At 41.0% G+C, this 72,089-nt stretch overlaps 1 protein-coding gene across 2 annotated transcripts; it reads left to right on the forward strand.

Annotated features, from left to right (window-relative positions):
* Nucleotides 1–3,713: 3,713 nt before the first annotated feature.
* ALDH1A2 (aldehyde dehydrogenase 1 family member A2) lies at nt 3,714–58,877 on the forward strand (the record flags this gene model as incomplete). 2 transcript variants are annotated; one of them, XM_082322781.1, is made up of 13 exons in its annotated part: nt 3,714–3,845; nt 28,234–28,338; nt 28,538–28,678; nt 30,281–30,410; nt 36,046–36,107; nt 38,859–38,987; nt 39,120–39,233; nt 48,090–48,192; nt 51,122–51,306; nt 52,054–52,218; nt 52,669–52,826; nt 53,631–53,705; nt 58,400–58,877. In XM_082322781.1, 13 exons carry the CDS (start codon nt 3,729–3,731, stop codon nt 58,470–58,472), a joined length of 1,557 nt encoding a protein of 518 aa, XP_082178907.1. In that variant the 3' UTR covers nt 58,473–58,877. The 2 variants fall into 2 exon arrangements, with proteins under 2 accessions (XP_082178907.1, XP_082178908.1); XM_082322782.1 differs by lacking the exon at nt 39,120–39,233 and having other exon boundaries at nt 3,729–3,845.
* Nucleotides 58,878–72,089: the final 13,212 nt, after the last annotated feature.

Here is a 72,089-nt window from a genome sequence, read left to right on the forward strand (position 1 = left end):
CCATTCCACAAAGAAATTGCTTTAAGTATTCACTTGCATGATTTGAAACCATGACTCAATTTGCTATCATAAAGTAGCCAGTGTAGCGCTGAATCATTGAAGAGGCTCACCAAGCTGGATTCATCAGCGTGTCCAACATAGCATTACAGACCTTGCTCCTAACTCTGTTCAGCAAAGCTACTGTTGCACGTGATGAGAACCCACTTGTGGTCTTGGCGCTAAGGCCTACATCATTGTCTTCCCAGATGGCAGAAGAGGAACTGCAGCTCGTCACGTGCTGTTGGGAAGAGCAAAGGCACGCATCCGCCATGTTCTCCTGGGGAGCCCTCCGAAGCTGGCTGTAGACCGGGAGCCTGCAGCGCGGTAAGTGCAGTGCCATTCTCCACTTGGGGAACGACAACGAGGCGTAGGTGGTCGGCTCAGAGCGCTTTTGCAAACGGAATTGCTTTTAGATGTAAAAGGAATGTGGTTTGTACGACCAGTAGTTGACGGAGGTCGCTTAAGCAGCTCCTGATTAATGTGGGTTTGAACTCCATCTCCACATGCACTGGAATCTTTTCTCACCAAAATCTCCTGAACTTTATTGACTTGATTTAATAACGAAACTGTTATACAGTTTCCTCGTTCCTGAAACTTGTTTAAATGCAGTCCCCTTTTGAAGGAGCACATCCCCACTCTGATTTATTTTAAAACAGCTTTTAGAATGTGTCATCCTTGTGATGAAGTGTTAGGTCTGTGTTGCCAGTGTGCCATTAAAAATTGAATTTCTGACGTTTAAAAGTCTCACTCATCCCAAGTGTCACAGTTTGACAGCTTTGCATGTCACATTACAGCACAGTATTGTGGATCCATTTCCTCTGTCAGGGGGGAAAAAAAGAAGATGAAAAATGAGAAAAAGCAAAATCTGCAGTCTCCTTCTTCATTATTGAGCTGGAAATTTACAGAAATATGCATGTTAACCCTGCAATTACTTAAATGGCACTCTGTATCTCGTGCTGCCTGTCTGTGCAGAAGCAACCTTTGTCCTGTGCTCCTGTACAAACACTAAGAGAACGCTGGGACAGTCTTTCCAATTATCCACGAACTTGTAAAACATGGAACAAGGAATATCTGTGGAATCAACAAGTGGATAATGTAACAAAAGCAAAACATGGCCAGATCCCGTTGTTTATTCTTGACTAGGTCAATAAAAAGGTTGGGTGGTATATTTCTTGCTGCTTTGTTTTGCCAACTTTAGACAGCTGTACGCTTTGGTGTCCTTTCTCTGTTTATCTATCTGCAATGTGATAACTTCAAAACATGACATCTGATCGGTTTCAAGATGTTGGGAGTGTTTGCATCAGTAAGCAGAACTTTATTGATTTTGCCTAAAGTAACAAAAATGGTCCGGGCTTCGTATGTTTTCTGCCTAGAAGTTTTGACCAGAGTGAGTGTAGGGCTTTAACCATAAATTCCTCATGTCCATCAGCCCAGTCAGGGCGCAAACTCAAGCTATCTGCTGTTTGATCCAGCAAGCTAGGCCCGATATCCACCGCACGTGCGCCGCTTGCTGCACATGCGATGAGTTTGAGATGGTAAGCAGTGGCATCTGGCTCTGTTCGGCTGCTGACTTCCCGGTAACCCACCGCATGGCATGCCCAAGCTCTTGCATGATGTGGCCTCGCACTAAGAGGGCACCCAAAAAAAATAATAGCTGGGAACAGGTGGCTGTTGCTTGAACAAATTATTCTGCCCTTTAGGCCTCTTCCTTTTGCAAAGAACTTTCAAGAAAAGAGAAAGCCATAGCTGGGCTGCAGGACTTGCCCTGGCAGCGAGCACTTGCTCCGTCTGGTCGCTTTTTTTCCTGAGAGGAATTTGGAAACAGAGGTGCACCTGGGTGTCCTTGCTGCATGAGTCCCAGGCCTGCGGGCTCCCACACAGGCTGTCCGTGCCTGCAGCAGCTGCAGTGCCCGTGGCCCTGCACCGCCAGCGGCGGGAGAGGCTGCAGGGGCAGTGCCCCAACACTGGAAGGTGGGAGACCGTTGTACGGGAAGGAGCGCGCAGCCCATAGCCAAAGGGAGTAAGTGCGGAACCTTGCCAGGGGAAGCCAGGAAAGGTGTACGGTGCTTTTCCACGAGGGGAGGAGGAGAAACGCCGGACAAGGAGGAACCCCGCGTTGTGGAGATGGCCCCCGCAGACCAAGGGGAAGGGCGCTCCCAGCCCGACGGCAGCGCAGGCCCGCGGGACGCAGGACGAGGCGGGCGCCCAGCACCGCCGGCCTGCAGGAGAGCGGGGACCGCGGCGCCGGGCAGGGCCTGAGCTCGGGAACGCTGCCGCGGGGGGAAGGAACCACGCTGCCCGGCCCGGAGCCCTGCGGGGGACGCGGCGGCCACGTCGCGGGGGAGACGCGGCGGGACGCCGGGCTGAGGTGAGGTGAGGGGCGCGCGGCGGGGGCCCCCTGCCGTAGCGGCGGGCGGCGGCGGGCGCGCGGCCGGCAGGGGGCAGCAGGCGGACGGGGATGGCGCGGCGGCGCGCAGGTAGGGCCGGCGCGGGGGCGCTTCCCGCGCATCCCGCGCCCGCGCCGGGGACGCGCGGCCGCTCCGGCGCCCGTCGCCGCGAAAATAAAAGCGAGGCGGTCCGGGGGGCAGCGGGCACGCGGCGAGCAAAGCCGGCGGGGACGGGCGCGCCGCGGAGCGGAGCGGCCGACGGCTGCGGGGCAGCGCGCGTCCGGTGGCGGGAGCGGGGGAGGGAGCCGCGCAGCCGCCAGGTGCTGCGCCGAGCCCCTGGGCAGCGGCGCGGGGAAAGGAGCGGGCGGCGGCGGATGGCCGGGCAGCGGGGACAGACGCGCTGCGCCGGAGGCGGAGGCTGCGCCCTGCCGGCCCAGCGGCAGCGCTGCGGGGCGGCCCCGTGCCCTCGCCGCGCCTCGGCCTGGGACCCGTGAGGGGCCGCCTGCCCTGCTGTGCCTGGCTGTGCTCGGCCGCCCCCGCCCCGCCGGCTGCGCGGCGGCTCCGCGCCCGAGGGAGAGCCGGCCGCCCGGGGCCGCGCGGTGAGGCAACGCTGCTGGCGGGCCGCCGGCCCCCCCCCCCCCCCCCCCCCCCCCCCCGCCCCGCCAGGGCTTCCCGAGTGCGGCCCGGCCTCCCCCCGCCGCGGCCGGGGCTGCCAGGGCTCCCCACGGGATGCCTGCCCCCGGCGCTGCCCCCCCCGCCCGCCGCGGCCGGGGTTCCCCAGGCGGCGCGGGGCCGGGGCTGGCCTCTCCCGGGCGCGGCGCTTCCCCGCCGGCCCCCGCCCGCCGCGGGGGATACGAGGGGGAACACGGCGGCTGCGGTGACCCCCGCTCCGCCGCCGGCGCTGACCGGGTTCCCCAGTCCCGCTGCTGGGGCGGGAGGCAGCGACCCGCGCCCGGGCGCTCCGTCCTCCGCGGGGCGGCAGGGGGATCCCCGGCGCCCGGGACGGGACGCGGGGGCCGGGGGGGCCGGCGGCGGCCTGCGGGGCGCGGCGCGGCGGGGCGGCTGCGCCGCGCGAGTGAGCGGGGCTGCGCCGCTCTCGCCCTAGGTAGGACGGACCTGCCCCCCTGCCTCTGCCCCCATGTCCAATAAGAAGAGACCCGGCTTGACACCTGCCTATATACAGAGGACGGGAGCAACATCTTCAGCGCTGGGCTTTGGAGGGGGGGGGGACCAGCCCAAAACACAACACAACATCAGGTCAGAGCGGGGGGCTCGGTGGTACTATAAAACCCCCCCAAGACTATGACTTCCAGTAAAATTGAGATGCCAGGGGAGGTGAAGGCAGATCCTGCAGCTCTGATGGCATCTCTGCATCTGCTGCCTTCTCCCACTCTCAACCTTGAAATCAAATACACCAAGGTAAGTTGTGTTCATTTGTTCTGGCAGGGAAATTCATGGCTTTCCCTCCAAAGGAGGGATTTTATTTAAAATCAGTTTCATTCTGCCCTAACCAGCTTGAGTGTAGAGATTAAAAAAAACTACTAAAAGACTGCCTTGAATCTGTAATAAAGGAAACAGATTTTTACCCTGTAATCATCTGAAAAACACAAGATACTAGAAAAGCAAATTAGATCTGTTGGGACTGGCTTTGCCACTTCTCTTTAAATGTAGTATTTTCTACAGAGCTCTTGGGGTTTATTTTCAGTGCAAAATCAGTAGTTCTCAAATGTTTCAGTTGCTTTTGATGTACTTCAGAGGAAGTTACTATACGTACCTGCATATCTCAATCAGAAAGTAAAAATGTTTTCTTTCTTGAATTACCCTCTGTGCCCAAGGGAGTCTTTCACAATTCCTGGAGGACTCTTTAATACTACCAGGTTGTTACAGCACTGGAACAGGTCTCTCTACTAACTTCCGTGATACTTGAATACACTTTTGAACAATATTGCAAGAGGGCATATTTTTTCCTACTAACCTTTAAGACTAATTTTCATAAAGAGAGGGTTAAGAACAAACCCATTGGGTCAATGTAGAAAAATCTGCTGTTCTTCTATGGTGTGTTATGGGACTAAATTGTTTTTGTCGATTAAAATGGGCTTTAAGAACAGTCATTTGTTTGTAAATGCAATTTGAATTTTTAAATTCGTTTATATATTTTGAATCTTTGCATCTTTAGTATCTTACTTAAAGAATGTTTTCATTTCTGTTGGGGAAGTTTCAAATGTATTGTATAAACAGATTACAATGTGTCAGACTTTGTTTCTAATTACCGAGTAACTTAATGGGAAAATAAGCACATCAGCACTGGAAAAAGGTGATAACATTTTTATCTACTGGAAATACAACTTCAGGAGCTTTAAAGCTGATAGGAAACTCATTTTGGCCGATGTTGTGTAATTTTTTCCTCCATATCATCACTTTAAAAGCTTTTCATCTTCTCTCTTTTTTAAGCGGGTGCCAAAACTAATTTGTCCTCTAAGTCATTATAGCAATTCCATATTCTAGAAAAATGTTTCAGAGGAAAGTCAACTATTGTAGATTTCATTACATTTTAATGCAAACTGTAATATGCAAATTAAAAGATGCATATGGTTTCTTGCATAGAATTTCTCCGAAAATAGTTTAAATAAATAAGGAATGTAGTTATTTGATGTTGTGTGGTGTTACACTTTGGGAGCAATCATACTGTACAAATAGTATTTGGCATGGATTTTATTATTGCTGGTTTCAGTGTAAAATATGCTTCCGGAGTGTTCGGTGGGTAATACACGAGAGTAGTATCACAGTCAGTTTGCATAATAAGTGTACTTGTGTATCTCTGCTCTAAAACTAGAGAACAGGTTCTAAAAATCTTTGAAAAAGGTAACAGTTGTCAGCAATCATATCTTCCTATCTGTGAGAACATAAACTGCATAGTAACCTTTAATAATTCAGGATATATAGTGCTATCATCTCAGAAATATGTAAGATGTTATACATTTTATACTAATGGAACAAGTAGAAGAAAGTTATTTTATTTCAATATTAAGCCAAAAACAACAGCAAGATGTTTCTTCTGAACTTGGTTTTGAGATATCAGGTAACTCCTGGTTGCTTTTGAGAGAAATTTGGTTTAGGACAGGTATCGAATATTTCACTTGGCATATCCTCTGTCTCTGTTTTTCTGTCTGTCTCGCTCTTCCCTCCTTTTTCTCTTTCTCTGCAGGAAATACAAGTGATTTATAGATAATTGGAGTCTTCAGCTCGGAGTCTTGTCTTGGGCAGGACTTTTATCCAGGATCCACTTTCCCACCTATTACAAAGAAAAACAATCAAAAATGAAATAATGGATTGTAACTTGATTCTTTCTTTTGGGGGAGTGGTCACTTCATGTCTTAAATGACAAACAACTTCCATAAACAATAAATAACATTAGACTAAAGCACTTCAGCAAAAAAAAAAAAAAAACCAACAGCCCCAAACCTTGTAAAATCAGACATCTGTAAGCATTCCTAGCAGCCTCTCTCCTGCTTGTTAGCTGAGAATTTTAAATACACAACCAGGACACGGAATTCTTGAACTCTTTATTACAGCTGTCTCTGAATGTAAAATCTTAACCATTTAGGAGTTAATTCTTTATGAAAAATAGAGGTACCTGTGAGCATTTAAACTAAGCGAAGTAATTTTAAAATATGTTTTGCCAATTAAATTCCATTTCTGGAATTCTAAAATTGGGAAATAGACAGTTTTGTTAGGATAGAACATGTTAAAATTCCAGGAATCCGTAAATGAGTTAAAGATTTGCAATATGTACCAGAAAAAAAAAAAATTTTTCATTATTCTTTAAAACACTACATTATCCTTGGAATTACTATGAAAGCTCCTTCCAAGAACATAGATAAAAGAAATACTACCCATGTAATTTTCATGTATTGGATTATTTAGCAGAATTATTGAAACTTGTGAAATATTCCTCTGGTAGCTTTACTGAAGTGAGCATAAAACTGTGTGTTAAGTCCTGCCGATCTGTACACCTGATGTAGCACACAGAGGCAATGTAGTTTTTCATTGGTCAGAAAAAATATATTTAGTGATGAAAATTATATGATACTATGTTTTTATGTACGATGTGCAGTAGTATCTATTGTGACTTAAATATTGGGAGTCAGCCTACGCTTCCTTAAAAAAACAGCCATTAGAAGTATTTTTCCCAGCTTTTAAATACCATGTCATGGTCTCTGTGAAAAGTGTTTTAGATGTGCGTAATAAGAATTGGTGAACCAGACACGAAGATGCGTCTTCAAGCACACAGGGTTAAGTTTTTCTGTGTGGCTGGCAAGTACTAAAACTGCTACATGCGAGATTCTCTCTCTTTTCATTGTAATGACTCTTTAATTCTCTGCTTCTTAACATCAACATTTGGGAAGGGATTGCATCTGCAGAACAGGGGATCTTCCAGTATTGGGTGGAATTAAGTTATTCTACAGCCCTGTGGCACAGCAAGCCCTCCGCAGACTTGTCAGGAGCATGTTAGCAGTGCTATGCTCCATACGTAAGGGAGCATGTAGGTAGGAAGGGGATCCAGCCCTCTCCCTGGCAACAAGTCATACTTCTACAAATGTCAGCTTTATGCCAGAAACTCTCCCAGAATGGGCTGCTCCAGAAATATCAGATGTGTGAGACAAGCCGTAGCGTGGTGACCAGTAAGGACATGTTATTAGCATGTTTTGTACAGGAAGCACACCCCTGAGTTGATGGCTCTGAGAACCTGATAGCTTCTGAGGGTGATCAGAGGGTTCTCAGCTTAGTATTATATTGATGCCTTCCTCTTCCATGCTCTTATGAAACTCCATTCTCCCTCCTGAGACTTGAGCGTCTCCCAAGTATCTGACCGTAGGCATAGAATCAGCCCAATGGATTCCTCCTGCTATCTCCGTTTGAGGGGCTAAAGGTGTTTCTGCAGGATGGGGCTATCCTTCCTTTCTTATGGTATAATCAAATCTGCTTTACAAAGTATTTTGATAGTGGTTTTAGTAAGTCACGCTGACTTTAAAAGATGGTTTGGTATAAAATGAGGACCCTAGGCTTCTGTCCTCTCTTAGCTCTGTCACTACATCATGTAACTGACTGAACAAACATTCTCAGTTTGCATCATGTCGGGGACACCAATCCAGCTGGATGTTTTAAGTTTTGTTTCTTGCTTACCAACTGATCTAAGTCTGGGAAAGAGTTGAAGAACTTCAGCGTAAGGAAAAGTTGAAGAATTGTGGTTTTGAGAGCGTTTTATAAAGAGGTGCTCTAAAGTGGAGAAGTTACAGCGCTGTGGCAGTGAAGAGGTACAGAAATGTTTCTGTAGTAATAGTCCCTGAATTGGCTGACAACTGTATTTTTTTGTCCTGTGTAAAAGGGTTTGCCTCTACTCTTACACCATAGGCTAAAATCAGGTCCGTTTCTAAACATGGACCAGGTAAACTACCCAGGATTGCAACAGAAATCTGTGCACAGCAGTTTGTATTAAGTGTAGGCAAACTGCTTCAGGGTAGACAAGAACTAACAAATACATTTCAAATTCTCATATGATAAGCATTTGGGTTTTAAGTAAGTGTTTTGTTACTAAGTTTCTGTATTCTCATTCCCATTGTGCTTTCTTGGCATTGCCCAAAAATGAATGCTGCAGAACACTATTATAAATTCTTTTCACCAAAATTTCCAGTATGTGTTTTCCAGATAAAATTCTAGACTGACATTAAGATAGGAGGCAGGAAATCTATTTTATTTACAATAACATGCAGAATCTTTGTCATTTTTTGAACTGAAGACGAGCTTTGGCAAAACTTGGGTAAAAGTGATGAATACATGCTATTTCCCACCTGTCTTTCCCTGAATGAGCTCACTACTTTAATGCCTTTTGAAGTCAGATTCAGTGACTGATTCTTGAAGAAATCAGCTAGCCTTTTGGGTCAGCTCAGTGAGCGCTGTCCAGTTACAAAAGATGGGCACAGAAAATCAGAGATGTTTGCATGAAGAGCAGACAAATAAAACAGCTACTTTTCCCCTTTGTGGAATACTTCAGCATCTGATGCTGTCACTAGATATGTCCCTCTGTATCATCATATATGAAGTTTTAGGGTATATACTGTATTTAGATTTACTGTTCTTTAAATCTACCTTTTGAATTCTCTTCTAGTGTGTTCATACTTGGTGGTTAGTATTACAATCCATCAACCCATACAGTAATTGCAAACTATTTATGCACTTCTTTCCAATTAACAGCCTGAATATAGGATTCTTTCTTTCCTCCCAAACCTTTAAGGTCTTCTGCACAAACCCAATTTACCCAGGTTTTGCATGAGGGATCAAGAAACAATTGCAGTCTTATGCATATCCAGTCCCCTGCCTTTGCTTGCTCCAATACAGCTGCTATAACCATGTTAATTCAAGAGCATTAAAAATACAGAAACTGCCAGGCTGACACTGGCAACAACTAGATAACTACTGCAGATAACCACTACATTACTGAGTAGGTAACTATTGTAGTGGGGATCTCTTACTGTGCTGAATTTTTCAGGAAAGACTGAATCTTTAGGGAAAATGCAAACTGGTTTAATGCATCAAGCTGTACAATGCTATATTGCTGGCTAGAGGGAAATTTTCTTCTCTTTGTCCAGTCTATAAAGTCAGATGATACACTGAAAGACAAGAGCTACGCAATTAGTGCTTTTCTCATCTTTGCAAAAATGTTTATGATTTCAAGTGTTCCAGTACAAAAGATGCATATATTTATTTGCACACCAAAACCAGAAGGTCAGTAATAATCAGAGCACTTGCCCGAGCTGAAGAGCAGCAAAATTCATACCCCTGCTCTGAAGCAAACAGAGCAGAAACCTGAATATGGATCCCTACTTTCTCATGGTGGATAGGTCTCAGTTTTGGATGCTGTCTACCTTTGGCTATCCTTGGAAAGAGTCACATTCTTGCCTGTTGGATAATTCACTTGTAAGTATTTATGAGGCCTGAGAGATACCAACTTAATAGCTCAGTGGGCAGGACACTCATGGAGGAAAAGCAGGATTCAGGTCTTTGCTCCAAGAATACTCATGATGTCGGACAGAGCAAGGATTTGATCCAAGATCTATGGGTGTCTAGGCATTGACCCTAACTATTGGAGTATTGAGTTGGGATAATGTGTCTTGAACACACACGTTCATTCTGACAAAAAAAGTCCCTCCATAATTTTCCATTCCATTCTGTCCTTCAGAAACATTTCCCACAGAAGTTCACCAATCCTGGTACATTTCCATATTAAATTTCTGTCTTGATGTATCTGCATTTTCTGATAAAAAAAGTCCCAACAGTCCAACAATTCTTGATGATCTCTGCTCAGCTTGTCCATACAGAATTGTTCCCCACAGACTTCAATGGGCTCTGTCAGTTTGAAGGTATTCGCTGCCATAAACTGCTTTGTTCCTGGGAGCACCACACAATGGAACCACTGTATCCGCTTGTCTTCCCTTCTTTACAGTGCACGTTAACGGTTGCCTTCAATACGCTGTCCATGGCCATTGCAAGTCATTGGGAACATATCGGCATCTAAAAGTAATTTGAACCCTTCCTTCCAACAGGCTTTGCTTTGCATTTACTGCGTTTGGCAAATTTCAGCTACCCTTGAGTTGCCCAAATGCCTTTTAACTTCAGCCCTAGTGATACTTTCTTCAGTACTCTGAGTAGTCTGAATATTTTTATCTGCAAACTATGTACCTTACTATTAATGATCTGCAAAAGCAGGTGAACCAAGATATCGATTGCTAGTCACAGTAATGAAGGGGCACCTTGCTATTAACCTCTTTCCAGGGAGAATTACCCATTTATTTCCAGTCTTTTTATCTTATCTCAACCACTTTTTAATCCATAGCAGGACTTTATCTTTCACCATATGGTTACTAACTTTCCTTAATAGCCTCTTGCTAAGGACTTTATCATCAAAAGCCTTTTTAAAGTCTAAATAAATTATATCCACTGATTCATCTCGGCTCCTCATTTGACTACCTATCTTCCAAGAAATCTCGCAGGGTTACAGAGATAAATGACAAAAGATGAGTTCAGTGGTCCATATCATAAATTCTTAGTCAGATCCTGTGTAAAGTCACATTTCTTCTTTTATAGTTTTGCAGCTATCTTTCCTAAGACTGAACTGTAACATTTCACAATTTATTTTTTGCAAATTTTTTAATTCTCTCCACTTATGAAAAACACAACTTTTTATCTGTTTGGTTTTTTAAAGAGAAGAACTCATGCTCTGAAACAAGTAACCAAAACATCAACTTTAGTTCAGCTTAAAGAAATGAGAGACAAAAAACACATTTATACGGAGACAACATTATACGTTTATACAGAGACAACAATGAAGCTATGTAAATATAATATAAGCACAGATGTGTAAATGTTTAAAAAAATCTTCAGAAAGTTGCAGTTCTGTGCAGTCCTCTAGTGAGGAATCCTCAAACAAGGGCTGCTATCCCTGCTCAAGCACAAATAAGTGCGTAAATGGCTATGTGAAGACTTACTACTAAGTACTATGCAGAGAAAGATGAAGTCTAAAAAGTGATTGACATCTAAGGGCCCAATCATTCATTACTTTTGTGCGTACTCAAACGAATAGAGGAATTCCTGTTCAGACTGCATATACCCAATTGGTTGTTATCCAAAACACAAGTTCCATATTTCAGAATTTGTCTAAAAATGTATTTCTACTGACCAGCATTTTCTGTTACTTTTAAAAGCAATCTACCTTTGTGACATGAATGCAACACATCAATTTTAAGTTACGCAGTGTAACTAAGCTTTAAATATAGGAGCACTTCATTACTAAAAGTATGATATGTGAAGCCACATCAAAGTGTTGCTGCAATAGCATTGCTGAAATAGTCTCCAACTGACAAAAGAAGAAAAGGACTTCATTCTTGTTCACTTGAAGTCAGTTCCTTTCCCAGAGAGCCTAGTGAACTAGATTTTTACCTTATGACTTGAAACATAATACATTCCAGCTTTGTTGGACTGAAGTGGGAAAACACTTCAGAGCAGAGAAGCATCCACATCAAATTCTGTGACCCAAATGAAAACGTTTAAGGTCAACTCAATCTCAGTTGACCTCAGCTGGAGGTTAAAACACAGGGACTGCACTGACCACTGGAGTATATAGACCTTAATCTGTGAGGGATTCATAAGTAATGAAGACTTTGAATTGAACTCAGAATCTAAAGGGATGCTGGTGGGACAGCTGTGGAGAGGCCTACAGCAGGTGGTGTGGTTACAGAAAGCATATACTTTGCTCATTTCCATGTGGATTTCCAGTATGCCCCAATTTAAAACAAGCGAGTTACAAAAATCCGTTTGGAAAGTCACAGAGACGTAGGAAGTGTTGCACAGAAGAACAGGCTGCAGCCTCTTTGCTGAACTGGGATGGGAAGAGCACACCAGGGAGACACTGTCCTCTTACCACGCTCTGCTCATCTTGTAATGGTTACACAAAATCCCTCAGTTTTGACTCAGAAACTATCAGAAAGTGCCTTTCCCTACAGAAGTTCCAAACACACATATTTACACAGGTAAAGGCTTCACTCTAAAGTGAAACTGGTTTATTTCTAGAGCAGAGCTATTTACTATTTCAGGTAAATACAGGTAAATAAAAGCTGACATTCTCTTGTGAATAGGCCAGCGTGCCTTAAATTTGGCCTCACGTGACTAGAGCTGGTCAGAACCTCAGGTCTACGTTTCACCTGACATACGATCTCTCCAAGTGGAAGGTCCTTCCAGGTCTGTGCTGTGGCATTGCGTTCTCATGCTTCAGTGGGAAAAACACCACTTAATACATCATCGCCCCGCCACCACCCTGGTATATCCTTAGTGGCTTTTGTACAATTCCTGATGCCTCAGCTTTTGAAAACTGGAAGAATTGAGATGCATTAGCATTTGGGATTTCTTTCAGGAGCTTTATTTCAACTCTTTGCAGCACAATTGGGACTGAAGCACCCTTGTCTTGGACATAGCCTCTAAATGAACTTCGGTGTATTTGCTGGTGTTAGAGTTTTAGTAAAGATGAGTCCCCAGAACAAATGTTTTACCTGTCATCTTCTAGTGTTCAAACTAGCGGCTCTGCTTTTCTTCCCCTGACCCTATAACACATATTAAATTTTGGCCAAAAATATCATCTACTTTGGTAGAGCTAAATTGAGATCCCCCCAAATGAGCAGCCACTTCTGGAAATACTTTCAGTCTCCCTTTTACACTTTTCATAGCCAGGTTGTTGTCGGGATCCACTGACTCTCCCACAGCCTATATTTGCTTATTTATTAAACTTAGGCTGCTCTTGGCTGTGTTATTTATGTTACCTTTTTAGTATCTGTCTTCAGAATATTTAGTAGCAATTTTTAATTTTCATTTTGTGTTTTGCAGCCTTTTAAAGTTAGCACTTTGTTTCTTTTTTTTGGCCTACATCTCCTCTTGTATCATCCTGCTTAGTCACCCCATTTATTTTCTTGCTTGTGCTTCCCGTTTTTAGCCTTGGGAATGCAAATCTTCTTTGACTTTTTCACATTCTTAAGCCTCCATGCTGATTCTATGGATTTTAATTTCCTAGCTTCAAGCAGGGAGTTTCTAAGTTACTTCCTCTTTTAAAAAAAATTGCTTCTTGAAGTTTAGTATCCCAGAGAGTAGGGCTTCTTCATGTGTTTCTCTCCTGCAATGAAGCTGAAATTATTTATGTGGGTAACCGTTTCTCAGGGGTTCAGACACAATTTTTAGTCCTTGACAGGACTATGTCAAATGTTGTTTAGATTAGGATACAGAACACTGTATGTTCTCTAGACACTATCTCGATGCAGCTCTCACTGAACTAATACGCAGTTGCTTTTGCGCCAGTCTTATTGCCTTCATATTCTTTTTCCACTTCAGTGCCACTTCAATGGCACTTCAGTTGCTCTTATTCAGAAGTCAGTACTTCACTACTGCTATTATCCTTCATGATCTACACTGCCTCTGTATCTGTGGGTCTATGTTCTGTGTTATGTTTCTCTTCCAAGAAATAGCCACGCAATTTCTTGCACACAGAGCTACTCCCCCCTCTCTGCCGCCTGACTTGCCCTCCCTACGTAGCTTATACCTAGAAATTGTGGTATGCCTCTGATAATTCTCATCCCCTTACGCTCAAAAAATGCTAGTCTTTTTCTTCTCCGTGATACAGTCCAGATCACCCATTTTCACGCTTAGATTTCTTATGCTGGTTTATAGGCACTTGTGCTTTTATTTCCTAACTATAAGATGGCCTAGATGAAAATTGTGATGTGTAGTCAGTTGAAAAACCCTGTGAAGTCTTTTCAGCTCAACAACTAAAGCACTTCCCGTGACATTGCACCTCACTCTGATTTACCACTCCGATAGTGTAAAAAGTCCTTAAAATAGAAATTAGATCTAAACTGGCTTTAATACTTCTTTGCACTGTCAAATTGATTTGAAAAGACATTTATGTAACTGCTAGTTGGATACATAGATTTGTTTTTTTAAGGAACCACTTCATTTTGTTGTTTGAAACAGTTGGAGTTTATTTTAAATGTTCTTTTGCATCCAGGCATAAAAGCACTGTCCTGATTCCACTGGGTATTTTCAAAACTTACCAGTATACCATAACATACACATTTTACATTTGCTTATGTGGTTTTTTTCGGCAGTAACAGAAATAGTTTGAGTTTATTCTTGAGTAGTTAGAAACTACCAGGAAATTACTACCTGCCTTTTCAAATCAAGGGGTTTATTTTATTCTCTCCAATTTCTTCAGTTGTGATGTATGGTTGCAGCAGTCCTGTACTGGAATGGCCTGCATGGACGTTGAGAAACGTGCACTCATGTTTTTCAGGACATCTGGCTAAGCCTTCATCCCCTTTTCCATCAGTGCTTGATGTTTTTTTGTTGGTCTTCCTCTTTTTGTCCTTATCACACTTTCTTTACCACAGCTACTTAACGGCCTCTTCATTCTTTTGTGATGTCTATGGGATGCTGTTTTCCCGAGAGATGAGAATCAAGCTCTGCTTTTTCACTTGTCCATCTGAAATTGTGCTATGAGACTAACACTAAATGGGTTAGCTGTGCTGATGAGGACCGACCTAGTCTTGGTGGTCCAGCCCTTTGATAGTGATTTTAAAATGCATTTGTTACATTACTAAAGACATTTTTAGCTAGCATCACTCCCCTGCAAGTGTTAATATTCTGCTCCTTCCATCAAAGCTTTTAGAAAGCATTAATTGATTCAGTCTCACTGTCAAACTGGTGACAAGGCTCCTTCACAGATGGGGGAGTTTAAATTTGTGGGAGTGTAACCATGACTAACTCAGACAGTAGGTCAGTGTCAGAGGCAGGATCTCTTGCTAAACCAGCCAGACTACTAGAAGATAAAAACTCTTTTTCTGTACATACTATTCTGGGAAATGGAAATGCAGATGAATTTCAGAGCCAGTGTTTACATGTGGATGCATGTCTACAATTCTATATGGTATTAATTGCACACTTTTCTGTGCACTCACCTGTACATGCGTACACAGTATAGATTAAAAGACCCCTTTCTTTGTGCTCTTTGCTCTCTTTCTGTGTCACTTTATCAGTTGTCATCTCTGTTGTTATTCCCTTGAGCGTTGCCTGGGAGGCAGTGCCCTCCTTGCTGGAAGAGCTGCATAATGAGTTCAAATGAAGCTGGAGCTTGCGGTGTTGCTCCCCTCTGTACTTTTCTGCTAGGAGGAGGAGTATTTCCATTGGTGCAATGCAGTGACAGTACTGGAAGCCCAGGTTATTGCCTCCGGTATTGTTTCTATTCCCTTTTCAAAGGTTTTGTTTTAGTAAAGTGCTCTAACGTGGAGAGAGAAGGCAGGCCCTGCTATTTAGATGACAGCCAGGAGCCCAGAGCAGAACGTGCCCAGCGACTGGGTGCAGCAGAGCTCTTACTCCCATCAGCCAAGACAATTGCTTTTAATGTTTGGACTCTAGCTGAAACACAAATGTGTTCATGCTCTTGCTCTCTGTCTCAGTTCTTTTCACTCCTTGAGGGAGCAACAGGACAAATCCTTGATAACTTATTTCCTGGTTAGAAGCCTTTACCTGCTTTCCTAGAGTGGTTCCCTGTGACTGGGAGCCTTTGTAGTCAGCTCTTCCAGCTGTTTGCCTAAATGGTCTTCAGGGAGACTGAAAGCAGTGAACCTGGAATAACAACATTTGACTTCAGCTAGGTCCCATGAGGATTTAGTTATTACTTAATGGATTGAATTGGCGACATACCTTATACCAGATAACTGCCAAAGGTTGCATGAAATTAACCTTCACAAACGGCTAGTATTGGTGTACTCCTTGCAGAAAGCCGGGCATTGGGTGACATATGCTCGCTGTAATTAATACTGGTTTTCATACTTTTACATGCCAATAGTATTTGCAATGTCTGGGTGAAAAATTTCTCAGATTAAAGTCTTGATGGTGGTTTTAGCCATTTAGTGATCATGTGTCATTGTGTTCACTACACTGAGCATAAATCCTGTCTTGTAAACAGCAGGGAGACTAATGAGGTTTGCCCACATTCTGGTATCATTACAAGGGGCTCCAGCAGAGAAAAAGGGAATTTGGTTAGAAAGGGGAAGAGAAACATGAATTTTAAAGGAAACGGGGAAAAAAAAAATTCTCAGGACTGCATCTATGAACATTTGTTTTTAGGGAAGGCTTTTTATTGACAAGACTTATAACCTACTTTGCTCATTTAGAGAAATCTCAGTATAGTTACGTTTTGGTTTTGCCTTAGTCCATTTTTTTAATGCTGCATGTTTGGCAAAAGGTGAGGGTCATGTTTTTAATTTACACACTCAAAGTTATTAGTCTGCTTCCATTTAAAGGTAAATAGAAGAGCTCATTTTTCATGCAGGCCTACATCTCTATACAGAATAGCTTGCCAGTCACCTATAAAAATGTTAAACTCTATTAAATATTGGCATTATTTTGCTATACCCTGAAGTGTTTTATTTGCTTGGGACTGTAATCAGCTCTTGCAAGAATGCTTCATATCCAGTTTTAGTCTTAGCACCACAGTGTACTTTGGGGTGTAAATTTGTCAGGTATCCAAGCACAGCAGGATACTTTGACAGCTTAAGCCCAGTTCTCCCCAATCAGCCTTATGAATAATAAAAAGTAGAATGACCTGTTCCAGTTTTGTGTATGTAAAGTCAATGGCTTATCGGCAGAAAGAACTGGAGGAGAAATCAGAACTGAACTCTGAGGAAAGGGAATCTAGCTAAAGGTTTCTTCTCTCCAGAAGAATATTCTGAAGTAAATAAATCATTATTTCCCAAGACTTCTTACTGAAAAGAATTTCCAGCCTGAGCGATTTCATTGCAGCATGGAACGAGAGGTGTTGGGTTCCTTTGCATCTTCTTGAAGAGCAAAAAGGGTTTATAAATCAGACTTCTGGGGATTGTTATCTCACAGCTTCTTCTAACAAACACAACAATTTGTTTTAAAGGCTTTCACCAAAGATGTCATAAGTGGTAATCCCTATGTTGTAAGTGGGTACTTAATGTGATTTAACTTAATGTGGATGATGCAAAGCTATTCTCCCCCAAAGCCCGTTAAGAACATCCAATTTTCTGGTAGACTAACACTCCTGCTTACTATTGTACAGATAAGTGACTGTTTAACCAGGACAATAAGGAAGAGTTTCAAACCCAGGCACAAAACTGAGTGGCCACAAAACTTGTCTTTGTGAAAGTTCAGACTTTGAATGCAATGTCATAAGCTGGGGGTTTCAGTTTTTGGTGTTTTGGTTGGGTTGGGGTTTGTTTTTTTTTTTTTTGAGTAGTTTGAATTTCTGTATGTACAGACATGTACATACAGGCACTTTCAATCACCCTAATGAGCGTACTGGTGAATATCATTATGATATTAGTAAGCATGGTCCAGGTAGAAAAGGGCCAGTGCAAGCCATTTATGTAAATGAAATAAAGAAACTGATAAATACTGAATTTTATTTCATGTCGCCCTAAAGTGCAGATAATTCTAACAGTTTATCCAAGATAATGCTTCTCATACTGCATGCTTATTTGTTGGTTTGACTTTTTGTGGATTCTGTACGTGCAGCATGACATGAAAGGAAATGTCACTGGCACCATTCAGCAAAACATGCTAGCAGTAATATTTGAAAATACTCAGGATGCAAGGTAGAAGTGAAGGCAAACTTTCCAGGAGCTTATGGCTGCTCACTTGGGTCTAATATAGAGTTAGCACTTTGCAGGTCAGTGGCTCTGCTATTTGTCTCTGACCTAACAGATCTGGAGTTCTTCACATCAAAACCAAGTCTTGCTGAGCTCAGATCAAACGTGTTAAGGTAAGGATCTTGCCAGTGATTTATCGTGCCAGGGAGGGGTGATCAGGCCATAAGGGGCCACTGCAAATGAAGTTGACATTCCAGCAATTTCTCATGTGTAGTTATAAGGTAATTTTCTCAGACGGAGCTTTTAAGTCAAAATAAATTTGTCCATTGTATTTTTCTGCGTTCCCTACAGTGTCTGAAATCCTAGTAGGAGTATTTATTTATGCAGCATAGCTAATTTCTAAGTAAGAACTTGTTCTTTGGTGATGAACATTTAAAATGGCAGTTACCTACAAGTGATGATCTGCTAGATTCTTTTGAATGGCAGGACATGTTTCCCATGTATAAATAAATAGACCACACTGTTTTATGTCACACATAATAAGCACACAAGACTTGCAATGCACAAATGACGCAAAACACAGGGAAACTGTACAGACTAATATTAGTCTTGTTTGTACAAACCCCTCCTCGTTCCCACCGTTTCAAATGAGTGCTTGTGGAAGGGTTTCCAGGAGCAAGTTCTTAATAGCTACAACTTCATTAATGCCCAGTGACAGCCCAATAATTGATCCTGTGAACAAATACTCCCTCCTCTCCACTCCTGATTTAATGGATTTTTAGAAATCTTTCATTATTTCATTTTTAAGTTGCAGTAAGTGGCATCAGTGATCGTACTCCATAGAAAACACTGCCGTCCTTACCCAAAGCATTCAGTGATGGCTTTTCTTTGTTATTAGTGGAAATGTAGAGCATACTTCATTTTTTAGTCATCCTGGCTTCAGAAACAATGTTTTCTGATGCAGCGCTAAGCAAGACAGTAAATGTTCTTCTCCAGCAATTAAAGAGAGCTCCACAAGTGAAAGGATAAGTAAATTTCGAGCTCAGTTTCTTAGGAATACATGAAATATTACCTGAGCTATGGGAAAGTGTTATTGCTCCTGTATTGTGCTATTAACAGCAGATAAATTCTTCATTAACTGAAAAAAAAGTAGAAATTACTTTGGGGAAGCCTTTATGTGCTGGAAAGAAAGTTTCTTCCCACAGGTTTAATAAGGCAGCCAAAAAGAGTAAAATGTTTGTGGTGGGTATAGTTCAACAGACAATACAATCTGAAGTGTCTTCTCTTTAGATTAATTTTCTTGAACAACCAGGCGCAAAATAATCCCTTTAATGAGACTGAATTGAAATAACGGATGCTATATCAGCATGTGGCACAGTGAGAAACTAAAATAGAAAAGGGTATCATCACAGTTTGGCGGCCTGGGTTTTGTGCAGGAAATACTTGGGGGGGAGGAGGAAAGTAAGCATGCTACTGCATGTTGTTAAGACTTATTTAATCTTCTTAACTAATTACTCACACTTCCTAATTCAAAATCATACAAACAAAAACGTTTAGATAAGCTGGGAGTTTTTTCAAATGGGTGCCCCCTACAGCTTAGAAAATAAACATGACAGGTTTCCCCTGTCTGATGTGCTGCCATTTGCAAAAGAACAGACCCAGCTCCCAGAAGGACAGAAGACTAATTAAGACAGGAAGACAGGCAGGTCAAACATTTGGTGTGAGGGATTTGGGACATAGGGGAGAAAAAAATCATGTTACATTCCACTTTCACAGCAGACTGACAGGAGGCTTCAAGCCCTTTCTCCGATTCCATTTGCTGCTCAGAGACCCTGGATTCCCCCAGTTTCTCCGCCGAGTCACGCCTGTTTCCTAGCGTACCACTCCCAAACCTATACTGGCTGTGAGCTGGCTCAGCGGGGACTCGCCGTATCTACCTCTAAGCACCTCAACAAGGTGTCTAGGTGAGCGGGCCAGTGCAACAGCCACCGGAGAGACAGGCCCTGACGGGACGGGGGGGTGACGGAGCGTGCCGGAGGCGGCGGGTGCTGCCCCGAGGGAGTGCTGCTTCCTCTCCTCCCACCCCTCCGGGACTGGAAAGGGACTGAGCTTCTGCATTGGATGCCACCATTAGGTGCTAGGTCATATGAATCCTCCTCCAGCTTATGTCTGCCATGCTGAAGTCTGACTTAATTTACACACACTGAAATGTCACTGAGATGTTGATGTATTCACCTATTTTAAATACTTGGTTTCTGGTCCAAAGTCCACTGTTGTCAAGGACTGTTTGATTTCTGTAGGCTTGGCTCAGGCTTTGCTACTTGGGAGTTACATCCAGAGAAGCTGAGCGCTCTAGTTTTCTCATCCAGACATGTACCCTTGGCACAGGACACGGGTTGTGCAAACATAATTCTCCTAGATTTTGACGTAGCGCTGTGCTGACAGCAAAGCCAGAGCAGCCTCATTCACTTCTTGTGCATTTTCTTTCCGATTCCACTTTTTTATCCTCTTGCTGTAGTATGTTTGTAAATGTTTAAAATTCTCCAACCCTCTCAGTACACTCTGCAGTTTGGACTCCAGATTTCTTGAGTGGAATTTCAAGCTTGGGTTTATGAAGGAAACCCCCATTTATGGTAGACCGTGTCTAAAAGCCATGACATCATTATTCTTCTGGCTCTGAGGTCCAAATGAGTTTTCAAAAAACCTGAACACCCCAAAACACACACAGCTTTAGCAAAGAGCTCTTCTTCCTTTTCAAATAGTTGGGGTTTTTTTTTGGGGGGGGGCGTGGGGGGGGGAGCAGTGCGAGGTAGGGAGAGGGAAGGAGCCAGGACAACCCCACAGCCAAAGAAGAAAAATAAAAATCAACATGTTCTGGTTTTGTTTGGCCCTCGCAGATCTCACAGGCTCTAGAGCAGGTGTCAAGTTTCCAGCGAAACAGCTTTGTCTCCCAGTACAAACATCCCTCTGGAGGTTGTTGCCATTGCTTCCTTATCATCACCTGGGGCCTGATTCAGCTCCCACTGAAACCAATTGGATTTTTCCTTTTATTTTACTGTGGGTGGGATTGGACCTCTAGTGGCTGAAAACCAGCTATATCCACAGGCGCTTGCTTGCCAGAATTAAATTTAGGGCAAAGTTCAGTGTGACTCATGTACAGTTCAGTGTTACTCTTCTTAAAACAATTACAGTTCCTCTACAGTTGAAAGGCATCTCATTACAAGAATCAAAATCTGTGTAACTTTGGCGGGACTAATATTGCTCTGTGGTAGCTACCATGAACAACATGATAACCATTTCTGGTTTTATACTCAAGCCAGCCAGCCCGCCTTGATTTACGCAGGTGTATCGTTTGAAAGCAATGCCGTCGTTGGCGCTGCCCAACGGAAGGCTCATTCACGGACTGACTTGAGAAGCGGGATTCTGCACTGAGAATGTTTGGGGAGGTTGGCCTCGACGTCTGTGGCCCATTACTGACGATTTGTGAACTGCCAGCAAGGAGCAGTGACTCTTGCTGTTCACCTGAACAATCCCCTTCTTAAAATAAAATGGCACTGGTGATCAATCGCTGGCCAGTCAGCAGTCGGTCTGCCAGGGTTGGCTTTTGCTTTCCTAGTGCCTCCTTATAAACCAGGTTTTCGCTGATTCCGTAGCCAGCTGTTGGTTTCTAGTCACTCCCAGGAGTGGCTCTGGCTCGAATGTGAGAGATTTGTTGTATCAAGACAGCCATAAAAGTGAAGGAAAACAAAGCTTGAGAAAACAAACAAGCTGTACCTCTGATTGGCAATCCCTTCGACTTCATTCCCTTACAATTGTACTAATCGTTAGGGCTCTTGAAATGTTTCCAAAGGAGAGGAAATGAAGTTGCCGAGATGGGAAAGGATATGAAATTTCCTGACCGGACTGAGGCACAGGTGCCCGGTATCTGTGATGTTATGCAGTATTTACCAAGGGAAATGCTGCTGCTGGATTTTTTGCATGCCTCTAAAATTGTTGTATGCCCCCCCCACCAAAAAAAAGTGCCATTATGTATTTCTTAATGCCTCCAGCTATGAGAAGATGCTGAGGGCCGAACAGCTGTGATTCTTTTATAAAGTACTTTGGCATCTGATGCCCCCTCCCCCATCCTTCCAGATTTAACGTCAAAGGCTCTCTAAGGAGAAAGTCACATATGAAAAAAAGATCTTTGATGGAATGAAACTATAACCAGCTACTAAATCAATTGAGTTAGGAAATTCCCATTCCTTCCTCCATTCATCCAGAACCATATCTCCTGTGGGAAGCCATTATTATTTGGATGTTAAAATCCTCTTCCTGTACCAAAAAAACATTTCTGGAGCTGCAACAGCATAAAAACATTGTTTATTAAATCCATGGGAAAATAATTCCACCTCCAAAGAGCTGAATGCTAGGCCACTGTCTGTCCACTGGCTGAAGTTCTTACTTATACAGCTGGGGAGCCTGAAGAAAATGTCTGATGACATCATCACCAAGCAATATCGAATTAAGAATGTAGATCATCATTTCACTTGCACATCATTTGAGACGGTTTTCAAGAAAGGAAATGAAAAGCTACATTGTTGCCACCTGTGTTGATTACACTTACGAATTAAAGGAGCCCAAATTACTTTTTTCCTCTATGTTTTCAGAGAAGACAATACAAAAAAGAGAGGCAGTGAGCATGCAGGAATCCCCAGTGAATTCCAAAATCAGTTCCATTTTCCAAATCCAGGGTTAGCCCCTGGGTGAACATCAGAGGGAATCTGTAGTGCCATGAAACCAAACCTCATTCAACTAAGTGCTGCAAAGGAGGTATTAGTTCTGTGCTGCATTTTAAATAATTATATTTATACACCCACCCCACCCCCAAAGATAGTTGTTTTGTACTTCCTCAGTGGTAACTAGTGATGAAAAACACAAAACCCTATCCGTTTTCTCCCCGTGCTGAATTTTGCTGCTACGGCATTGCAGGTTAGATTGTTCAGCCTGGTTTTGTACACATCCCTTTCTCTTTCAATACTTATCACTCCAATTACCTGCATGGTTTGAAATGAGCATTAAGTTAAGTTGCTAATTATTAGTAAGCCAACTGGGACAGATGGCTACTTAAACAAGATATTGTAGTTGTTTATTTGCAAAGCTTAATTTGCTTTGCTTTATGCTAAAAACATTTACTCTTGGCTTGATTTCAACACTGATGAGCATCCAAAAATGCTATTGAACTCAGTGCATAATGCTTTTGAAATGCAGGTCTTACGCAAAATGCAATATATAATTTCTTTCCAACTACATGGCAGCAGAGTCTCAAAGTAACTTGAATTTTTACATGATAACTTTGAATTTTACTTTTCCTTTGTATACTTTTTTGTATGCTGCAGTATCTCAAAGGCTCTGAACAGTCATGTGCCCTATAGGATGGGTCAGATTGCTTCCTTGATTAGTCCTATGGAGCTCTGCCAACGGTGGCTGTATGTAATTAACCATGGGCAGAATCTGAACCTAGCAAGTATGTGGTGGGACCATCACCTTGCAAAGTTCTATCAAAAGGTCTATAAGAACATGTGCATGTGTGAGGAAAAGGTTATTGTCAGTACCAGGAGGGATGTGCCTGTTCTTTTAGCAAAATGCCATGCCCTCTCCATCTTTCATTTGGAAAGGAACAGAAATTATTGAGAGACCTTTACAATGAGATCTCAGGAGAATGATGACACTCCAAGGGCACGTTCACAGGGGCAACCGGGAGCTTCCAACTGCACCTATTACACTGTAAGGCCTCTTCGAAACTTCCCCATCCCACATCCCCCCCCACCCCCCCACCCCCCCCCCGCTACCTCAGCTGCTGCGTGTTGCCTGAGGCAGCATTGCTGGTGACCAAATCATGTTTCGTTTCCTCCTTAGACCACTGTACCCCAACTACCGCCAGATTCCTCACTTATAAGAGGCATTGTCTGTTTTGCCTGTTGGGTTTGTTCTTGGCCAAATCACTGTACTGGCAGGGACACCTGAGCAAAACAGGAAGGTTTGCCGCTTCTCTTCCTGCTCTGACAATACTGCCATTATTGGCTCTGCTGAGAGTAGGTGGCAAACTAAATGTTCACGTATTCTAAAATTTTTCAAGTGTTCCCTTCTTCCCTTTCCATTTTGGCACAGTTTTGTTGATAGCACCCAACAGGCCGGATTATTTAACTACTCACAATACCACATAGCAAATACATGACATACTATATACTTTTTCTTTTCCTTGCTGCAAATCACAAAAGGTAACACTAGGACTCAAACAAAAACAAATTACCTCAGTAACTCCTGGAAAACTCAAGTGGTTAATCAGTTACCTTTTATTTACATATATATGCTTAATGCTGAATTAAGTTGTAAAAACCAAAGGCTGATTTATAGCCCCAGTCAGCCTTAATTAACATTGATTCCAGGGGAATAGTAAATGTGAATAGCCTTCACAATTGAGGTTGAACAATGAACTCACTGGGTGTTGTCCAATTTGTAGCATGATTTACATGGAAGCAAGCCCTTCTTTTTTTCTAGGGTTACCCCTTTTTCATCTGGCATTTAGGATGGGTTATATATAATCCATAGATAGGAACATTTGCTGTCAAATATTCTCCCTGATTTAGAGTTAGCCTTTACCATGGTCACTATAAATAAGGCAGAAAAAAACCCAGTTTGAGGCTTTGCAGGGATTCCTTGTTCTTGCAATGTGTCATCGCTTGTCCATTTCATGGCATTTTTACGAAGTGGCCATAATGAAAGTCAGATTAAATGTACAGGATATATACGTTTAATCAACAGCCATTGGAGTCAGTAGTGCTGGAAGAGTTATAAAAGCCCCTGTGAATGCAAATTTATTGCAAAAGAATCTGCGTCTTGGTGGTAGGAATATCTGCTGAATGGTACTACCTGACACAGAACACCTAAAACTTTCAAAAGTGAATTATTTAAGTGTAAGGTTTTGCTTGTAAAGCCGCCAGCTGCTGCATTTCAAGACTTGAAACTGTTCCAAAACATGGGACTAGGTACTTTATTTGTGCACTAGAGTAAATACTCTGATTTTACTGCCAATTTAAATGTGCTCAGTTTACAGTAATGAGCTTGTATAGGCAATACCTTGTTTATAGAAAGTGGAACAGGAAGAAACTAACATTAACCATTAACAGTAGCAATTTCTCTTGCCTTCAACTCTAACTTTATGCCAAATAGATCCTTCCCATGTCCTATCCGAAATATTTGCTATTACTGCTCTTCTTCTAAATCTGTGGGATAAATGGAGCATTCAATAAAAATAATACACCTTATAGTTCCAGTCAACTTGAATTGCAACACTCTTGTAATTTCAAGGCACCATTTCTTACTCCTATAGTGAAACGTATTTTAAGAACAAATATGTGTCCTGTGTACTAGCAAACCTGATGATAGGTGTTCATCCCAGCAGAATGTAGTTAACATTTTTCAATATCATCTTTTTAAAACAGAACAGACCACTTCTGTAAGGGAAGAGTACTGAATTGCAGTTGCCTCCACTTCTCAGGTTCTTGTACTCAACCTAACTGTTTTATTCTTTCAAGACTGATCACACGAGGAACCTATGTGTTTATGTACATACTGTAACCTTAAACAAACATCCTTACATCTCCTTTGGCCATCTGTTCCCGAAGCTGCAAGCTTTTCTCCTTTCCCCTCCCTCCTCAGCACACCCCCACACACTCTGGGCATGGAGTTAACTCCACTGAACTCAATGGAAAGAATGACAGTAAAATCCTTCTTCCACACAGGTCACAGATCTCAGAGTTTCTTTGTTTCACTTACAGTCTAAAAAGTGACAATGATACACTGGAGGATTTTGGCTTACGGTGTTAGTCACTAGAGATCACACTGGTGATTCTTTCATTATCTTATTTTGGCTGGGTTAGCTCCAAAGCGTCCTAACGGGGCCAATACTTCGGTTTGCAAAGCAGTGTAACCACTGAGCAGGAAGACACCACCCACGGTCTGAGGAGCTTACAGTCCACAGCCATGAACAGGTTCAAGATAAATACAGTGTGCAAAGAAAGCGATAGATGGGTAATGGTGTGGTAGGGCCTGGATTCAGCTACCTCTGAAAACCAAAACAGAAAGAGGGGGAAAGCAAAGAAAGGACAGACTCTGAAATGGATGGAAGGGCACACACAGCAAAGTGGCTGAGGCTAGAGGCACAGGGAAGATGAGGAAACACAATGGAAACACATCTATAAAAGCAAAAGCACGTGTAATTGTTGGTTTCTCTGCACAGTTTTTTTATCGCCAGGGTCTTTTCCAGGCAGGCACGGGTTCCTTCTGCCCATGGCCTGAGTCAGCCGGACATGAGTCAGCTCTGAACCAGAAGCTATGTCACTGCAGTTAGTGTGGCACTGAGCCTGAGCTAATAAGCCCTGCTGAGAAGAACACAGCTACATGGCTTCCATTTGGCTTGGAGAATAGGTTGAGCAAGCTCATCCCTGGTAACAGAAAACTCTACAGATGTATCGTTGCCTTCATGTGCAAAGAGTGTGCAATTTCTTTACTTTCTTTAAAATGCACAGGCGCATCGGTGTCCTCACCATGTTCTTTTCTTTTACGGACACTTTATACTCTTTGGCATTGCAACTGTTCATCTTGAACTTTCTGACTGTATTTTCTCTTGGCTGCTTTTTTGGCTAGAATAGTCTTCGTTTTTTTTCCCAGCTCAGTTTCTTCTCATCGATTTATGACTAGCACTCTCTACTTGTTTCCTTCCTTCCTTCCTTACAGATACATTAAAGCTTTGGTGATCCTCTTTCCTTAAACATCCAGCATTTTGATGCTGATGCTTTTTTTTTTTTGCCATCAGACAAGTTGTAAACACTTAAGTTAGAGTAAGTTTTAAACTATTCAGTTGGCAGGCTGGTGTGGCTATCCTCATTGCACTATTCCAAACCTAAAAAATCAGCAGCTGATCTGTAATCATACCATACTGTTCTTTGACTGGAAGGGACGGGTATTACATTACATTCATTTCCACATGAAAAATATGTAATTTTTTTGTCCTGGTTTTGCCACATCAAATTTTGCTATAAAGAAAACAAACAAAAAAAGGAACCAACAACCTGACACTATTTAAGCAAAGTCCGTACAGATGAACTGTCTTCCATCGTCTCCATGAGCTCACCTGGCTGACCTGAGCCATGTATCAGTACAAAGGTGACAGCTTCTTTATTGCATGGTAGTAAGACAGCAGAAAGTGCAAGATTAAAGACGTGGCAAAGTACTACTCTGGACAAGTCGTTTGTGATGTTTAGTCTGCCTCATCAGTCGGACAGGTTTTTGTCCCAGCATCTGTGGTGGTTCTGTGAGGAAACGGGACCAGTATTGGTCCATATTGGTCCAATTAATGGACCATTCATTCTTGTTCCGTAGCCATGATCTAAAAAGATAGGCCAGTTTCTGCTACCTGACTGTCTCTGATTGGAACTGACTCCTGAATCTTTCAAAGGGTCCCTCGGCTTTCTACTCATCCACAGTTGTAGGATCTGTGTGGGGTACGGGGCTTGGCTTTGCTTTAACCAGAGAAAGGTCCCTGTCTCTATAAACACAATGTAACCCCTCATGCAAAAAAGGGCGGTGAACGTTCCTTCTATCGGGGGGTGAACTCCTGCCTCCAATGAAGTCAGTGGTAAAATTCTCATTGATTTCAATGCGGCCAGAACCTCCCCTTACACATTTAAAGTTGTATTTCATGGAATACAATGAAAGAACATTGATACCTGAACTCCAAGGAACTTGTATGGTGCCTGGACTTTTTGAACACTTGTTCTTAGAAAGATTTCAGGAAGAAAGCATCTGAATACCTGGAAAGCCTTTCACTCGGTCATTTTCCTAGAGTGACTTATGTCATATTTGCTGATAAATAATTGCATCCTGTTCTTGAAAGTTATTTAGTAGAAAATACCTGGCATGTGTGCAGCTACCAGTAAAAATCTACTTTAAATAAACTCATCTGTCATTACCTCTTTCAAGACAGCTGTTGTCAGCACCATTAAAATTCAAATTTGGTTTGCCCATGACAATTAAAATGATGTCAACACTGAGAGAATTTAACAATTTCCATTGTTCCAAGCAGATAAGCAAGTTAATTCTGTGCTGCAAGCCATCACTGCAGCCATAATCAACTGACTGTGTACTGAAGAACTGTGATGTTTGAGATTATTCAGCCTTGACTGGGTTGTATCAGTGACCAAATGTTTACTTACTGAATTGAATGATTACTCCAAATCCTTGTCTTGTCTCCAGCAGCTTCAAGGCTTTTTCTCTGATACAGGTTTTTCCTTTTTTCAGTTTATTTGTTACAGTTTTTGAATGTCAACCAAGTTATTTAGAGTTTGACGTTGCTTCTATAGTAACACTGCCACAGAATACAGAAAGACATCAGGGGCTGACCCTTAGCTTGAACTCTTGAAAACCGTGATTTTCACAGGCATAAATAAGTTTCAACTCTTTTGTATTAGAATCTGCAGCCTTTCCCAGGAATTCGTTGTTATATACCTTACTGTTTGTTCATGCAGGAGGACTGATGACTTTTCTTCCTTTTCTAGATTTTCATCAATAATGAGTGGCAAAATTCTGAAAGTGGGAGAATATTCCCAGTATATAATCCAGCAACAGGAGAGCAGATCTGTGAGATCCAGGAAGCTGACAAGGTAATGCATCCCGTGAATGGCTAGAAATGTCTAAATAGATCAAAGCAACAGGTCCAGAATAGCACTGTTGGACAGTTCTTTTTTATTTATCACAGTTCCAAAACCCATCATGTGACTAAGGTTGTACAACAGCAAATTTCATAAGCCTGGTACTGTTATTTACCTCAGTGCCTTTGTTTTTTTTCTTCCTCCTTGACAGGTTGATACGGACAAAGCAGTGAGGGCAGCTCGCCTTGCTTTTTCTCTAGGTTCAGTGTGGAGGAGAATGGATGCATCGGAAAGAGGCCATCTTTTGGATAAGCTAGCAGACTTGGTCGAAAGAGACAGGGCAATTCTTGCTGTAAGTGGCACATGAAAATCAACAGTTAAATCACCTGTCAGGTTTATATTCTGAGAGCAAATTAGTTCCAAAATGTGTTAATATGAATTATATTTGAAAACTACACTCAGCGTGATGGCTAAGATGGCTGTCTACTTAAGACCTGATCCAAAGCTCATAAAAGTCAACAAGTCTTCCAATTGACTCAAATGAGCTTTAAATTGGACATCAGACAAATGAACGGGTGTGCACACACATGTATGCCTGTTATGCACACCTGTAACTTCTCTAAAATAAAAAATGGAAGACTGAGTGAAGTGATTTGTGCAGACATTAATGAAATGGCAGGTGAAATGCTTACTGACACTCGGCTGGCAACATGAATTCTGGGTATTGCACTATTTCGCTCACGTATGAAGCCATCTAAACGGTGGCATTGTTAATGTTGTTTTCCGCATGTCAAGTGCTTTAAACTAAGCTGGTGAACATCTTAATTCCAGCTTTGTCAACACTTAAATCATCTTACCACCAGTGTATACTGTAAAATCGCCACAGGGAGAAGGAAGTGCGCAGCAAATCAAGTTTACTCTGCCTGTCATTCGATTTGTATTTCTAGAGCCAAGTTCTTTACTGAATTGCACTGCAGGCAATGCCATTAATTGCTCTTGGGGATATAAGTCAGTGCAGAATTAGGCCTCCATTCTTCTCTATAGAAACTCATTTGATGGTTGGTGTGTTACACATGGGCGTCCTTTGCCCATTCTTAACGATTTCTATTAGACAGCTATTGAGAATGAGTTAAGCTACTCAACATCTTAGGATATTTTATTGGATTCTTTTTGCTAAATGATCTTAGGAACCCCTAAGAGGATAGCTTATAAGATACTTTTAAAAATAGGAATATTAACTTAAAAATAAGGACATTAGCTTGTTAATTTATGAGCTTCCCTAGAGGAGAGTTTGTTTATTTGATGGCAATAAATACACTGGCTGTACAGTATAGATATCTCAGACCTCAGCAGGAGTCTTGGCAGCCATATAGAGAAATTTTTATATTCACATCAATTATACAAAGAGGGATATGTCCATTCTTCTCTTTATGGATTCAGATCATTAATATGGGGTTACAAGGAGCCCCTTCTCAGCTGTTATCATTAACATAACAGAACCTAGTTTGACAGGCATTTTTATCTTGGCTCCCGATTAAAGCAATTTAGCATTTATATATCTGGACCAAACACAGTGGCTTTTAGGTCCAAAATACACACAGGCACATGTACATGCATGTACACACACACACAAACCCACAAGACAGACAGACAGACACACAAATGCACACACACGCACACGTTCTTAAAATCATAGTCATTCTGGAATACTCCAGAAGGAACCAGATTTTTTTTTTAAGCAAAATAGGTTTTGTTCACATTTGCAAAAAGAAGTAACAAAGGGGATCAGATAGTTGTTCTGAACCTTGTGGGTTAAGATTATGCCAAGGCGTAACTGGTTGGTCTTCATTAAAATCTGTCGTGATTAAAGAGCTGTTAAGACAGTGAATACTTAAGTACAATAGTCTAAAAATGCTGCTGTGCTTATATCTCTTAACTTTTTCTTGTCCTCTAGACTATGGAATCGCTGAACAGTGGCAAACCTTTCTTGCAAGCTTTCTACGTAGATCTTCAGGGAGTCATAAAAACCCTGAGGTATTACGCCGGCTGGGCAGACAAAATCCATGGAATGACCATTCCTGTAGGTAAGGGGGATTAAAGCACAGGTACGCACCTAAACCTTCTCATGGCCAAATGGCTTAATAGATTACAGCTTCGTGAAAGGTAGAAGAGAACCTTGGTTTGGTCTTATAGCGTGTAGTATGTCACTGAAGCAGATGTTTAAACGTCAGCGAGGGCTGGACTAGATGACCTGCTATTGTTCTGCCCTACATGCACATCCCAAAGAGCGTCTTCTTTCTTTTGCATGTGTCCATCTGAGAAGGAGATAGCTCAATACCTACATTTAAATATTGGTTTATATTGTATGTTTTATATTGTATGTATATGAGTTTTATATTGTATGCATGAGATAAATCTTTATGAATGCTGGGAAATTAGTTATTCTGCTCTTATTTTTTGCTAGAGAGAAGAAAGGAAAAAATCCTTACCATTATTTTTATTAACAAGTCTCTTCCTCCTGCCCTTCCCTCCCAGCTGTTTAACAAATACAGGCTGCATTTTCTGTTGCAAACATACTCATTTGCAGTCTGGACTAGATGTACCAACTGCTATAATTATGCAAAATGGCACATGATAGCAAAGAATGATTTTATGCAGGTGCAGTCATTAAGGTAAATGTACTCATCTTTTACCTGCATAAAATAAATCTTTGGAAAAACAGTAAGGAAAACCAACATGTATTCTATGGATTCTTTTTGGCTTCATGGTGCACTCTGTTCGTTGCACATGCATGTTTATTACACTTTACTGAAGGAGACCAGGAAGGCACACAAGTAAATGAATTTTGCTGTTGCCTATCCATTTCCATAAAATTACATTATGTAACACAATATCTGCAGTACACTAGCTTGCCCCTGTACAGCAAAGCACAAAACTATCGAAGTTAGGCAAGCAGATAAATTGACAATGTGGCCCCAAAATTTTCAGGAGGAAAACAGATCATGTAACACTTATTGCAGTGTTACTCATCATGGTGTTTCAGCTTACTAAAATTGCAGTGTGTACTGACTGATGTTTATCATCACTAGTATATTTTCACCGAAGAAACGACAATATTTCAAGTGTAGACTCTCCTGTAAAGAGTCTTGAAGATTTCCACAGTCATTTAGGCTGAGATTCATAAATCCTGGTTTTGCTGCTTGCACTTCACATTTAAACATGCGAAAGTGCAGAGCACACCATAAATTCATATATTCAGCAAATTTCCTGTTCCCTAATCCCTTACTCCCTGGTCAGTGAATGCCGCCTCCTCACTCGCTAGCCCCGCAGGTACACAATATTTAGGTCAGTCACCAAAAGGCATTGCCAGGTTAAGGAGAATAAATATTCTCTGCTTTTTCTTGTCCTCAAGTAGTGTATCAGATGAAAACCCTTATTTTTTTCAGTGAGGTGGGCTACACTGGGGGAGAGGAAGGCACGTTTTCAGCAGGCCTTCCTAAATGCAAACTTTGGTGCTAACACACACAGTTATCAGTAGTGTAGAATCATAAGTCCATTCACAGATTTTCAGGGTATCAGTTAGTTCTTCCTCTTGGTTTAACACTCCTCTGTATTCCTCCAGTTTCACACCATAAATTTGTCATTCTCATAAAGCTATTTCAGAGCAAGGCCAGTGTTAAACAATGGTGCTCTTTACATTCACTTACTATCAGCTCAGCAAAGGAAACCAAACAAGACAACAAAACGAAAATAAAAACCCTATTAAATCGCCTTCTCTTTCTGTTCAGTGTGCTATAAATCTGAAACCTCCCAATCTTTCATCTGTTTCTGTTGAGGTTTTCTTTTCCTCTAAAATAAAAATAGCCAAGTGATAGAAAAGTAGAAGAAGAACAGTGCGTTTTACAGTCACATTCCTTTTGGTCCCAGAGCTGCTAAAACCTTCAGACTGCCCTTTGCTTGCTCCCAGGCATAAAGCCTTGATGATTTAAATTAAAACAGAATGAGGCTAAACTAGAAACTGTTAAACTAATAAACTGAATGCAAGCAAAAATGCCTCTTTAAATCAATATATGATATGATACAGCTTAAAGAACCAACTCAGCTCTCCTCACCCACTTGTTTGCTGTGTCCTGCTATATGAGGCATATGACTGTATTATGATTGTTATGCAAATATAATATCTGGGGCAGAGACTCCTGATGGAAATCTGAGCAAACACATCTGTGGAAGGTATTGCTGTCCCAAAGTGAGATCCCTGGATAAATGGGGCTTTCTTTCTGATTAAAAAATAAAAATCTTCAGGCCAGGTGCTAAGCAGCTGCAAATTGATCTGGCTCTATTAATATCAGTGAGGACTGAAGAATGCCAGTTTACATCAGCTGAGAATATTAAAAAAAAAACTTTTAAGACAAATTTTTAGATTGGATGTGGGATCAGACTGTCAGATCCCTCTCAGGCAATGTTCTTCTGGCTGCCAGCTAGTAGAAGGATAAGAGTAACAATTATCAGCAACAGCATCTTAGAATAAGTGTCATTAGCATGACTTGTATAAACTCATCTTCAAACTCTAAAACATTTTAAAGTCTCCTATTTAATTTCTGAGCAAAGAGGAGCTTTCTATGCTCACTGGTCAGAAAAAGTGACTCACTTCATCAGTCTTGAGTTATTTTGTCATGGTAACAGCTTATTTTACATTATGGACAAGGCAGCTCTTAGATACATCTTTGGCCTGTCCGGGGGCATCTGAAGCTTCTGAATAACTTCAAGTCACGTATGTTCACAAAGATATTGTTAGAAAGCAACCTCAAAAATCTGATCTTAACAGTAAGTCTGTGGATAATGAACTTTGGAAGTAGGTGTCAAAAAGGGCAGCTGCCTAGAGTCTAGTGGAAGAAAGCAGGGCAAGCAACTCTGCATGGGAGGTATTGCTCTGCGGAAAGAACGTTCTGCCTACATTCGGTAGAATTAACCACCATTTGCCTGACTTGGCAAGCAGGTTCAGGTTATCTATAACTTCATGTTATGAAGCACGCAGACATGTGGCAATGATTATGCAGTGACAATCTAAAGTCAGACAGTGCTAACATAACTGTGTTACTGTTATGTTGTCACCATCCTTCTGGCTGAGAATCCACCTCTCACAGTACTACCAAGTACAAGCTGGTATTTTTAGCTGACTCCTCTATGTGCCTCTTGAGCACTTAGACAGTTTTGCCTGTATATAATTCTCTGTATTTTGGCTTCTACTTTACTTCTGTCTGGTCTGATGATTCTTCCTATGGTCTGTGAACCACTGCTAGCATCCGTGAAAGATAACCTAGAAAATCAAACTGATCATCTCAATTTGTGAAACAAGTATTCTCATCTCCACTGGGAAGTTGTTAAGCATCTAGAGATCAAAACGGTGCAATGACATTTTGTCAGTGCAGAGCAAACCAACTGATCAACTATTTTCTTCCTCCTTTTCCTGATGTGAATCTCTTTTCTCTCTTTCCCTCCCTCCTTTACTTCCTCTGTTCTGTCCCTTGTCTTGGTTGCAGACTATTGTTACCTTTCTCATAATTATTCTGTATCTGGCCCCCAGCTGATGTATTAGGTACTCTAGCTCAGGTTTCTACTGAGCAAATCCTGTAAAGTAGATGTACAGAAATAAGCAGTCCTGAAAATGGGTTATTTCTAACCAAATTCAAGTTGAAGTCTTTACTTAAACCCAAGAAGCTTTACGGATTAACCCATTTATTGTTACCAGATGTATAGTACAGGGCATTGCAGCAGGTTCCCAAAATGTACTCTCGGTTGTGAAGTTAGGTCTTTCTCCGATATTGAACAAGGCTGGCGGCAGCTCCAAACTGAATGGGGCAGAGGCCACAGCTGCCCACATGCTCTCACACCATGTGAAGGAAAGCACATACCCTTGCGTTGGACAGTGACAATGCGAGCAAAAGCACTGTAAGCTGTCCTTCTTTTACTCCCTTCCTCCGTCTGACCATTTCCTATCCTGGGAAATTATCTCCTGTGACTGGGCCTAGGTAACTTTCTCATCATTATCACATACTTAGTTGAAATGGTTTTCCTAAGTAAAGAGATTCAAGTTTTTCTAGATGACCAAGCACTACAGGCCAAGGGGCACATTCAGCTCATGCCCTTCCCTCAGCTGTAGCCTCACTGAAAAACATTTGACCTAAATTCAGAGGCGGTTTGAGCCTGGGCTAGTTTATACAGCTACAAGACTCAATTTAGGTACAAAAGTGCTGTAAATCTACTTTGCGCAGATGCAGGCCAAGCTCACTAACAAAGCTGATGGTTAGACAATACCTTAACCGGTCCCCACACAGAGCAGGTAATTTTCCTGCTCTTTATCAATCAGGAAGAAACCTATGTTGTATCACAGCATGTATAACCTCAGCATGTACTCCCAGACCACAGGCAAGTGCTGAAGCAGCAACAACCGTGCAGCTTTGTGAAAGAGCATGAACTCCATCAGCCCCCATGACAGTCACTTACACCAGCTGTGCAAAATGAGCCAGCCCAGAGGCCTGCCGCTCCGAGCAGGCCAGGCCATGTGAAAGGTTCCCACAGACCACAGGCCTGACCCCAAATCACAGATCTGTTTATTTCATGACCTGACTCAGGCTGCCCTGAGCTCAACAGTGCTTTAGTTAAGGACTGCAGATCTAGCGTAGCACTCACTTTAATTAATGATACCGCTCATCCCTAGAGCTTTTTGCCATTTTTTGTTCATCAGGACCTTAAAAATAATTACCAGATCAGAGAGTTAATTAAGTAATTCCCTTTAGCCTCCTACCATCCACACCTGCTGTTTGTGAACATGCAGTCTGCTTTTCCTTCATCTTTGTTGTTAGGATCTCTCTTAGTCCATATTCTTATTTCTGTCAAAAGTCCAGTGAGAAAACCCATAATTTCCATGTTTCCGTTGACTTGGTCCCTTCATTTATTTATTCACCTCTACCTTGCCCAAAAGGTTTGTGAAAACTTTTCTTATTCTCTGATGTCTTGTTTTCTAGCTGCATCCAACTTTTCCCTGTCAACTTAAACTGACTGCCTATTTAGCTTGAGGCCATTTCTGATACAGGCCGTGTTCTACAAGTCAGCTATCAGAGCATGGCCATACGATGACCCCCGTGTTCTCCTTAGTGTTGTCTTCTGCAGTAAATTATGCTCAATTACACATCAGTCACTGGCTTCCCTTCTTCATTCCACATCTACAGACTGTGGTATATCATTCCATTACTTGAAACTGCCTGTGTCTTCAATGGAAGATGAGGGAGATGTGTGTTACTCTATTATCGCACATCTGCTTGTATATATACCTTTATATTGCTTTGTCCCAGTCCTGCCTTTCAGGAAATTGCCTTTGTGACTCTTCTCTTCTCTCACCCTGAAATCAGCAGAGGCTAGTTAAGTGCCTTCCTTGCTACTGCCCTTTTTTGTGCGGTACAGCTTGTCTTCTTTCCCAAGGAAGAAAGCAGGTTACTTTCTGATGGGATGCCTGCTTCCTTTGTTCTACAGAAGGAACAATTAGGTTGCTCCTGAACCTAGGTTTCCCATGCTGGCTCATGAAAAAACATTTCCATGACTTCTTTATTTCTTTTACTGCCATCAAAGGCTGATCCTTAGAGCTTTTTCCCCCCTCTATTTTTTTTTTTTGTTCTGCCAAGTCAAACTGCACTTGAGAGTAACCATGCTCATCTGTTTCAGATGGAGATTATTTTACGTTTACAAGACACGAACCCATCGGAGTGTGTGGACAGATCATCCCTGTGAGTATCTCTACTAGCACTTTCTATTTATTTTCATTTGAACCAGCTCTCTTTAAAGACACATAAAACATGGTCCTCAGCTATGTGTGTTTTCCATTACGAAAAAAGCTGAGCTCATATTGTTGACATATCTTTAACAGCCTCCCTGCAAATGCTTATTTGAACATGCTAATAGGGTTTAGGCTCTGTTATTAGGAGTTAAGTTCTCAAGTCATAGAATTCTCATGATTAAAACAAGCAAAGCAAAACACAGTGTTAATATGCTGTCAGTGGTTATGGATGTTCACACAACTTATGGAAAATTGATGCTTTGCTGTGGTAGTCTTTTTATTTATTTAGTTTTTACTGTGATTTAACAGGCTCCTCAGTTCCTGGGAGAATGTGATTCATTTTAATTCCATTCTTTCCTGCTATTTCTTTTACAAGGCTGGAGGAGAAAAGGAAACTCCAGGAGACATATCATTACAATTAACATTGTGTAGCTAATAAAAGACATGAAATGTTTGTTTTATTTGTTATGAGAGAGAAACACAGCATTTCATCAAATCTAATACTCCCCCTACACCCCAAAATATATCCGTAATATACTCTTGCTGAACACTGCATGGGAATTACACTGAGAAGCTAACGTTTTCAGAAGAACCAGTTAACCGGCTTTGGCAGAAATTTCAATGGGAGGCTCACATATAGCTATTACAATATTGTGTGGAAGCTTTTTTCCTTGTCAAAGCACTGGGGAACTAATCAGGACATTCTCTGAAATTTTTGTTGATGTTGTTTTTTATTTTGTTCATGTTAACCACAAAGCCACTAAACAGCAACATGCAGCAATTCCATTAAAGGAGGAGCAGCCAGAAAAGATTACTTTAACAATGTTAAGCCCTTTTTCCTATTTATATTTGTTGTTATTTCATGTCTTTGTTAAAGGGTGGCTATTGTGTTTGGCACTCCATAGAAACTCAGAGAAACATGCAAACGACTCAGAGAATCTGTGGCTACACCCGTCCTGCAAACACCTACGCACTCGCCTAACTTGCCTCACGAGTGGTCCTTATGAATGAATGATTCCATAGCTCTGTCCCCATTCTTCAGCCAAGCTCATGGATAAGCATTTGCAAAATGACAACCCCAACATCTAACCCCAAAGTTGCTGGACATCTCTTAGGCTTGTCTCATTGAGCTTAACTGATGAATCTGTTGAAGAAACTTGGCCACAGGCTGAAGATCAAGCCAAAAGCAGGATTTTTTTAGTTTAGATTTGTAGAACTCTCTGTTCAGGGTACACAGCCATGTACCTTACTTGTTCGTTCTTCCTCCAAGTTTGTCCTCCAAAACTTCAACATGGCTGTCATACGCATCTATTCTACCACTACTGCTAATCTGTTACATATTTCCTCCGCAGCTACTAGGCACAGAGTACAGCCCCTGGGCCGCTGCATGCACTTAGCCATTACACTAGCAAATATGTTATTACAAAAATAAAATTAAACAGCAAGCCTAACACTAAACTCCTCATCCTCTTTCACATCCTAGCTTCCATCAAAACATATGCTCTTTGGCAGCTTTGTAGCATAAACAGGGCTATATACTACCCTATAAAAACTCGTCAGAGCTCTCCTTGCAATACCATTAGAAGTGCAGGCTGTCAGCACACTGTTGGCCCTATAGCTCCCCTCCCAGGTTTATATACTGGAGATGGAATTAAAACATCACTTTGTCTCCAGAGTTTATAAACAACTGAGGGAGTAAAAAATTGGGTGTTCGGTGAAGGAAAGACAGTTGTGTATTTTTTCAAGCTAGCCAGGGGCTAGAGAGATGTCCGTGAGAGTGGCAGCTGATATGCATCAGGCAGTAACATGTTCTGGCCAGTGGCTGACTCTTTGTGACTGATATTTTCTTTTTTCTTTCCAAAAGAGATTATTATATGCATTTATAAGAGTGATTGTGCAAACGCAGTTATTTTATTACTCTGGCATTTCCACTGAAATCAGCAGGACTGTGCACTTAACCTGTTAGTATCAGGCCTTGATGCAGAAAGGCTTGTTACTCTTAGCTTTATCCACAACTCGTTTGTGCATCAAACTAATAACATTCACTACATCTTCTGTTGCAGTTAAATGAAGTTGAAATTAATGATGATACAAACTTTTACATCACCAAACAATGTTTCTCAACCTGTTTTTTACTGTTCTTTTAACATCTTCCGTATAAATTGCTCAGTAAGAAGTTTTCAAGAAAATGAAATGCTTTGACCGAGCATTGACATTTATGGGTTTTTTTATTGTAATCCCATCAATTAGGGATTATATAATTTTGAGTATAAATTTTATATCTTAGGATGTATTCATGGATAGGAAATTTACATCCAAAAATGCTTCAGCATGAACAAACAGTTCTTTCCAAATGTATAAGAAGCAAGAACTATTTGTCATGGGGGAATTAAAAGTGCCAATTGCAAAACAGTAAATGAAATAAAAAGTTGTGACTAAAAAAATTAACAGATAACAGAAGATTCTTTTATGAAGACTGCGGGTGGGGGCTGTATTTCTTTGAACAGAAGAGAAAGAACTAAAAGGTCACTGTTGTCGCTTTCTTAATGGCAGTAATTAAAAAAAAAATCCTTGCTTTGTGCTGGGAAAGATTTATGTTGAGGATCAGCCTGAGAAATAAGTGAGGTAGCAGCTTGACATCTTGCAAACAAAACACCACTGCAATATTTTTCCATCTATCAACTTTTATTTTTTCCTGCAGTGGAACTTCCCCCTGCTGATGTTTGCATGGAAGATTGCTCCAGCTCTGTGCTGTGGCAATACAGTAGTTATTAAACCAGCAGAACAAACACCACTCAGCGCTCTCTATATGGGAGCCCTCATCAAGGAGGTAAGAATAATTGACAGGAATAATGTCTCTGTCTCTCCTTGTGGGGAAGGAACTACCAGCACATGCCTGGTTTAACGTGCTCTGTCAGTTCTCATAAATCATGCTTCCTTTCATTCACTCCTATTTTGGCAGGCTGGCTTTCCACCAGGAGTTGTCAATATTTTGCCAGGATTTGGTCCAATTGTTGGTGCAGCCATAGCATCTCACGTTGGCATTGATAAAATTGCTTTTACTGGATCCACTGAGGTAAGAGGATTCACGGATATGTTAGTGTAAAATGTGACTAACTACTTAAGGAGATAGTATTAAGTCCTCGTGCTACATTTCTCACTGTCACTGAGTAAAAGAGCTACGTCTAAATAACAGTGGTCTGTCCTTCCCAGCTAACTTATGTACTGCAGTACTTCCAAAGCAGAAATGGCTCCTTTCCTCTGGCCCCTGCTGTGCTCTGCACCTCAGCACAGGAGATATGCCTGGAAAAATATTGCTGGGATTTCCTGTGGGCTTATGAGGATGTGAATCACATGCAAGTAGGCAGAACATCCCATGTATATCACAGCACACACAAATGCTGCTTTAGCATCCATAATTTTGTGTATCTTGGCGTACTTGGGGAAAAGGGGAGAGGAAGGGCGCAAATTGGGGCAAATGTACTTCAACGTTGATGCTGCATTCCAGTATACTGAGGATGAGGAAGAGGTCTAAAAACGAAGGAGTGCAGGGAGAAAAGGAGATTGTCCAAGGTGTCTGTTCCCAACATGAAAAGAAGCTGGCCAGAAGATGAAGGGAGTCAGTTGTCTCCTGCACGCCAAAATGTCTTGCTATGAGTCACTGATGCAGGTGTTACAGAGGAGGTTCAGTCTGAAGACGAAGGCTGTAATCTACATAAAGAGTAACGAATCCTTCAAAACTCAGATCGTGTCTTGCTCTCAAATATGTGCAAAGCCGGCTGTTATCAGGGTTGGGGTGGGGATGATAGAGGTACTCCAGACTGAAGTCACAGGAGAAGGGGCCTTATCTCATCGTCTGAAGGCAGACAGAAAGGAATCTCAGTGGGAGTTTCAGGGCTGGTTATATTTAGAGAGTGCTAAACCCGGCCCTTTTCAATTCAAAATCTGACAAACTATTGTATGGAGGGAGCTAAACCCCAGGGATCCAGCCTCTCTTTGATATGTTTGACTCCCACTCGTGGCAGTGGGAGGCTTTATGCATCCCAGGGATACTGCTCTTCCAGTGAGTCAATTTGTTTTTGATTTGACTTGATAAATTCACTGACCGAGCAGCCCTAATAGATATGTGTGGGTATCTCCCTGGTGGGCCCAGGGATCGCAGAGACCAGCTCAATTATTTCAAATAAATTATTCTGGTGGAATTATCCTGTAATCGAGTTTGGAAGTCACCATACACGAGCCTAAATTACCAGTAAAGTGTAGCTGCAGTCGTATGCCTAATTTGCACACACACGGTTGTTTTGCAATTACTATATGCCTGTACACAAATTTTTTTATGGCAATTTTAGATTATAATATACACAGGTTACATTCTAAGTCAATGGCAACATCAGATTTCAGATTATTCTGTGGAATTACTCTAGTCATTACATCTCCTGTAACCAATTTATATTAGCATCCTGGAATATTGAAAACTTTAATATGAGCTGATTACCCCCCATAAATTAAGTTGAAACAATTGTTTTCATAAAGATATGTGGTCTCTGTTTAAGATAAATATTCTATTATACAGGATGTTGCACTGTTTGGAGGAGGAAAAATACAGATGGGTTAGGTTTCAAAGTTGTCTTTTGTAGCCAAAATAAATTTTTATTGTAGTTCCAGACAGCTTTAGTTTTAATAGGCGTTTAAACTCAAAAGCTGTGGGTTTTATACTAACTCAGTGCCTGCCTTTAAAAGCCTTACTAATAGGAAGTGAAAAGCATTACAGAGATGAAAAAGCAATTCTCTAAGAACCTAAAGCAAGAACAGATGGAACGTTTTAATGCAGAGTTAGCGTAAACTATTCCATATTGTTTCTGATTTCCTGTAACACTGAATTTTTGTAACAGCAAGTCAACATTGTAACATTTTAAACACAATGCTGTGATATGAGCTGTACTATAGTGTCTTTGACTTCTCCAAAACAGATTTCAATTTCTAATGAAATAATAATGGAAATATTTTGTCTCTCTGGTCTTGTCTGAGGCATGTCAATTGTACACTCCAGTGATGTGGATTTCCAATAGCCATCAGATATATAAATGCCATGACATTAACTTCCATTCCCCCATTTCATCCACGTGCTAGTTAAGGCAGATAATACTTTCAACTTGAACAAGTTAATGATAAAACCTAACAGTACAAAAGCAAAGATCTTCAAGTTTAGATGTCCAAAGCACAGGTTTTTCTCAAGTTTTCACCATGAGGTTCTTTTGGAAAAAAATATAAATTCTTTACCTTTGAAGCATATACTTATGGCTAATGAAAACTCCCCATTTGCCTGTAAAAATCACAAAAATCAGGCTATTATTATCTATTTCCTGCAAAGTTTTTTTAAAAGCAGAAAACAGGCTGCTCTTCCTACAAAAAAATCTAATGCTAATGTTTTCCAAAATTTGTAGAACCCAATCCATAGAAATATGAGCCAAAAGGCCAAGTTCATGACCTTAACTCAGTAAAGCCTGACATAGCCACACCAAAGATCCATCCAGCCTAGCACCTTATCTTGCAACATGACCAGTAACAGATGCTTATAGGAGAAGAGAGCATGTGTAGAGTGATCCTTTCCTTGCTGTAGCCTCACAGCTTCTGGTAATCAACAATTTAAAGACTTTCTGAGCCCGAAGGTGCATGTGGACAATTGTATTTAATAGCAACCAATGGCCTTGTCATCCATGCGTTGGTCCAGGACCTCTTGAAACTCCGGAGGCCTCAAGCCCATTCCTATGCAATGCCAACACATAAATGACTTCTCATTTATGATACTGATTTCTCATTTATGATACTGATTTCTAATTTATGATGCTGGTCCAGTTTGCACTATTTCTTTTCTGTTTCTTAGATTCTCTAGTGCTTCGAAAATTAAGTACTAGTTTTTACTTTTCACACACTGCCCCCCAAATAATATGTGAAAAATCATAAAAAGCTCTTTTTCTGTGGTACCATCACTGTTTGATTCCACTTCTCTCCCTCTTTCCTTCTGACCCCTCCTTTTATGGGTTAGCTCACGCACATTAAGAGCAGTCTGCCAGCTCTTTCATCCCTTTTACCCTGCCTGCTTCTTATGAAACACCCTCCCATGGATCACCTCCTCTCCCAGCCCCCTAGTGCATGGCTCTCCAAACTCTTCCCTCTACAGCTCACTACGAAGGGTTCTGCAGACACCCGGCAGGCTATGAATTTCACTTTGACAACTGTCACACCGAAAGAAAGAAAATCATACCAACTATGAAAGCAAGCCTAAAAATATTGTGCCCTCTTAGATTCCAGCAGCTTTCTTGGCTTCTCTGCTTGCTTTGGTTCATACTCTTCAGCAGCTTGTTTGGTATGGGCATTTTAACAAAAGTGTTTATTTTTACTGTGTTGTTTTTAGTGAACCAGGGCTAATCCATGATCCTCCTAAATTACGGCAATCTCCTCTCAGGCTTCACTGACACATTTTTTCCTCATCTTCCACAATCAGATGAAACTTAAACTGCCAAAACCAATCTTTCTTCCAGCCAATATGACCATGTCAACACTTGCTCCTATCCCTTTCCTACCTTCCCTTGAAAGCCCATAATCAATTTAAATATCTCATTACATTTTACAGTATTCTCCTTGATCTTTCTGGTCCCTAGCTGTAGGGTGAAGCTCACTGTCACTCTCCAGGACCTTGGGAGTGGTTCTGTAAAGCTCAGCTATCATCTCCTGCACTCTCCCAGTTGTTCACTACACTTGCCTTTCCCTTTTACTCTGTCCCTCTCTGCCTCAGCTTCTTCACCGTTCCATGTATTCCCGTCTATTTGAGTTCCTTTTAAAAAATTACTGTGTTACACATTTAAAAAAAAATTACACATTTAAGAATATGTGCATTTAAAGCACTGGCTGGATTAAAAATTGTATTTTGCTTGTTGCAAAAGTTTAATGAGTTCTAATAACTTCTGTTCAAAAACAAATGTGTTACCTCCAAATCAGAGTGGCTCACAACTCTCTCCAGTCGTTAAACGCTCTCAAGATGAGAATTACAGATAGCACACAAAACATTTGAAGCCCTGGCCAACAAGAAATGTATCCTAAGTGGCTGGTTTCCACTTTGTTCAAACTATGACCCCTTAAAATGCAGACAGATTAAAGATAGGATTCAGGTCTGTGTTCATGCAGTTCTGTAGAGTAACCCAAATAAATATCCAACAAATTGGTTTGGATGCCTGTGTAAACAAAAGGTCTATAAACAACTGCAATAAACCCCAGCAAAAGAGTCTGCATTTTGCTTGGCAGAATGTTTTCTTTATGCACTTAGATTAACAAACCATGATCTCATCATTAGTCAACAAGATACTAGAGAGACCATCAAAGCAAACTACAGGAGAGTCAAGATTGATTCATGCCAAACAAATGTTTGTAGCTAACAGCTGTATTACCACTGATCCTAATTTACTCAGCAGGATTCTCCTTTCATTTCCGAAGTGAGATGAATGTCACAATGCATGATGTAGACATAATGTCTACCTACTGCACAAGCAATGAGTTGTGTCAGCTCTCCTGGATCACACAATCTCTTGCTGGTTTTGGATATCATGAAGAATTACATCCTGGCATTTTCTACTTTAGCAACAAGAATCCTAGAGGTGATTTGACCTGTTCTGAGAAGTCTGTTAGCTTACCATGCTACGCACGTGCCCTGTTCAATATAAGGAGGATTTAGGGAGGTTACATTATCATTCATTCCTGCTTCTGCTGAATCTTTTTGATCATATCTTGGACAGCTTGTGCCTCCTGAATGAAAAGTAGCCGTTTCCCTTTTCCTTCCTTGGTGTTTTTGGTAGAATTTAGGGAGCTGTCCTTGGACAACTGTTGTGCCTCTTGCCTATAGGATACATGTCAAAAGGATTTGCCTTCTTAAAACTGAAACAAATAGGGTGGTGTATCAGTCCTGTCAAAGTTAACACGAGTTTAGTCTTGCACTTCCATGGGGCTAGGATTTAACCCAAGGAACAAACAAGCCATTTATAGCTTAGGATTCTCTCCAGGAATTTCTGTTTGGGATTGCCTTTTTACTTGTGCTGCACTATTCACTATGCTCTTTTCAGGGCTGCTCCTCACACAGGGCATTGCACAGGCAAATAAAGCTGCTCTTCTTCATGTCAATATTTCAAAATTCACTTGTCTTTGCTGGAGACACACCCTGAACATGCCATGCAGTCCTAAAATGTTTCTCAGAAAGATTTTGCATACAGTCTGGAATTAAAAAAAAAATCAGACAGACTAAGTAAGCAGCAGCATGGGTTTGACAGTTTTGCCAAAACACTGACATCCACTGCCTCAATAGCTGGAGAGAGAAAACTGCAATTCCAGAAAACATAGAAAATTTCTGTCTGATGATACCATCTTCCCAAAACTTAATCAATCTCTTGTAACTTAAAACACTTACTGTTCTTCAGATATTCTCTCAATATCCCAAGAAAGGTATAAGAGCAAAGATGGGCAACCCAGTTACTTAAAATGCCTAACTGAAGATGACTGTCTCCTCTGTCCGTTTTTGCACTGTTCCTGGAATCTTTTAATCTACATAGCTTCCTGTGCAGTCTTACCTTCACAGTCTTGTCTGTGGCAGTGTGCAAAAAAATTACCTGCTGTTCAGCTAGACTGCTGTTGCCCTACGTTCACGTGTTCCCTAATGACTTAATGTGTATCTGCAATCAAAGGAAGGTTCAGAGCAGAGGAGAGGCCAGACATTCTGATGGAGCTGTAGAGGAACTATCAGAAACCCTGGAGGTTTGCTTCTGACTCGTGAAACTTCCAGTGCTTTAACAGTAACAGGCAAACCCATCCATACCATTTAGAAACATTGATTTCTGTCTGCAAACAGAAAATTAAGGGACCATGAAAGGCAACAGACTTTTTTGAATTTCTGCACTAAGTATTTAAAATGTGACCGCATAAGGCTTCTCTTGAAAGAGACATTAAACTTCCCAACACAGAAAGCATAAATAAGCAACAATCAAATGTTTTATATCACGATACACTCTCAATGCCTAACGTCATACAGTTCACAGTCCAGAAACAGACCCTTCCAGGACTATTCTTCAAATAGCTTTTTTGCACAGGGGTGCCGCAAAATGCTTCTTTAATCTTTTTTGTTGTTGTTGTTCTGAATAACAAATTGTTTTCTTTGAGATGGGCCAAATTACATCTGCCTCGCCCTCCATGCAGCTTACAAGGTTATGGTACTTCACAAGCTATCCAGGGATACTCCTGATATCAATCTTGAAGCCTATTCAAAACAAGGATGGGGAGTCAGGGCTTTCTCTGCCAACATTCCTGCTGAATAATCGCACAGCTCCATTATCTGTGGGGGAGTCCTCTCTTCCAGTGTTCCCTCGCAAGGCTGTACTGCCTATTGGGAGCTCGCAGAGAATAGCTGAGAGACACCACAGGAAGCATGTACTGAAAGACCATACGGATTGCAACGCTATCACTTATCCCTTTCATGCTGTCTTTCTCCATAAAGAGAGGGTCAGTCACAAAAGGCTGCCTTTGTCACTAAATAATCACAGCGCTGGTGCCTTCCCTAAGACTTTTCTCAACCTGTAAGTGCATAGGGCACAATAGGAGCACGGTGGACAAAAATGCTGAGCAGCGTGAGCCCTACCATCCTGATGTCTACACTGATTTCTAACGGGAGGGACACAGTGAAGCTGTCTGTTAAATTTATACTTGGAAACAGGACAACCACCTCCCTGTATTAACAATACTCTGGATCATACTTTTCCAAATTAACACCATCATCTCCAAGCCCTTTGGACTTTAATATTTGTCATATACATAATATTTGGACTTGCATACTTGCCAATCATTTGTTTGCATAAAACCCTTTCAAAATCTTTACTTGCATGGACAAAAGAGTTTTGACATTAAAGTGGTAGAATGGAAGGCGGAAAGATGGTGGGCTGGACACATTGCTCCGGCTTCCTGTGTCTGTTCTGCTCTCTGTGGATTTTTGAGGCGAAATAGGTGGTTGTTGTTCTTTGAGAGAGGGAGGTTCAAGGCAATAAGGGTGTGAATGGCATTGGCTGGCACTGGCTATAAACACAGCACTCTCACTGGTTTCCAGTGTACATTTTCAGCAAAGTGCGAGAGACTGGAATTTCCAGATGACGTGTTCGATGTATGTGGTGGGGGTGGAGGGCAGAAAGGGTCCTTCTTTTTCATGTTCACCTCTGGCTGTCAGTCAAACATAGCAATAAAATCAGCTCCAATTAAGGGAATATGTAAGGAATTTCATGATAATGTCAACACTCCATTCCATCAATACAGGGGTAAAGCAGCTAATTTTAAATTTCCTTTTTTTTTTTTTTTTTTTTTAAAAATAACCTCAGTCACACTTGACTGTGGTATCACCAGATAAACAGTTAATCAGAAAGGTACACGAAGTGGTTGACAATTCCTTCATTATCCTGTGGGGGTTTTGCTTTGTTTTTTCTGTGGGGGCCCTGGTTTCTGTTTCATTTGCTTTCTGATTACTCCAGTGCTGACTTAACTTTCTCCAGCAGACTGCCTTCAGTTCTCTAAGAGGTTCAGCTTCTCATCCATTAACCCTTTACTGCAGGGAATCTCACTCACCTGACCTTAGAAATAGAAAACAGCTAGAGAGACCAGAGTACTACATGGAGAAAAAAGTCCAGCTCTGGACTCACTCCCATCTCACTTCACATGTAACTTTCTGTGTGACCTTAAAACATGCCCCAGTTAAAAGAAAGCACTTACCAAGGTTCTCAAGCTTCAATAGATACTTTTAATCCTGTGTTTTACCATGTAGGGGCCTAAATCTACCTGTGATTACTTCCTTAGCTGCAAAATGGGCATAGTTACACTGCAACAGTATAAAATCCAATCTATTTTGGATTCATTGATCCAGGGAGGGGATAATTTACAGGGAGCATAGCTGCCACTCCAACTGTACTGATGTGGAAACACATCAAACCTGTAGCTGTCAGATTGCTACTCCATTTAATCTACCTTCATGTTCCTTGGCAAGATCTGCAATTTGTGGCTGCTCCAGCCACAGGGCTACATTCTGCGCCAGCTGACCCCACAATCTACAAAGACATTTTGGAGGTGCTTTTGACCTCCTCAACGCATAGTAAGATTATCTGTGGTGCAGCTGAGGGCAAGTTCTGGGATGATGCTTTTGCAACTTCTTGTCCCACTTGGTATTCTGCTATGTGCTGTTAATCTTGCAGAAAAGGCTGATGATTTCATTAGAATTTGACATATTCTGGATCATGATTTCAGGGTCAAATTAGTTAAACCTTTGGCACTGAAAACTGTATTTTGAGGAGAACCCATGCCATCCTACAAACAGGCTGGCTAGCAGTTTAGTAACTATAAATAGTAAAAGTGAAATAAATTCTAAAAGCAGTGATAGCTACCATTGGACTATATACAGAAGTATGATAGCAGTTATTACTAATGGATAGTAATAAGATTAATACATGCTTAACACATACTCAGATCTATTTTTTTCCACTAAAAATTATACAACTAAACCTCTTAATAATAGTATCTGAAACCTTGTGAACATGCCACTAGTTTGGATGGAAGTAATTCTAGTTACACCAATTTCAGGTTTTTAATTCAGCCCTCCTAAAGCACCCTAAAAGAAAGCCCCAGGCTGTTTTAGCATAGATACAAACGGGTGAAGGGTACAAACACTTAGTGCTGTGCCTTATCCCCTCTCAATTTCTAGAAAAAAAACTGGAAAGCTGTCCACTGCTGATGAGAATCTGTTTGGATTGAAGAACCTGCTGGATTATTTAAAGCTCTGTTCCAGTGATAGCCAACATTGGCTGTTAAAGTGAACTGTATGACTACATTCCCTGTAAAATGTGTCTCCATTTCCTTTCAGGTTGGGAAGCTGATCCAAGAAGCAGCTGGAAGGAGTAATTTGAAGAGAGTTACACTGGAGCTGGGTGGGAAAAGCCCAAACATTATTTTTGCAGATGCTGATTGTAAGTCAGCACTTCCATATTTTTCTTAAAAACATGTTTGTGTGGTGTCTTTTTTTTTTTTTTTTCATTTTAGGGCATATCTTTCCTACAAAGTGAAATGGACCAATATAGCTGTATCTAATTGCACTTTTTAATCTTACAGAAGCAGCCTAAGGTGTGATATTTTTTATAAAAAGACAAGATTTGAACCCACAGATTCATAGACAACAAGAAAGCAGAAAAAAGTTATAACCGAGCATATAGAAACGGTGTTACTCACAGTCATGGTCCTATACACATTTGTCATCCTAAACTCTGCAGAAAGGTGGTTTAGTGCTTTAAATATGGAAATTCTGTGATTTTTCTTGCTTCATGACAAATATAAAAAGGGAGAGCCTTAATTTACCCTTGAGTTGTGGATCTAGTCAGTGCAGTATTCCTTTGTTAGGCTGTGTTGATAGTAGATATAAATGGAGATAATTCAAATTTTAAAATTTTCACAGTTGAAGAATTGTGTATTGAAATATCCTCATTGCCACTGTCAGCAGGGAGCTGAAGATTTTGGCAGCTGGATGATGTTGTGCAACTGAGATTTTTGGCACCTGAGAAGGTACAGGACAGCTGTTTAGGATAGGATAAAAACACAAACTGGAAGTTTCTGCTTAAATGATCGGCAATGAAATAGTTAAAAATGTTGATGTCTAAATTGTCAGCAGGAGGTTTTGAAGTTAACACCCCATTAAGATGAATGGGACAGTTCACACCTTGCTTTGAGCTATTGTTTCAGGCTGTGTGCAGGCACACTGTACTCAATGCATTTTCTGGGAACTTTGTAACCCCAAATAAATAGACATATGAGGATTTGGTCTTTTAATTTAAAAGGGGAAAGTGAATAGAAAAATGATTCTGAATAGCATGAATTACAAGAGTTGGTTACAATCCTATATCCATTTTCAAAACTTACCAATGTCTGAAAGACAAGGGAAAGCTTAAGAACTTTCAGCTTGTCTACATAGAAATGTTTTACCAAGTTGGGAGTCTAAATTACAGCCACAGTCATCCAGGTAAGCTAAAAAGGATCCTGCCAACTGGAGACAGATGCAGATGTTACAGCCTTCTACCCCGGTTACTCATTGGTATCTCCCACCAGAAATCCCCACATCTCAAATGTCCCTAACCTACTAATGCAGACGGGATCACCTGAACGCTTCTAGTAGAGTAATATATGCTGGGGGCAGGTCTGTGTTATGGCCTTCCACAGAGGAAGGACAAATGCTCCTAGCTGCCACACAGAGCTGTAGGTTATTTGTGACTTGCTGTATCTGCCAAATAAGGTTGAGGACCTGGGGAGAAGTTGCAGGCAACAGGGGAATAACAGGGCACAGAGGAGAGCACAGTCTTCTTCAGGACTGTCTGTTCCACAGTATATCATACTAAATCTCTCTGGTCTTCCCGTAATTACAGCCACCAGCACTTAACCTGAGATTCAGACTTCAAAGCTCTGATTATTTAAGAACAGCAGACAATTTGCTCACCATTCCAAAGGAGCTGTTTGTTCTGTTTGAGGAACACCGTGTGCCAAGTTGAGTGCACCAAAAAAACAGAGAAGAATGGTTAGAGCCCCTTATGGTGAAAAACTGTGTTCACAATAGAGGAAGAAATATCAGTTAATCAGTTCTATCCACTAGTGTTTTCAATCTCCATGGAGCTGCCTGGGAAAATTTGAATGTGGTCCAGAGAACACCCCATATAATTTTTTTTCAAGACCACACTGAGGGCAGAATAAGACATTTCTGTTAGATGGAGTTGTCTAGGATGTGCTGAAAGTAAACCACTGTTGCTTTGTTTCTTCCATGAAATATTGTACTTTAAGCAATGTTCCAAAGTGCTACAGCTGATAACAGAGGTATTACAGTGCTGCAGGGCATCACCGTTTAGGGATGATTTCAATATTCTTGTCTAGTCAGCTATTACACCCAATGGGAGAATTTAGCTCTGAATGTCTAAATATGACTGGATCCTCTCTCCTGCTTGGATAGTGGATGTGTTAGTTGTACCTCCAAGGAAGTTAGAGTAGAAATCAAGAGTTGATTGTTCTATAATTGACCTATATTTTTAAAGCCTTATCCAGTCACCTGTATAGGCCAAGATGTTTCTGTGTTGCAGAAAAATAATCTGGCTTTTTGGGAAGGACAGGTCTTACTATTATCAAAGTCAAATTCTCTCAAGTACTTGGCTGACTGTAATTCTCACATATGCAGTACTAAACCAAGTGCAAACTTGAGATCACAGACAAATTTTCCCCTCCTCTACTGACCCCAGTTAGACAGACTTCTGTAATGTGGGGCACAATCAGCTTCCTAGGGTCTCTTAAGAGTTTTAGTTGATAAATTACATGTTGATAAATTACATGTTGTCACCAATAAGACATTGGTGAAATTGTTCTTGCATACCCTACTCCTATAGACTGCTAAAGCACTGTCTTGATTTAATTTTTGCAGTGGGGTATTAAGCAATATTTTGTGGCTTGTGTCACAAGATGGCATGTGGAATTTATTACCTATGGACCCTTCTTCACCTAGACAATGCCTAAAGTCCCAAGCGGTCCCTTGCAATCTAGTGTTTCTGAAACAGTTGTAATGCTCCCAATATCCTTCCAGTATAGCTGTGTCCAGGGTGGAAGAAATGGGGAAAAAAATAAACTTTAGACATGCTTAAAAACTCCATATTTTCACAGGGATTATGACACAAAATGAAATTAATCATCTTCATTTATGACCCAACACAACAATAGTATGTTTTGATTTGGTCACTGTTCTGCTGTTTTTTTTAAGCAAACCCTACTTCTGCTTTGAAGTTTTGGTGGCACTATGTAATACACATAAGACTGGTGCAATAGCAGATGTGTCAATGATGTTTCAGAGCAACATATGCTGTCTTGGTTTTCTAGTGGACTATGCTGTGGAACAAGCTCACCAAGGGGTCTTCTTCAATCAAGGTCAATGCTGCACTGCAGGCTCACGGATTTATGTGGAAGAATCAATCTATGAAGAGTTTGTTAGAAGAAGCGTAGAACGTGCAAAGAGGAGAGTTGTGGGGAGTCCTTTTGACCCAACTACAGAACAAGGTCCACAGGTAAAGGAATAGTGCTTCAGCTCTACAGCCCAGAAGGTGCCTGGAAGCATTTAAACTCTACTAGGACAGAGGTCAGTCAGTGCATATTCACTCACTGTCCAGGGTAGCTGACATGATAACCGTCTTACAGATTAAAATTGTAGCGGAGCAGATAATCTGTGCAGCTCAGAGGTGTTTCTTGTTAAGTAAGAACTCTCATCTTAAATATCAATAAGTTTGCCTCCCAGCTTTAACAGGAAGATTCTGATCTTCAGCCTCCAAGATACAGCTGTAACCTGTGGGAAGCTCTCAAAAGTCTCTGTGGGCACTTACTTTCAAGAATTGTCTACAACCGTAGCTGTGCTTGTAGACCACTAGAGAGCCAGGAATTCTAAGGAAAAGATGGGCAGAATTAGAAATAGGTCTTTAGAAAATGTTCCTGCCACTAATAACCAGCTGGGCTTGTACCATTTTCAGGAAGTTAACCTGGGACAAAAAATAACAATCATCTGCTCTGTTTGTGCTTATAAACCAGATTGCTTAGCAAGAATGTGAGTTAAGCCACATACAAAAGGGGACACATCCTTAAGACGACTGAGCCCTAGGTTACAGTCAGCAGCTGTTTGTAGATCTTTGGCATCTCCAGCTCAAAGAGTAATAAATATAAGCATGAGTCTACTCACTGGGACATGACTTGCCTAAAAAACTACTTTGACTTGATTGTCTGGTGCACAATCTGCAAGTCAAACGGCTTCTTCTCTCTTTCAGATTGATAAAAAACAATACAACAAGATCTTGGAACTGATTCAAAGCGGCATTACTGAAGGAGCAAAACTTGAATGTGGGGGTAAAGGGCTAGGAAGAAAGGGCTTCTTCATTGAACCTACGGTGTTTTCCAATGTAACAGATGACATGCGGATTGCCAAGGAGGAGGTATTCACACACACGGGCAAGATCATTTTAGAATGCCCTAAACATGATTTTTTTCCTTTTGTTTACTTTCTGAGACAAAAGCTTTAGGAAGAAAATCACTGCTATATTAAAAAAAAAAAAAAAAAAAGAGAGTAAAATCTTTTCAGAACTCCTTATGCACACAGCAACTGCTGACATCAGTTGGGTAAAGAAGCTCAGTTTTTGTCATTGGCTCTAAAGTCTCAGACCTCAAAGAACAGATAAGGGAAGAATGGATGAGTTCCACTGAGGCAACTGCTTTGGGAAATTCATGCAGTTTTACAGACAGCTGTTATCACTATTAAATGTTGCTGTGGGAATTTGTAAAGAGTGCAACAGGAGAGAGAAGACAATTAAAAATGCAGAATAAAACCAGAATAAAATGCCTCTGAGTGGGCTGGTTTATTAATTAATGATTAATTCTTGTTGCAGATTTTTGGGCCTGTTCAAGAAATACTGAGATTTAAAACCATGGATGAAGTTATAGAGAGAGCCAACAATTCTGATTTTGGGCTGGTAGCTGCTGTCTTTACAAATGACATAAACAAGGCCCTGACAGTCTCTTCAGCAATGCAGGCTGGGACAGTATGGTAAGGCAGAAGTTATCACACTCCTGCTCTTGGAGATAAAGAGTTTGACTCACTATCATTATGGCACCTCAGTTTTGCACCCTTTGTCTGAAAAATGTTTATCTAGACCATCCTAGTGGTGAATTACTAACCAAGATATGGAACAGCTGTAGGGAGGTGTTGTGACTCTGCTCACTGCGGGTGAATGCTATTGAAAACTGGAAAGCGCCTTGCTTCCCGTTAGCATGGCAGCCACGGTGCTGAATGGCATTACTGAAAACAAACAAAGCAGTATAAATGATCCTTTCTGTGCAGCAGGGGAATCCTGAGAGGTTTCTGCTAAAGGCACAAAGAATCGTACTTTCTACAACATTAAGGAACTGAGGGGTCACCTCTTCCCTCTAGTCCTTAGGAATAGGTAATGCTACTTCTAGAATTTAATAGCTTGAAATCTGGTATGCCAAGCCTGGGTAAATTAAAGATCCATGAGAAATCAGGGGAGAAAAAAGACAAACTCAAATCTAATAGCTCTGTGTCATAAACTGGCACTGAGGTTTGTCAGCAGATTAACAGTTCATTACTGAAGCTGCGTCCAAGTGTTTGGTGCCCTCCTCCAGCCCTCACAGGCCACATCCCATTCTCCTTACAAGTAAGGAGCAGAATATTTTTGTGGCATAAATCCCTCATTTCTTTTTAACATGAGACAAGTTTGTTATTACTAAGAGGTATACAGTGTCCTTAGCTCCACAAGTTTCAGCCTCTCCCTGAGTTGTCCAAAGGTCTCTCTGACAGCGCAGTTGGACTTAATGCCTCTTCCTGTTACAGGATAAATTGCTACAATGCCTTAAATGCCCAAAGTCCTTTCGGAGGATTCAAGATGTCTGGCAATGGGAGAGAGATGTAAGTATTACACTGCTGTCTTCTAAACTGTTTTCAGCTCTACAACTTAAGATTTAGTGAATCCTTCCATGCAAATTAAGATCAGGAAATATTCCCATCTGAGGATCAGAGCATAATATAAGATGACTGAGAATCACTGCCAGTTCTAAATGCAATTGATTTACGTGGTAAGACCCTTTTCTTTTTTTTTTTTCTTTTTTTTTTCTTTTTTTTTTTTTGACATAGCAGAATAAGTTACTGGAACTCCCTTATTCTGAAAGGAACTGAAAATTTCTGAGTATTTTTCTGAACTTGTAACCTGTGTTTTCTGAGACTTTTTCTTAGCCATATTAACCAGCACTTTTGCAGAAAAATATTCTTTTTGGCACTGCTGTGTGCTTGTTGACTGGTTTGGTGTACTTGTTTCAGAGCTGTTTTGCCATATATTTTGCCTCTCTTGCTATTTTTTTCTTTCTTTACTTTCTCCTACATTTATTAATATAGGTGCATCTGAATTTTATTAAAATGTTGTCTTTCTCTTCCAGATTTGTAAACAATGTTAAATGAAATCAGGCCTAGAGAAGGACAGACAAATGTGCTGACATCCCTTTCAAAAAAATCACCTTCCATTACAAAGCTTTCTGTCTTTTCTTATTCCATTTACAACTAAGTGTCAAATATTTTGAAATGGAGCTCCATGCTCAAATACTGTCCCATATACCTAATTTAAAGTCTTACCAGTTTTTAATTCTCATTACAATCACAAGGAAGTTTAGCAATTGCATCAGCCCCAGATTGGTTAGGCATACAAAGGATTCAATTAATTTCTGTGCAGGAGGCATGTACACCAGATATGTCTCACCTAAGCTTTCAAAATAGCTTATGGCTAATGGCAAACTCAGCAGTAAAACTAAAGTAAGGTCAAACTCTTTAAAACTTTAAATATGTTGAAGTATACAACTTGATCTATAAAATAAGCTCTATGTAGTCTGAAATATTTTCCCTCATTAGGGAGTACTTTGAATAACACATTCATACTACTCTCCACATTCATGAGTTATGAGGTGATCTCACATTGGCATAAATATGTCAGCTCATCTAACTCTTATCATTGTGAAAATATTCTAAAACTATTAAGCTCGATAGAGCACATGAGTAACTTGACACCCAAGAGTGACCCCATTGACTTCAGGGAGGTTAACTGTGCAAGCCAAATATTCACATATTGATATCATAGAGTTTTTGAAAGGGGGGGAAAACCAGGCAGCACCCCATCTCCCATAGAAAAATCTATGGTAGTTGTACACTTGATTCCCATCTACAGCTTTGAAAATATTCATCATAAACAATAAATGTTTGGAATGGCAATAATCTCTATCTCACAAAGATGCCTGAAAATCTACTTATGAGTAATTATTCTACTCCTTTCAGAACGTCTTTGATCAGATATCACCTTCTAATTCACCTCCTCCACCCTGCATTAATATCTGCCTACTTTTTATTAAAATGCCACAGTTTCTTAGATCCCTGTTTTTAAGGGATACATTTTACAGCATAAATAATGTTGAGTCAGGCAATTAAAGAACAAAAAGAAAAGAAGAGAAAGTGTCCATACATAGGTGTGTCATTGCTAAGCTAATACTATGTTACAGCCAGATCATAATTGTGCCACTGTGCTGTCCGTGTTAGCACCGTATTATCTGGGACTTGTTTTGTTCCTGCATTTAAATTCACGTATTTTTATCACACACGGGGAAAAAAAGGAACACAGAAAGCTGAGATCTGCTATACTCATTTTACACTCCCACAAAATGCAGCAGGGTATGTGCATACCAGTAGAGAACCAGAACTCATGTACATAATACAGCTGATTTCTGTTTACATTAAGGCTACTTACAATATTCTTGCATTCTTAAAGGAGCCTGAAAGAGGGATTTTTTTACATTCACACTTCTTTAAAGCTTCTTATTACTACCTGAGTGGTATAAAATTTAACTCCTCTAACTAAAAATCAGGTGACTCATCCCAGATAGCCACATGTGGCCGTTTTATATCAGACAGAGTCCCTCAAAATTCTGGTCTCTGTCTAAATGTCTGCAAGGGAAGGAGGTGCCATTCTACTTCAGAACTATCTTTTAATGTCATAGGAATTAGTATTGTCTGGATAGCTCTGAGATACAGCAGTACATAGTTGCATTCCCCAAAAGAAGTGCAGGCAGAACGGCTTGGAGTTATCATTCTTTTCCTTATCTTTTTTCTCTTGGACTGAAGGAGGGAAGAGAATATGTAATATTTCTTTTTGAAGAGCAATTTGTTCCCCTTCCCTCACACCTACACAACCCAGGGATAGCATCATGCAAACTTGACCCGTGGGCTCCTTCCTTTTCACAGACACAACCCTTGTTCTCACCCTGATACCAAACTGCAATCCAAGACGACCCAAAGTGGCCATAGAACAGGATGTTATTGCTCCCTACTTCCCTCTATTAGGCTGTGGGAACAAGTGAGCCCTTTAACTGAACACATACTGACTCTTCTGCTCTGAATGGGTGGAATGACCCATCCTCCTATTCAGCAAGAGCAACTTTTTAACTTTTGAAAAATACTTGCCTTAGAATTCATCACATTTGTACACTTCCAAACTTTCAGCCAGAAAACAAATGCGTAAGGCCCTGAAGCCTTGAGCTGAAGAAACAGACAATAAATATATCTAATTTTGTTTGCCAGACCAAGATAAGAAACCAGCTGGCAGTTGGAACATACATAAAGGCGGTGGATACTCTGTTGGCTAGGTTATCTATTGACTTTTCAGAATGTGTGCAACAGGTGTCTGGAGCCAAGCCACAGCCCTACTGAATCAAGCAGAAACTTTCACACTGAGAGACTTACTAGCATTAGTTATTGGGCTCCATGCGGCTCCCGGTGACAGCTTCCACTGAGACATAAGGGAATGGTTCTGTGGCTCATCCGAGTCTGATAAATAGCTAAAGTTTTTGGTCATTCTTTGGAGACAAATCTACCACTTTCTACGGAAAGCTGGGGGTGGGGAATCAATGGGAACCTTTCACATGTCAAAAAATCTTTACTAATATATTTTCTTGCATGTACTTAGACTCTGGTACATCTTAAAATGCCTACTGAATCATCAGTCTGAGTTAAATATCAGCCACTATATCACATGTAAGGCTAACTAAGCGAACAGGCACATCAGAAAGTTTTCGAAACTACAGGTGGAGTGAAATGGGCTGGTAAATACTGATATTTCTGCCCAAATGAATTAACTTTCCAAGGAAGGTTACAGGAGTTCCTCCCCAATGTTATATTTTGTGTAAAATTTACAGTGCAGAGGTAAATACAAAGTAGGCTTTGCAACACCGTGGGCATACAGAGGGGTATAATTGCTTTGAACAGTGGCCCCTCACTCCATTCTGAAAGCAACGCTTATTAGAAGGAGGTTCTGAGGAATTCCCCTGAAATATTCTTTATGGTGCAGTTGGCATTAAATTCTACACAGAAGGATCCAGAGGGAAGGCAGTGTTAAATAGTAAACATGCTAACATGATATGCATGTCAGCACTTTTTAGATTTTAATATAAGTAAGGGAGCAGTATTGTGTGTGCTTTAGGGGTGGGGATAAGAATTTAAGCAAGAAACAAATGTCTGTAAGAGCTTGTACAAAAGAATCCTCATATGAGTTCATATAGAAGAGATACTCTACTTCCAGACTTGGACTGTACCTGTTTTGAGGTGGGGACATTGTTTGCTTTGCATACACAGCATCGAGCAGACATATTAGAACTTAACTAATGACTTGACTAGAACACACTTCTCTATTACTCAAAATATGCACAGCAAATGCAAATACCTATACTTCAGAGAAGACAGGCATAACTCCCAAGAAGCCATGCAATATCCACTCTAAACCTCAGCAAAGTTGCCTAAGAGATGAGCCAGGCCAGAGCTGACTACAACAAAATCTACACAGCATTCAGAAACACACATTTCTTAAGCATAATTTATCGAAAGCAGAACATGTTCCCCTCAGAGACATATGTCAGATGACTGGGACCTAGTAAGGGGCTAGCTTCTAGCAGTATAGAGGATCTACGTCAGATGCTTTGCCAGGACTAAAAGAGGTCTTCTACATCAATCTAGTGGAAATATGAGCAAGCTGAACGCTCTTTCAAAGTACGTGCAAATGCTGGTTCTGCTGCCGGATATTTTGTCAGCGAAAAAAGATCAGTGGGTTAGGAGTCAAGTTCATCTTTACCCAGGGTTGTGAGTAGTTCATTTTCCGTAATACTCAGTTTGGACCTTCTCTTTCTTGAGTGCAAATATAAGCAGTAATTTCACTAGCCAGTGGGGTAGGTCTTGGTGTTTGGACATTTTGAAGGTCTGTAAAGGACAGAGGACATCAATCCACTCCCAACAGTTCCATCAACGGACAGTGAGCATTTCTGGGTTTAATGTCATTCTGTATCTTCTTATCAAATGCTGGAGCCATCCATTGTTCTTTTGACCTAAACTGAAACTTCATCTTCAGGTTTTCTGAAAGATGGCATGAAAGGAAAACCTGTACAAAATCATAGTACAACAGAAACCTATGCTGAGAATTTTAGGTTATATCTTAACTTTATCAAGGAATCACTTTGCAGGTTTTTGCGTGATAAAGAATTAATGTCTGGTGTAAGCTGATGCTGCAATTTGTTTTTTAGGGGTGAATGTGGATTGAGAGAATATTCTGAAGTTAAAACTGTGACAATAAAGATCCCTCAGAAGAACTCCTAAAATGACTAAGGACCGCGTGCAGAAGAGCACATGATGCCACCCTCTCTATTCCTTATGGAGACCAGCACTCAGGAATAAAAAGTGTTACACAATATATATTTAAGAAATTAAGTTGCAACATATATACTGGGCACATAACTGCATATGTAATGCAAACCAACTCTGCATGTTTTCATAAAACTCTCCTGAGAATCGTTACTTCTTTATAAAACAAATCATAATGAGATAAAATTGCTATTGGGCATCATTTAATAACGGTTCTAGCTATAAAACTGTTAAATGCAAATGCATGCACACACATATTTATCTCTTCTTTAAATAAACAAAATAAGTCTTACTGCTTTCAGGTTGCCTTCTCAAACAGACCTGCCTTGTACTGACATTCTATTTCAATCAGGGCTTTACAAGCCAGATTTTACCCAAAATGCTAGCAATGAACAACATAAAGCAGTATCATTGATGTTCTTAAAAAATGAAAGACTCTGAATAGTAACAAGCCAAAAACTGGTATATTGGCAACTTTCCAATTAGCATGCTCATATGAAGAGGTCAAACTGGGGAGGGAATCAAACCATTAGATGGACAATGAAATCCAAATACTTATCAGTGAGATTTGGCTTTCATGACCCACAGCGATTTGGTTTTCAATGCTTATTTTCATAATTATTTTATGTCTTGCTACAAGCAAAAATCCTCCCTCACTTACAGGAACTTGAAAGGTTTTACCTGCCTGCCAAAAGAGCATGGCCAGACAGGGTGGGAGAGTGCTAAGGAGAACAGGAACAGATCCCAAGGCTTCACAGAATATTTCAGCTTTCACTGCTTGTCTAGTTTTGTTGTTGTTGTTATTGTTGTTGTTTTCACCTTTTTTCTTTTTTTAAACAAGTATATGCACACGCAGACTCCATTTATTTGTCTGCTATTAAACTGCCTGTGATTACACTGGGAATTATTAAGTATTCGTTACAGCAGGAAGAACCCAGCAAAAGCCCACCTGACAAGAAGTAAGCTTGACTTGATTTTCTTACTAAATGATGGCTTGCCATCCTCACCATGCTTGTGAGCCTCAGGTGAGCTTACTGGCTGGTACTGACTTTTCAATTATGTCTGTTCTTTTTTTTGCTGAGGACAAAAATATGAGCAAGTTCTTTTAGAAGTGAGGTGTTTAAAACCTCTCACATTATTACCCGCTGCCTACAGAAACTCTTCCAATTTTTAACTAACAAACTAGACACCATCTCTTTCTTCTTTCCAGCTGCAGAGCTCATCAATTCCCCAGACTTTTTTTAAAGAGGTTTCATTTTATGTTTTAACCTAGAATTAAGAAAATTTATTTTAAAAGTGCAGTAAATCATCTACACTGTGTAGCTACATTATCTGGGGCGTAAGGACAGAATTATAGCCTCAGGTGTAACAGTTTTCCTAGCTGCAGAGTCTATACTACAAACTGTTGAAAACTCCAGACCTGATCAGCAAATCATTTCTGCACGTTCTTAACTTCCTTTACTCTCTGAGGAATTCCTCTTAGATTTGAAGGTGTGTGTGTCCTTAAACATACTGCTGGATCAGGACAAGAGTATCCAGCACTTTGTAGTGTGGTGGCCCTCAATATTTTGTATTTCTAACTCATGTCAAGCTGTGTATGTGTTTTTAAGGCAATATGTATACATGATGTTATTCAGAAATGACAGTACATTCAGAGACATGGAGATGAATCAAAATATTCCTGAGTTATTAAATGCAAATGCCATATACTTCTACTGTAGTGTATGTCACAGTGAAGAAAAACAAAATACAGCAAATAAGAGGTTAGTTATCTTTTAAACTGCAATATAAAATGTGAAAAAGGAGATTTTACTTCCTTTCTCCTCTTTACTTAAAAAAGAAACTTCTTGTGCTAACAGCATTTACACTGTGTACTCTTTTGTATTCTTTTTGTGTATTTTGTATGTCTGTGCTTTATTCCCAGTACATTCAGGTAAATAATATAGAGTTGCCATTTTTTTCAACCCTGTCACTGCAGCTCCATTTGATGTACATGGATTTGTGAAATCCTTTTTTAAATGTACCATCTGCATGGAACCAACAAAACATTTTTCCAGTCCCTGCAGCTTTTTGTTACAGTTTTTAATCATGTATATAGTTATATGTTATTAAAAAAGTAAAAGGATATTTTCTATCAAGTTTTTTTCATTAAAAAGGTTTAGAGAAAGACTTTAGACTGTGAGACTCCTTTATTGTTGACAGAGCTATAAAAATATTAAAAAAAATATTTTCTTAGCAAAAGATCTGCTCTCACAGTAGCTTTATTTTCATTTGCAAAAGTGAATGAAGTAAAAGGCCAATTACATTTTCTGGAATATTATTGCAGCTGTATGGAAAACACTTGTGAATTGCAGATCTAGGTCATAGCCAAAGTTCATCCTCACCCTCATGGTCATAAAGTTTAGCTATTGGGGAAGATCTGAAATCATCAGAACCAGTGGGGCACCCTTGCAAACTGCTGCATCACAGCTTGAGTTTTGGATAATGTTTAAAAAAATCATGATGCCTTTTCTTTCTCTAGTAGATGAGTCACAGAGATGATTAAATTAACACTCAGATCTTTTATGGAGTGATATTCTACTTGTCTTTAATTTCAAAATGCTAAAACAGGGGAAAAGGACAGACAATGTTATTTGACAGCCAGTAAAATTCACATGGCCAGGTATTATACAACTCTCTCTCAAGCAATCCCTTTTTTGTTCCAGGGTTGCTTTCATTGCCAGGAACAGCAGTCCTCTTTTGAAATGGTGCCTATTTAGATAAAGTAACTACTCGGTTAATAAGGCCAAGCTACTTCATTGTATGGCAAGCAATGGTTATACCTCAGTGTCACAGAATAATACTGTTGGTTTAATCAACACTCTACAGGCAATCACAATAGATAAAGTAACTTGACTAAAACAGATGGGATAATAGAGAATAAACTTAATAATAGGAGTGAAATTGCATTCTCAAAAAGGAGTACTGTTGCTGAAAGTCTGGGATACCAGGAATACATTAAGCAGAGTTTCGTTTCTATTTAACTAGTGGCATGGACAACACTCTGTCATGGGACTGCGAGTGGACAATTAGCACTTTCCATATTCCCCATCTCTCTGACCTGTTTGCAACCTGTCTCACCACTCCAAGCAGTCACATAGGCACAAGCAATGGAGTGCTTTTCTGAAAGCACAATGAATGAAGGAAGGTTGTTCTGGAACCCGTTGAAAACAAGGAGTGTTGTCATCTACAGAAATGAGCAAAGTTCAGTCCGTAGTAAATAAGCACTCTGTGGAGACCCAGCCAGTGAAAGTAAATGTATCAATAAACGTGTATGCAGCTATAATAAAGGGAGAGTTTGGAAATAATTGTGCATTTCTTCTGGGAAAAGGATGTGAAGAAAGGCAAAAAGAATTTCAGTTCTGTGGCCTTCAGACAAAGTGATGGATATTGATACTACTTGAATAGCATTCACACATTTATTGGTGCCCAGTTACAAAGAACACTCTTTCTCTTCCTCCCTGCAGAGGCCAGGATGAAAAAGCTTGCCTTGCATATGCAGGGGCACTGTGTTACAGTGCCCTCTTATTTCTCAGTTCTGTCCTGGAAAAAAGAGAACCCATAATTACGCTGAATTCAGGGCACCAGTTTAGCTAGAGAGGAAGTCAAAGACAAGCAATGCACTGTATTGCTTACTTATGGCTCTCTGCATGGTCACACCTAGAGCTCTGGAGAGCTACATTTACAACCACCTTACATTTGCATCCATACATCTCCATTTACTGCATGCTAAGTCCATCAACACAGGAAGTTATTTTTCTCATAACAACTTCATACCACAATGACTGATATTCACAGTGCTATAGCTATCAGGAAGCGGGAAAAGCCTCTGTGGCTATTAGATGCCATCAGCATTCCCAACCCATTCAGACTTCTCCCAGCACATTAGACTACAGCTGCATAAAACGCATCTTTCTTCCTCGTCCTTGTTAAACACATAGTTGATTAATTCTTTCTGTATCTTTACTGTATCCTCTGTGTCCCCTGACAGTGCACAGGTATCAGGGAACTATGTGTGGCTCTGCCAGAAAGCTCAGGAACTTCTGAAGCAAAGTGGGGGACTTCAGCATGAAGTTGGGCCATTTATAAGCATAGATTAGGCTGATGTGAGAGTAGTGGTATAATTTCATGTGACTAAAGCATGGCTAGAATATGCTACTACTAGGGCTTGGGGTCGCACTTTCCTCTTCCACACAGCACAACGTGGAGTGCTGAGATGCTGGTTTCAATAAGCACTTGCCTAATTTTTCTCAGAGGACCGGAACTGACACACTGGAATTCAAGGTTAACACAAGCAACAGATTATTACAGCTGGCTGCAGTGCAAGTTCAGTCATTTCAGCAGTGAAGAGCAGGTTAAGCTGTCTGTGCAGCCACAGCTGCTACACCGGCTTAGTGCTCAGCACCAAGTGCTTGGTTATCTAAGACTGAGGCCTAGAGGCTGTGCACACACATATGACTGAGAGCCTGTCCCAAAGACAGTAAGTAGAGGCACAAGAGTGACTTGCCTCTTGGTACAACTGGGATAAGTCACCAGAGCTGTTGCATAACGTCCCTAATCCCCTTAGCTTACTGTTAGAGGGGGAGAAAAAGCACATCTACGTGCCCCTGGTTCATAAGAATGGTTAATTTTAAAACAGTTCAGCCAGCTGAGTTTAAATCCTGAACCCTTACTAAAAGCCAACCTCATCCCCCAGCACAGGTACTCTAGAGCCCTGTTGCACCGTAAAGACCACAACTATTTTTTGCTACTGAAAAGAAGGACTGCACCCACAATCCACTCTTCTATATGGTGAGCATTTGCACTGTTACTTTTCATGGGTTTATAGGATGAGTTTCACCCAACAGCAGAGGCTTTCCTGTACTGCGCACAGCACACACATTTTTGGCTGTGCCTGCAGTGCCAGGAAGCACTCCAGGGAACGTTATTTCACCTGATTTCAGGTGACATTTATAAACACATTATGGAGGGCCCTTGCCATCAGCTGTAATGCGCCAAAGCCTCCAATGCCCAGGAAGGCTGGGACATCTGCCAAGACAATTTGCCTTAAGGATCGATGAAGTCTGCCTTACTGGTATGTTCCCCAGTGCATTACTGGAACCATTCCTTGTACTGCCATTTAATCCTAGTATCTAACATCAAATCCTGCAATTCCAGGCTGGTTTTAAGGTGTTTTTATCTGCCTGGAGTCTTTTGACGAGACCTGCTAAATAAACCTGGATTGTGCAACCACAACAGCAATAGACTGTAAGAAAAGTTCCAGCTGCAGAGGTTGCCAAGGAGGCTGTGCACACAGCCGGCTGAAGTAACCCAAAAGGGTGCTTGTGAAATGTTTGTGCTGCTGGCAGGCAGCACATTGCCAGGACAGATCACACATCATGCATTTGCACATCAAATGAAGCTGCACTGGTCTGAGAGCATGGGAAAGGCCTGTCTTGAACGGCATGTGTCCTACTTCCTAAACATGTATACTTTACACTTTACACTTGGTTATTGGCCAGATTGAAAGTACCGCAAGTTCCCCAAAGCTTGTCGTTTTGCCTTTGAAGTAGAACTGTTTGGATAATGTTTCCTTTGGCAATTTATCTATGTAACAAAGCAGGAACTTAGCTGCATTGGCTTCTCAACAATCCACCACTAGCTTTTGTCAAAGTATTCATGAGTTTTTGTATATGCACACACACACAATTTGATCATTTTTCGTGACCTTGCTTAGCTCCTCTCCTTCTCCCTTATGGTTCCTCATGATGAGGCTGGTGTAACTTGTGCTAATATTAACTCGCTTCATTTTAGGGTTTTTCCCTGCTCTTTGTATGCCTGGCTGAGTTCCCATTTCCTACAGCAGCTTAATTAGCAAGACATTTGCGTGCAGCTCACTCTTGCTGCCTAACATAAAGAAAATGTGTTTGCACTGCTTCCCCACCAAAAGGGCTCCGGCTTATGGTCCACCGGTTTTTGCAGACTCACCTGGGACCACGACATGGGACACAGAGCGGGATCTCTTGTGAAGTTTCTGCTGTTTCCTGCTTTCTATTGGTCCAAAACCTCTCCCATAGTCTTTGGCACTTGACATCCAATCTCAAAGCACAGTCAGTGCCTGGCAAGACAGGCCTCCTTCTAGTTTTTAATTTTGAACTTCACAAACACTAACGTTTCTGGGAAGGATGCTGAATGGAAAGGTACTCCTCGCTCCCACCGAGAAACTGCAGATTAAGGACAACAGCTAAAGCATTCCCCTTGCATCTGATGGTCCTGCCACTAGTCAGAACTCCCAGCTCGTTCATTCACCATGAGAGTGTGGCTGTCATTCAGAGCTGGCTAGTGAGATGCCCTGTCCCCAGGCTGTACAGCTATGGGGACTAAGCAGACAGCCTTTATTCAAATCAAGCATTCCAAAAAGTCCAGAAAAGTCACCAAATACTCTTCAGCCTTATTCTTCCAGCATCATGTGAATATTCTCTTTTAAATACAGTCTGGCTGTGAAATTAAGGAGAATTGTCTCCAAAGACATGGGCATTCATACAGCTACCAATCTGTGGTTCCTGAGTAGCCTGGAGCTCCTGAGCAGTACAAGGAAAGCTCCTACCCTATGATGTTGCATTGCACCAGGACTGCCTTATCACAGGGGCTGCCACATCCGAGGCAGGGGAGGAGGCAAGTCTAGTGAGGCTGCTGAGAGCACTATGTCCCTTCTGTCCTGCATGAAACTAAACTGGAGCAATGGACTCTTTTCTGAGAATCTGTCCCATGTTTCTCCACAGTGCATACTGCACACCTTAAGCCACAGGAAGCCGTTGCTAGAGAGCTCCTGGGGACTGATAAGTTGGCCAAGCCTCTGATCACATCAATATATACAGAACCACCTACTCCCATAACTGAAACCGCAGGAAAACCCAGAGCAATTCCTGCTCTGTCTTTGCTGCAGCCCTGCCTCTCCAGCAGTCGTCCCCTTGCAGCATTTGCCTCCCAAGGACAAACACAATTTGCCAGATATTTATGGGAAAAAATGCCCGGAAAATGCCACTGGTACAACAGACTTCTACAGGAGTTCCCTTAAAGAATGCAGAACATTTGACCCTCTCCACAATTCCCATTAGATTCCCCTTTGTGAACCTCTCTGATGCCACCATTTCAGATTGCTCTAGTGGGAAAATGACAGTAGACTCCAGCTGCCCAGTGCCTTTCAAAAAGACCTAGAAAGATGCTCTCATCTCCTGCATCTGTAGCGACTTTATAGCCAAGGCTCTGGGACAAATGTTTTAAGTTAATTTCATATTCCATTATAACAGACATAAAAAATACGATGACAAAATCACCGTAGATACTGTTTCTCAGCGTTTCAAATCACCTTGCAGCTCTTTCCTATGAAAATGCCAAACCTGGTTTCTTCCCTGTAGTGAACTGCGCATGTATTACAGAAGGGCTGGTGCAAAGCTCTGATAAAAGAGAGGGTTGCTTGTTGATTTCTATTTTAGAAACATATAGAGCATCCCGAGCTCTTTCTCAGGGTTTTGGCAAAGAGGCTCTTTTAATTAACTGTGTTCTTAGGTAGAACAGCAACAAATGGCTCAATGATTTGTTTTTACAATGTCCTCTCTGGGAAGACTAATTACCAGCTAGCCTTCTAGCGTGCAGTTTCAAACATTTGGGGCCCCATTCTTTTTCAAGCAAAATTCATACTACGGACTGCAGAATCTGTCTGGGTGGCGGCATTTTGCTGAAAGTTTCTAAAAGCTTTAGGATTATGGTCTGGCTGAGAGATTTCATGATGCTTCTAGAATTTTGAAAAATTAAGTAGGAAAAAAACATGCTTTCCTCTGTATTACTATTGCTTTCTTTGGGGCAGTAACATAGTCACCAAACCAAAGTCACTGCAAATGCTGTTCTCAGCTGTTTTGTACACAAAGCTCAGAAGAACAAAGGTAGATTTCATGCATTAGTTGTGAAAGCTTTTTTCAGCAGCAAGAACCACATTGCACAGAGCAGTGTAGTGTGTTGAGCCACCAGCAGATTCTGCCTGACAAAGGAAAACAAACTGATGGGCTTCTTCCAATTTGTTTCTTTTTATACAAAGTTTCAGGACAATCAACTTTTCTTCCTCATTATTCTCCCTAATGGGCTGCTTTCTTCCTTCGTAATTCTTACTCCTCTTGGAGTAAATGGTGCCTCTCTAAAGGTTCTGGCTGATGCAAAGCATTGAATGTTTAACTTCACTGTGCATATAGTCTCTGCTAGGATTTTCCAGCTTTGCCATTAAACACTGGGCAGGCCGGGCAGTAGCTCCTCATTAGACTATGTTCCTGGGTGATTTAGACTGCAAAACCAAGGCAGCAAACATAACTGACTTTCCAGACTCAGTCACGGCAGCCAGTGTTCAGTAAGTCATTATTAGACTCACCTGCACCAGCCTATCTTAACCAGTCCAACATGCCTTTTTTCCAATTATAGATATCAACGTCTACAGCAAATAATTTTGTAATCTATTTTTCTCGGGAAATTAAGCAGCAGCAAAGGTACTATATGTTCAGAACTTATTGTTCAAACATATTTTATAACCTTTAAAATAAAAAATAAACAATCAGAAAGACTTGCTAGGTTTCTATCCATAGTCAAGTTTTTCCCTGCTTTGAATGTTATTAAAGCTCTGGAAGACATGCTTGCTTACTTCAGCCTGAGTCACGAACCATCTCCCATTGCAATCATAGGCAAATTAGTATCTGAGCAACTGCAGATGTTGCTGAGCAGAGAGAAAAATTGATAAAGCAGGATGAACTTTACGGAAGGGAAGGGGTAGTGGGAGTGGGTGGCTTAAATGGGCTTTCACTTCCTTCCCCCCCCCCAGTCCTTAGCGCACCTCATACAGCCTCATGCCTCACTCCCAGGCATGCACTTGATAACAACTCCTGCACAGCTCCTCCTCTACAACCTTCTGCCATTGTCCTTTAAGTGACGTTATTTTAGAAATCTAAATGGAAAGATTTCTCTGCGTGTAAGAAATCAAGCTACATAAACTTCACACAATATTCAGAATTTCCCGAATCCATACAGAATCCAAAACCATGAATTTGCTTCAGCTGCTTATTTACGTCAGGGCTGTTCAAGAAGTTCAGACCTGGAAAGAAACTTGTCCTCTCTTCATGAGACTGCAGATACGGGCTCTTCCTATGGAATATATTTACAACACAAATAGGCTTTGGATGGTCTACAAACCAAAGTTCCAAGGAACTGAGGGAGTTACAGTTACAAGGTAAGCATCCATTTTGAAACTGTTGTAATAAAATCAAGTTATTTCAGCTGCAATGGCCTGCAGGGACAACAATATTTGCTTTCTTTTGCATCATCTTCGTCAATCCCCCTTCATGGCACAAAAAAAGAAAAAGGTGTTAATTGATCACCTGATTATTTGTATGCAGTCAATCAAAACCATGGCCCCACTGTCCTCTACAAACATCATAGACTTGGTCTAGGCCTCGAAGGTTTTAAAAGTAAAATGAAAAGCCAGGAAAAAAGAAAATAATTATTATTACCATTTTGTAGACAAGGACCTGATTGAGTGAAACAAATGCAGCAACTCATTCCAAGATTACAGAGGAAAATCTGCTGCAAAGGCTAGGACCAAGCACAGATCTCCTGATTCCCAGCACAGTGCCCTACTTGGTACTGGCTTTTTCCTGAGCTGTTTCTTGCATATAAATACCGCAATTACACTATTTTAAAGGAAAAATTAATACATGCAAACACAGAGAACTGATGAGACTCTTACAGAGGAATTCTGTTTGTCTAAAGATCTATAGGAGTACAATTCAAATGCTTTTCACTTCTGACAAACTGAGCTGGAGAAAGCCCTTGAAATTCTTTGGAACTAATGATCTTTTAAGACCTTAGGTAGAGGGGTCTGATTTTTCTTGTTACAAACAGTCCCACCAGCCATTCATTTATACATATTTAGACTCAGTGCAGGATCTCTCAGCTAATAAATAATACCATCAACTTTCACCAGGGCTTGACCATAGACAAATGAGCTTTTCAGCGCTTGTATCAGTTTACTGCAGTTTTGGTGTGTTGTTTCCTGTTTCTCCACAGCCAAGTGGCAAACTCCATACTTAAATATGCCTGCAAGTTATTTATTTATTTATTTTTACATGCGCACATATGCGCACGCGTGCACACACACATTCAGGCTGCAGGTTTTTTTATTTGGATGTATACAGTTCAATCCCTTGCATCCCCTTTCTCTCCCTATTCCTGCATTTGTTCCCCACAACAGGAGGTCAGCTTGCAGAGGACCTGAGCACTGTTCATCCCTGCCGAGTTCACTGGGAACTGACAGTGTTCAGCACCTCTGAAAACCTGGGATATACAGGTATTTACGTATCTGTGAGGCTTTAACTCAAGGAAGCAATTATGCATCAGTTTGTGGCTGGCTGTGCTTAGCACCCATTTATAGTTGCCTAACTAAAAACCTTTGAAAAGTTGAGTCTAGAGATGGACCACTACATGAGGTTTCTAACAGAGGTCCAGCCAGCACAAGCAGCAGCATACAAGCTAGAGCTCTAGGTTGAGATGAACTCTTCTCTAGACTCTGTTGACCCTGTTGGCTCGATCTCTTTAAGACAGCAATAGGAGATTAGACCCACAGAGCAGGTGTCAGCACCTCCTGCATAGACATTTCCAGCCTAGGGTAAGGTTCATCTTGCCCAGGTTCCTAATTTAGGAATCTTATTTGAAAATTACATCCTTACCTAGATTAATTCAAATTATATTCAATGCTTCATTTTCTACACTCAAAACTAATGATGATTTGATGGCAAAGTTACATAACTATGTATGCAGCGTGGTGGGTTAACCTCAGGGAACCCTGATTAGAGCCTCTTACTAACTCTGCTATTAAATCCTGAGGATTCAAAACATCAAGGTGCCAATATACAACTGCACTGTAACACAGGCACAACAATGCCTTGAGAACGTCAAAACTAAAAAAAAAAAACTAAGGAATGCATGCTTTTAAGTAAAAGAAAGCTATAATTTTAGAAAAACATATATATAGAGAGAAAACACTTAAGCAGAAACAGAAGTTCATTTTGAGTTCTTGATAATGACCATCCTAAATGCCAATGATTTTGTAAACTGATCAGATAACTAATGATGATACCTTTTTTCCTAAACTCTTGCCACTTATTCTTTTGGTTCCTTATTCACCTAAGCATTTACATAGTGTGATTTATGCCAGCCTGTATATTATTTTTCTCCGTTCTTTTATTACTAGTCTCAGTACTCTTTTTTTGCTGTCTAATACTGAACAAACTGCATATAGTCACACTAGCTGCTTGCTCTTAGCTCTTGGTATTTTCTTTTTACAGTGCAATTACAGTGCAATACCTTCCTAGAGGGTACCAGGTACTACAGACAATTCAGCTGCCTTCACAACTACAATAATATGCTCCAGCCAGTGCAAACAATTGATGCAATGCAAGCTGTGTTCTTCCCAAGGGTGGAGAGCATCCCCCAGCCAGACTCTCAACTTGTTTCTTCCCAAGGAGAACAACTTGCAAGGTCACTTTTGAACCCTTACTTCCCAAGAGGTGGCCAGAGTCCACCCAGCAGAGCTAAGGGAAAAGAAAATTAACGTCTGAACTATCTTTGCTCATATAGAGAGTACATGACCTAGCAAACAGCAATACATAACACTAATTAATTGCAGCTTCACTTGCAAGGATTGAAAAATTCTCCTAAATAATCTGAAAAGGTATATCACTAGTACTGAATTCTTGTGACTTTATTTGGAAGCTTAAATTAGGTGGTGGCATATCAATGTATAAATCATGTAAAATTTCCAAATGCAGAAGCCTTAATTATGTTCTTTATGTTTCTATAAGAGTTGCTGATGATTCCCATCCAAATCTATCATTCAGAAACTGGTTTAACTAGAAGAAAAACATCACCACCTAAATAGATTATAACCTCTATGCTTCTCGCTTTTTAAAGCATGGTGGAAATAGAGAACACTAGAATATATTAATTAGTGTAACAAAGGATTTGATGGGATTAGTACTGTAACAATTCTTTCTTTATTAATTAGGTTTCTTTGACCATCATTGTTTGACCACCTAATATCACATTCGTTATTCTGAGGTATATAAATAGCATTTTTTATGATGATTCTCTTCTTTAAGCAGCCAAAATATGTATCTCTGAGTGGGCCCCTAATGGGATTTGGACTTTTAGCAGTTTTTCAAAATACTGAGGATTTTAATAATAGATTACATAAATAAAAGTCAATCTGTATTTCAAATATATAACGAGACATAAGCAGAAAAGCATTTTAAAGAAGGCATACAAGTCAGATGCATTAAGAAATAGTTTGAACTTTTGCAAACTGTTGAACATCTCTGAACTCTCATCAAGGCTTAATATCCAAGTACACCTCTTTTCCTGTTCATTCCCCTGCTTCATTCCCATTCTGAATCTGTTTCATATTTCAGTGCACCAGATGATAATTTTTTCTTGTCACGACTGTCTCACTCCAGCTGACTGTGGTTAGAAATCTCTTCTTGTGGCAGCCCAACCCATTCTGCACACCAAAGAATGGTGATAAGCAGCCAGACTTCTTAGAGGCCAGTCCAATGTTCTTCCTGATCTTTTCAGACATTACTTGCTTGTAACATAGAGCGAAACACTTTAATACCAGCCTTTTGCAATTAAATCAAGATTCTTACCTAATAGCCTAAAGAACCTCAAAAACCTTACCCTCCTTTGCCTTAAATGTGTACACACAAATGTAAAAAAAAAATTCCAAACCAGAATACATCACTGCACATAGAAATAGACATGAGAATACACACACAACAGATGCTAGTCATTCTGTACTAACGGAAGGTTCTCAGACTGTACATGGTCTGGAACAGTCTGCAGGGAGACTTTTATACCACCTACAAAACATCACTGCTGTGAGATTTTCTAGCACCTTTCAAGCAGATAAAGAGCTTCTGCAGCGTTATAAAGGGCCATGCTTGGGGCAACTTGGACTGGATTTGGCTCAAATTGTGCATCTACTACACACAATAAAAACATCAAGTTTTCTTGGACAGTGTAATATGACCTACTAAAAATTTAGTCTTAATGCCCATGGCATTCTATAGCATCTATAGGAATTATGAGCCAAACGTCAGACCTTCCAGTAGGTGACATCTGCTGTCCCAGTGATGTGTTCCACAACAAATAAGGGCAAATCACTAAAGAAAACTTGTGACATTGGTAAAGAAAAACAAACAAACAAACAAAGAAACACAGGAGGGAGAAAAGACAAGAAAAGACATCAAATTTTTTTGAGCAGGGCAGAACAAATGTTTGACTGAAAAGCTTCAGGTCCAGCTGGGAGAAGGCCAAGACTAATTTAACCTTTGGTCAAATGGTTGGGAGTTAGCTAGTTTCCTTTTTCCTCTTACATCACTCCCAGAGATTTCGACAAAAATAATATGGCCCCGATTACATGACATTACAGGCTCTCATAATGCACTGGGGAGGATAGTGTTG

Source organism: Platalea leucorodia, assembly GCF_965183815.1.
Source record: "Platalea leucorodia genome assembly, chromosome: 9".
Classification (NCBI taxonomy): Eukaryota; Metazoa; Chordata; class Aves; order Pelecaniformes; family Threskiornithidae; genus Platalea; species Platalea leucorodia.